The sequence below is a fragment of the Podarcis muralis genome, chromosome 15 (assembly GCF_964188315.1).
Source record: "Podarcis muralis chromosome 15, rPodMur119.hap1.1, whole genome shotgun sequence".
Classification (NCBI taxonomy): Eukaryota; Metazoa; Chordata; class Lepidosauria; order Squamata; family Lacertidae; genus Podarcis; species Podarcis muralis.
Genome location: NC_135669.1, coordinates 3,606,050 through 3,678,138, shown reverse-complemented (window position 1 = coordinate 3,678,138; position 72,089 = coordinate 3,606,050). Strand labels below are relative to the sequence as shown.

Genomic DNA, 72,089 nt, shown 5'->3' with positions numbered 1-72,089 from the left:
CTCACACATATTCTCTTGCATGCCTAGTTTCCAACCGCTTGCCAAATACTACGGTAACTATATTTATCTTTGCAAAGTTTGCATGAAACAATTGAGTTCAGAACTTCCAGATTCTCTGGTTTATTTTTTTTTAAAGAATCAAGGTTTTTTGGTCACAGTTTGTTGAGGCCAAGACTGTTTAATTCAGAATTGTTTTTTCTTCAGGACTATTCATATCTGCATAGATAATGTGTGAGCATGCCTGCCAGGTATAAAGTTCATCCATTAAATTACTACTTTCAGAGACTTGCCTGTATGTTTACCACAGCCCAGACATAAGATTGGCCTTAGGCTATGAAATGCTAGTAGTAGTAGTAGTGACTAATTAGCTTTTCACTGGAAAGGGCTATGCATAGAACTTAAACTCCTACTGAATAACAGGAAATGAATTAGGGAGTAAATGAGGCCTCATCAGAATGCTGGATAACTTTGCCCCAATACACACCCCTTATTCAGAGTGTGTCTCCCACATGCTACAGAAATGGGTCAAAGTGTGCCAGGTGTGCAGCTCTGTGATGGCTCACTTTAAGAAGAGTGTAGCTGAAGGGCAGGGACTTGAAGCCTTCTGGATCAGTTGCATAACTAAGTTTCCCATGGGAAACTTGATCATGCAGTAGATCCCTTTCGATAGTAGTTTTGCCAACCTATTGCTCAGTGCTTCCCAGACCCATAGCATATGGGTGGCAAATCCCCCTTTGCAGTTCCCAAGTGCTCCACAACCAGCTGGGTGCTTGGGAAACACAACGCAAGCAGGACGACCCATTAGTCAGTCATGTGACATCATAATGATGTCAGGTGAGTGGCAGGTGGGTTGTCCCACCCACCTACCTGTCAAAGTTGGTTCACAAAGGTATAGACAGATAAACAATCTGGTCTGCCAGGCCAAAACGACAACAAAGAGGAGGAGGAGGAGGAGGAGGAGGAGGAGAAGCAGCTCCCTGGTGTAGACAAATGACAATAAGATCAGGGGAAGGCCATGAAAATGGAAATAAGCCTGTGAGGAAAGGTTGAAGGTACTGGGTATGTTTAGTCTGGAGAAGAAAAAAAGACTGAGGTGGGGGAGATGAGCGCATTCTTTAAATGCAAGAAGGGCTGCTACTTAGAAGTAAGTCTCACTGTGTTCAATGGGGCTTACTCCTAAGTAAGTGTGCACAGGATTCTTCAGTAATATTCCAGGAGGGGGAATGAGGGGGGAATATAGTAGTACAGTGGTACCTTGGGTTAAGTACTTAATTCTTTCCGGAGGTCCGTTCTTAACCTGAAACTGTTCTTAACCTGAAGCACCACTTTAGCTAATGGGGCCTCCCATCGCCACTGCGCCATGAGAGCACGATTTCTGTTCTCATCCTGAAGCAAAGTTCTTAACCCAAGGTACTATTTCTGGGTTAGCGGAGTCTGTAACCTGAAGCCTATGTAACCCGAGGTACCACTGTAGTAGTAGTAGTAGTAGTAGTAAATGGCTCTGCTGGTTAGCCTGTTTTAAAAGTTGCTTATTAGCAGACCCAAAAGTCAGCAATCTTCATTCAACTGATGAAATGATACTGCATTGACACAGACGGATCTAGTGACCAAATGAACCACCCACTGCTTACAGGGTTTGCCACGCAGTGGCGTAGCGTGGGTTGTCAGCACCCGGGGCAAGGCAAGTAATTTGCCCCCCCAACCCGTGGATTTGCGCCCCCTAACCAGTGGATTTGCCCTAACCTCAGATGTTGCGCCTGGTGCGGCCGGCCCCCCCTGCACCCCCCACGCTACGCCACTGTTGCCACGTGCTCCATGTAAGTGAAGTATGGACTAGGGACAGGCATTTGGGAATTGTGAATATCACACAGATACTTTGATGGTGGACTCCATCTGGATTTATTCCATCTCAGATGGCATGAGTAAGAGGGTGCGTTATGGATCTTGTTCTCTGTGTGGGCGGGCAGACCTATTTTGGGTATGCCAAACCTGAAGGCAAATTATTCAACAGCAACCTGGAGAACAGAACATGCCAACAACTAACATAGGACTTGATTAGCAGAATGCAGGGTGTGGGCGACTTCACTCAGAGCTATTTAAGGACCCTGGCAGAACAACAACCCCTCATCCTTGAAACAAGCAGTGTGCTGCTGCTTTAGCTGCTGCAGCTTGTACCAAACTACAGGGTGCAAGATAGGTGGAACTGCCACCGTTGCATGATTTCCCTGATCTACCCATTTGCAAGCAGTATTGCACAAAATATGGTGTGTGGTCGTTGTGCTTTTCCTCCAGGCCTTCATCACACAACTGACTGTCAGTTGGGGGCATAAAGGTGCACAGTTGTGTTATAGTACACTGGGGTGGAGGACATTTTTCAGCCTGAGGGCCACATCCCCTTCTAAGCAACCTTTATAGGGCCACATACCAGGGGTAGGAGGAGCCAGAGGGAGGTGGATTCAATGAATGCAAATGTTATTTTTGTACTGTAGACTAATTTCTCTGCCATCCAAAAAGCGTTATCAGAGTTCAACGATATCAGATTCTCCAAGTGTCCCTATTTTCCAGGGACAGTCCCAGATTTACAGAAGCTATCCCGGTTTCTGATTTGATACTGGAATGTCCCACTTTTCCTTAGGACATCCCTATTTTCAATGGAGAAATGTTGGAGGGTATGGAGTTATCCAGCCCCCAAGCCATCTGAAGGCAGTCCTGTATAGGGAAGTTTTTTAATGTTTAATGTTTTATTGTGTTTTATATATGTTGGAAAGTCAGATGGACAGGGTATTGAATAATAATATAATAATATAATATAATATAATATAATATAATATAATATAATATAATATAATATAATATAATAATACAGAACATCAGAGAAATGTTGGAGGGTATGAGATATAATCCAGCACGGCCCAAATACTCAAAGATAGTGTGAAGCAGGTCCAGTGAGATGTATGACCTGAGGAGAGCCTGGGGAGAGTTCTGAGATTTGGAGGGCTGGTCTCAGGCCAAAGGTTCCCGTGGTACATGTTACAAGGAAGAATGGAGAAAGAGGAGGGAGAAGTGGCAGCTAGGGCCATAGTCAGTCTTTCTCACTAGGAGGGCTACCACATTGCCACATGGAACGTTGAAAAATTGAATGGGAAATCAGAGATTTCTTAATAGCAATGTGCCAGCACCAGGGGTCAGCACTGGCAGGCATTTGCCAAGGCCCACAATCCTGCAGAACACCCACTACCAATTCCTGGAGCTTCCTGACCCTTTGCTCCCCGCACTCCTTGTCATCACTGGCTGTTCACTTAGCCTCTTATGGCATGTAAACAGTGTCCCTAGAGCATGGGAATGGAGCAGGTACCTCAATTTGCCTTAGACAATCATACCAACTGAAGGGAGATATTTATGGGGCCATTTAAGCCTGAGAAGAAGGACTCTGAAGCACAAATGGAGAAGGGTCCAGAGCTGGGGTGTGCATACAAGCCTCTTTCCATAATGACCAAAGGAGTTCAGAACTCATGTTCAGCATCTAAATATGAACAATGTTTCTTAGCGTGCTCAGTGAGGTTGAAAAGTCTGTATCTGGGCTGGACTAGTTCAGAATGTGGGTGGGGCTCATAGGACACCATCTTTGTGCTCCATATGGGGGCCATTTCCTTCAGCACAGTCAGAAGCCTGGTCATTTATGCATAGCATCAAGAGAGGAACCGCACCATCAGAAAAGGTCATCTATTTTGGACTTATCCAAAATACTGTAAATGAATTTTGAAAGAACTTAGACATTCCCAATAGACCTATTGGTGGCCCTTTGGGCCATATTTTAAAAAAGGAAGATAGAGAGCTTCAAGACTAGAACTAGAAAAAAGAGGAACATGACAATTCATTAACAGCTAGTGAAATTTTGGGATATTTTAAGTATGATCACACTTATTCATGTTGTTAAAATAAGGGAAATGGAGAGTGATATCTGTGTGGAGCATGTTTATTATGTAAGTGAAGGATGTGAGTTACAAGGTACAGTCTTAACTAATATGGAAGATACTGGTTGATGAAGCATGAATAACTGTACTACATTAATCTTATTTGCACTACTATCAACATCAGTGAATTTATGATTTATTCTTATTGTTGACAATATGCAATATGTTGTTTTTTTAAAAAAAATCTCTGCTGTATTTCAATTTACCATTTGGTTTTGTTATTTTGATGCCAACTAAGTATTCTAAGTCATAGGGTTGTATTCCACTAAGTCCTACACAGAGTACACCCATCGAAACTAATGAACCCAAGTTACTCAGTGGGTAGCATTGAATATCACCCAGGAATACTGTCCTGCTGCTAACTGTAAATGGCCAACTGCACAGAATAATAGAATCCTAGAATTATAGAGGGTCACCTAGTCCAACGCCCTGCAATGCAGGAATCTCAACTAAAGCATCCATGACAGATGACCACAATGTTTAAGCCTCAATGGCCTTCTGCCATGGATGCTTTAGCTGAGATTCCTGCATTGTTGCGGGTTGCACTAGATGATCCTTGGGGTCCCTTCCAACTCTACAATTCTATGATTCAATGTGACAGCTCTTTGTGATGCATATCAATGTATGAAAGTCTTCCCTGAGAAGGAAAGCGGAAGGTGGGAGGGCAGATTGTGGGCATGTTGGAGGTGTGCAGGAGATGGATCAGGGGAAGCCTTTCCAGTTCCTCATCATGCCCCTCCAAATGGAGAGAGGTCATATCCTAACCCGACATATGTATTCACCCTCCCACAGGAGAGCCATCAGTTTTATTTAGAAAAAAATGAAAAGCAAAAAGCAAATGCAAAACCTCCTTCCACCCTGCTGCAATTAGGAATGGAAGAATCAGTCAGTTTTCGTTCCTCTCATTTTCTCATTTTCCTGTTCTCCACATTACCACATCAGTAGGTAAATGCATTTCAGTGTTAATTTCTCCTAATACACACATTTTTTTTTCTAATACATTTCCCCCTACCTAATGCATTTTGGTGTGCTATTTTCTTGAATATGTGCATTTTTAGGCAGGTGTTACCCTGCAATACACATTTTTGTACATCTTTTTTGGCTAGGGAACTGCTCTGCAAAATTCAGAGAAATGCTAATTTCAAAGGATGGCTGTATTTGCACATCATTTTGAAAAGTGTGAACAAAGTAGATTCCCCCTTAAACACAAACCAAATCTAATTTCTCCTTCATCCCAAGCTGCCATGTACCCATTTTGACCTTGGACATCTCAGAGCCTCTGCCATCAGTCCCTCCCTGCAGCACACAGGCAGGATTGCTCTTGCAAAAGAAATAATCTACATGACAGCCCATTGAAATTACTGGGGTTTCCTCCTGTGCCATAGTGTTCTGAACATTCCTCTAAACTGGAAAATTGTTTGCATAGCAATCCGATGCACATTTATCAAGAAGGGACTCCTGCTGTATTCAGTGGCCCTTGCTCCCAGCTAAGTATGTACAGTGGTACCTCGGGTTACATATGGTTCAGGTTACATACACTTCAGGTTACAGACTCCGCTAACCCAGAAATAGTGCTTCAGGTTAAGAACTTTGCTTCAGGGTGAGAACAGAAATCGTGCTCTGGCGGCGCGGCGGCAACAGCAAGCCCCATTAGCTAAAGTGGTGCTTCAGGTTAAGAACAGTTTCAGGTTAAGTACGGACCTCCGGAACAAATTAAGTACTTAACCCGAGGTACCACTGTATAGGATTACAGCCTTACAGATTTAACATTACAATTGTCATTCCTTAATCTTATTAAATGTTTGTTTTTTTGAGCAAATCACACACACCACCCTTGGCTCTCACCCACTCCCATGATTTCTCACTAAACGAATTAAAACATTTTGAGCAATGGATCTGGACAGTCTGAATATTAAGAAAGCCCTTTATTGAGATAATGTGTGCTAGCTGCCTCAAACATTCTAAAGTGTTATATAAAACACTATGTAGCATTATTCTTACATTTTTGAAGGGAAGAAAAATGGTTTCCTTTATTACTGTGGTCTGTGCCAGATCAGACCTGTGGGGTTTCCATTCTTGTAAGCTGCTGCACAAAGTAACTGGAGTCATGATGGCTTGAATACAGTTCAATCCACTGTTACTCAAAATATAGTTTAGTTATTATCAAGCTGCTCGTCATCATTGATATCGTGCAAGTTTGTGCCTATGATTTATATCTCACCCTTGCAGCCCGTTTAAAACTGAACACACTTTTCCTGTTAAAATGCTGCTTTCTTCCAACTTCTTCCAACAAACCAACCCTCCCTTTCTAGTTTCTTGGAACTCTTCATTCCCAAATGACTGAAATACTTTCTTTTGTTCCACACTGTGACATTCTCAGGACTTTCCAACTGACATTCTCAAGCCCTGTTTCAAGATGTAAAAAGATAAAACAGCAGAAAAGAAAAGCATCCGCTCAGGAACAGAAACAAAGTCTCTAGGAAACTTTCCTTGGTGCGGCTGTAGAAACTCATACTGGGTATGTGCTGGCTTGTTAATCATTAAAAACACTGACAAAGCTATAGAAGCTAATCAGGGACTACACAAGTTTTCAAAGTTCTGATGGAGTTTTCCTTTTTGGTTTTGTTTGGCTTCTTTAAAAAAAAAACCACCTTACCTTGATGGTGAAGAAGTACCATGCAAGTCGTAACAAAGAGGCCTTTGATCATTTTGGGCAGGGGGTTGATGAGGCGACGGAGTAGCCCTTTGATTTCAGAAGCCGAAGTGCCAACTTGAGCTGTCTCCAGCCTCCCTTTGACTGTGCAAAGCAAAGAATGACTGCTTCGGCTTTATTCTTGCTGCTACATGAGGAAGTGTTTACCAAAGGTGTTGCTCAACTTCCAAGTTGCAACAGTGCCACTGCAGGGCAGAACTTCAAGCTGACTTACCTGGGGTCAGTCGACAGGTGACGGGTAGTTTCTTGCAAGGCATTTTTCTTGCAAGTGAAATCCCCAAAGACCAAATTAAATTGGCAATGTCTGAGGTTTTCTTTGGCCTGGATGTTAATAGAACGGGTATTTTATTGGACACCTTTTTTGTTGTTGATGGGACTATTAAATGTGAAGGAAGGGGAAGAGGACAGCAAAGGGTTCTAATTCCTACAATGTTCTGAAAACAACAAATTTTCTAATAAAGTATAGAAGAGTTCAGGAAGTATTATACTAGGTTCTGGTTATATCACCATTTGTTGCTTGGGGGGCAGGGGAATAAACAAGGACAACTTCTGAGGCACCTTAAATGCTAACAGAGTTATCATGGTGTGGATTAAAGACTAGTTGCATCTGGCAAAGCAAGCTCTAGCCCCCAAAATCTTATGCCATAATAAATCTTGTCTTCTTTAATGGACCTCTTTGTAGACTTTGCCACAACAGATTCAGCACAATTTCCCCCCTGGAATTTGCTGTTCATGCATTGTGAGTTCCAGTTTCTGTTGATGTGTGTTTTGAGGGAAAGGGAAGGGCTTGAGCAATAGACATGAGACAAGTCACACTGAATCATTTGACTGCATCAAGGTGATTTCCCCCAACACCCTCTCTTCCCCCCATCTCCAGCAGAAATCTTGGGTGTTCAGGAGCAGGCTCAGAATTAAAGTGGGTGTGAAAGAATGATCAGCATCTGGATCCTAACAAAGGCAAGGTGAAAATCTCCAGAGAATGGGGGGAAAGAGAGGAAAAGATGAAGATCCAGTTTCAGCTACTTTATATCAGGTCTGCAAACTTGAATCTGTTTTGGTGAGAGAGATTCTTTCGTTCTACGATTGTATGGTAGTATGAACTTTTTTTAACACACACACATGTAAACATTAACAATGGTCTTTTGTTCTAAACATAGGTGGCAGGTTTTGGAAGCAATTCAATGTGTGCTTATTTGAAAGTAAATTTCTCTGAACTGAGTGGGACACTTCTTAGTAAAGTTGCATGGGATTGCACTGTATGTTTATTAAATTGCCTTAGGCTTATAGTTTGGTAATATGTTCTTTTTCTCCAAATCTGATTAATTAATGAGCTATGCAGTTTACTAATCTTTGCTGACAGCCCTACTTTATATGGCTACTTAAGGACACAAGTTAGATATGGCTCACATACATTATGTTTGCCCTTTTATGTTATGGTATAATAGAAAAGTAAGGCTGTCATCACGCTGCAGTTAACATGGCTGCCAGCAGGAGGCCATGGCAACTCCAGCATAATGACAGACCAGCAGGCCGGTGAGCAAGCAAGCAGGCCTGAGTGGCACTTCAGAGAGCAGTTTGGCAAACTAATCTCTGAAGCACCTTCCATCCTCCATTGAACATTGGTGTTTAAAGGAGGATGGGAAGCACTTCAGACAGTGTTTTGCTAAGGTTCTTTTCTTTAATTCTTTAGAAGATTTATAAACTGCCTGATCAAAACTCTCTCCAAGCAAGAAACACATAAAATAGATAACACACAGTTAAATGCACAAGCCAATTAAACAACCAATGTGTATAAAACATTTCATAATTTATGAAAACAGTGCAAATCCCTGTTTATTCTGATCACATTTTTAGTGCATTTCCTCATCACTTTCATTGACATACCCTCCAACATTTCTCAGATGGAAATTGGAACATTTCTCAATCTCACCCCCCCCCCCAGCCTCCTGGAGCCTCCACTTTTTGTGCTCCTCACAGAGCATTTCCTATCAGAAAAAGGGCGAGTGCCACCATCACTATGCCAACAGGACACAGCACACATATATTCCACTGTCCTAAGAAAACCCCTTAATCCTTTTATTTTATTTTTTTGTAGATTTACAAAATGAAAAACACACCAATAAATAAATTTTAGAAAGCAGCAGGATTAGGCGCAGATGCCCAAAGCGCAAATATATATTATCAAGACTCCTTACACTCTGCTGCACTCCCCCTTTCTTCCCACCCAGGGTGGCCCTGCCCTCTGCCTGCCCCTCAAGTTGGCACATCATGTGGAGTTGGGCCTTCGCCGCGGCAGCCTCTCCTTCTCCTTGCCCTCTCTCCAGCAGCTGCTATGAGCTGCCCGAGAGCAGAGGCCAGCAGCAGCTGCAGCTGTGGAGAGGCCGTAGAGAGGCAACAGGGTGCTCTCTCACAGCCGCTGCCCCATCCACCATTGTCACTTGGGACAAGTACTGGCTCATCCTGCTCTCCAAGTTTGGTGGCAGTGGCAGGGGGGAAAGGGACATTCCAGTATCAAATTGGAAGCCATGATGGTTTTGTAATTCCGGGACTGTCCCTGGAAAATCAGGACACTTGGAGGGTATGCAAAGTCTAATCTTGTTGTTCCAGAATGACAGAGCACTTTAATCTACTAAGGTCAAAACGACGCCGTACATTCAAAGAAATCTTAAACTACTTTAACAGTCATAGAGAATTATGGGAACTGAAGTGCTAGGCACTGCCACTCTTTGAGGCCAAACTACAGTTCCCAGGATTCTCTTGGAGTAGCCATGACTGTTGAAGTGTTATAAGAGTGCTTTAAAGGTATGGTGTGGAACTGGTGAAAATAAGGGAGATAGATGCAAGATCAAAATACATGTGAAGAGGAAGAGCCACCATGTTGGGATCGTCAACTTCAACACAAAGGAATTTATATGCAGATATGTGGATAACTGGGGTGGTTTGGATGAGGCAGCAGAGCTGGGGGAAGGGCTGCTTAACCCTTTCCTAGGGTAGCAATATCTCCTCCTTTACAGAGGACTTAATTCAAAGGAGTCTAGTTTAAAGATAAATAAGCAAAAGAATGATAAGAGAACCAGTCGGAGGGCCTTGAAATTGCCTGGACAGCAGACTGAGCAGGCACTCAGGACCCATGAGCACAGTCTTCCCCCATATGGGGAGGTGTATTGTATAATTAAATTATGGTAATTATTTCCAAATTTGTATCTAAATATTTCTAAATTTGCATCTAAATTTGCATCTAGTCTGTGCAAAAGTTATGCAAATCTGTGTCATGTTTATGCTATTTTGGCTGATTCATTTCCTCTTTTGTTGCAAGTTCTGCAGTACAAATATGGGGAACTGCCCATCATATTTTCTAAACAGAATCTGGGCAAATCTTTCCTCTTTTCAACCCCAGGATGGGATGGCAATTCAATAGGCAAGAGTCATGTAATTTTGTCCTCTTGCTGCAGCCAAAGAGGCTGGATGGAGCTCTTCCTGCCTATCAAGTTTCCTTCGGCACTAAATAAACAGGTGATATTTATTTAGGATATTTACATCCCACTTTATAGAGGATCTTAAAGCAGCTTGCTAAATATTCTCAAAAAGAAACCACACTGAGATCTAGTAGATAGTAGGAAAGAAATCTGATCAATTTGATTTGATCTATCCCTGTTCTTGTTTCTGAAATGGAAGCAACTGTGCATTATTAAATTATTCTTGAATTTCAAACCTTGAGCATAGCACAGTTTGCTGAACATTTATTTCAGTTTTTACTTCCCATCTATGTTAATGATTTTAATGGGGAGGGAAGGGGAGCATGAGCTGAAAAATCTGCTGCATTTTCTAAATTCCACTTTATTCCTCACTAGTCGGATCTCACCTTGTGTCCAGTAACACACTGCACTGGATCCATCCAAAACCTAGATCCCAAATGGATTTGCCTGATCCGATTGGGGCAGCCCTGAATTACCCTGGGTTAGATCAGGCCCACCTAGAGTTGACTGGGGCTGTCAAAAGGGGGGATCCTGCCAGAGGGGATGGGAGAAGAAGATGCACAAGCAGCCTACATATGCCTTCCTCTCCCCATCCTCCCAGCCATGTGCTTAGTCACCAGTCAGGGTTTAAACCCAGATTAAGCATGACTCTAAAATAAATGGGGAGATGGAGTTCCAGTCGTGAGAAGCCACCACTGAAAAGCTCCAGGACCAGGACCCCACACCACATACTTCATACTGAGTAGGGACCACCAAGAGAAACTCATCTGCTGCTTTCAAATCAGTGGATATTGTCCACTATACTAGACAACACACACGCACACACAAAGTGATGAAGAAGCTGCACAATCAGAGTAAGATGATAGATACCTGTTTCAGGAAAGCTGCGTCATCTCTCTTCTCACGAAATGATTTCTGTAAACGTGAACATGTTTGTGTCAGTCTACCTATGGAGGTGTTTCTTCTTCATATTATCTCCCATACATATGGTCCACGTTTCATTTTGTTCTCTGGTGAATTTCTGTATTTGGCAAAGCTGGAGAATAATGCCTAAACCCAGTTATGTAGGGGGATGTCCCACTGAATTCAGATGGACCAGTTTCTGAGTAGCCATGCGTAAGATCTGCCATTAGTAAATTGAATATTTATAACTATCTTGTTCTGCTGGGGTTGGGAACAGCAAGGGAAAGTGGTGATGAGAACTGTAAATACGATGGCCCAACATAGCTGGTGGCTTTTCCCGTAGACAAATTTATTTATAAGAACTATTTCCAAACTGACAGTTCATTTTAAAAAATCATGGCAGCAGGCAATAAAATCATGAAAACATCATAAAATCATGAAACACAGAACAAATGACCAATACTGAATTAAATTAATTCTTGAAAAGTGCTTGTTGAAACAGAGCAGGCAGTTTGTCCCATTTCAAAGGGACCAGTGTCATGTGACAAAGACACATGAGCGCAGAAGCAGCAAAGCAGGCTGGGAAGTGCTGGGACTGCGCAATCATTTGGGCCTGCTCAAGTTCTCCAGGCCTAACTGCTAATTGGGGAGTCACTCTGACTGAAAAACTTAGTAGCCGTTTTCTCTCTGTGTCTTGGCAGCCATTTTCTCTGTGTGTTCTCTGTAAGATTTCAGTCAGAGTCAGTCTGCCTCAGTTGTGAGCAGTATGTAATCTCAGTCAAACTGTGTGGAACCATGTTGTTTGTGAAGAAGTTTATTTTAATCCAGTAAAGCTTTTATTCAATTAAAAACTCTGCATTATTAATTTATGCTGCTCATTAAACAGTGTTCCAAAGAACTGGTGCCACTTTGCTAAAAGCCTTGATATGCGTAGAAATCAAACAAATACATGAGAATAATGGGATAGTCAGGAAGGCTTCACCATTTTATATAGTGATCTGGCTGGTGTATAAGGGAGAAGAAGGACCTTCAGGCAACCCGGTCTTGGGCATTTTCTCTCTCTTTATATACTGACAATAATACATGGAACTGGCAGTCAAGGCCTAGTTTTTAGCACTACTGTAATATTCTGGTAGAAAGAGCAGGTGTCTTTGTTGCTCAGACTGGTGAGCAAACCTGATACTGATGCTCTTAAATTCTGATTGCCCACTACAGATTATTGCGGCAAAGAGAATTGCTTAGCTGATAAGGTTTATATTCTGAGGTTCTGTCTTTGGCCCAGAACCAAGTGGTGGTGGAGAGGCTAAGCTGCTGCAACTAATAGCAACTGTGTTGAAAAAAACAAGACCCAGATATTTTTCATACCACTTGGCTTTATTTGGCAATCAGGAACATGTCATATCCGCTTTAAAGCTAAAGTCATTTTTGTAGACATGAGTAATAATTCTTTGTACAGTAAAAAAGAATTTGTCAATGTTAGATCAGTGTTGGGCCTCCAGTGAAAACTATGCCAAAATATATCTCAAGTGCATCACCGGTAACACTAAAGGCTTAATTTTTACACAATCTCTCTGCATAATTTCTTTTCTCTAACCACCCATGCTGGGCTGTTCACCATTGTGCTTCTCAGCTAATGAACAATACCAGAAATGCACTGTGGAGAGGGGGGAATTAGATCCATGACTCACATCTGGTTTTAAACACAGAGAAAATTCGGCATTGCATGATTAAATAGAATCTGTGCACTGATAAAACTAGGGTTCTTATGAGGGGAGCCCAAAGCTCTTCATTTTATTTTGAAACATCAGAAAAACATCCACTTTCCACTTTGATGATGTTTCAAAAATGTCTTCAAAAATGTTCACCTATTCATTTCGATTGCCTGATTTTGCTCTCAGTTGGCTTTGATTTTTATTAGTGATTTCAAAACATGAATAAATCTGGTTCATTGAGTAATGTAGTGTTATTATCCCTGATCAGCTGGAATCAGTCATATGACTGATCAGTTGAGCAGGGCTTTCACTTCCATATAACTATATTCAGGCCTGGTCCACTCATGAGGTGGGATGAAGCAGCCTTCTCAGGCAGCAGAAGCCCCCATGAGTGCTCCTCCTCCACCAGCATCAGCGCCAATTTCTAGCAAAATCTCACAAGATCTCATAGTGTGAGAGATGTCATGCCACTTCTTTGCCAGTGATGGAGGCAACAGGGCAGATGGTGTGGGAGCAGGCCAGTGTGGCAGTGGCGGGGGTGGTGGTACTTAATGTTTCGCCTTAAGCAGTAAAACAGGACACTGTGGCCCTAACTATATTTGTCATTCCCAGTGACATCATCATATAAATGCACTTGACTGAAATGCACATTATATTCTTTCAGTACGTGATCAATAATTGCCTGGGACTGTCCATTTCACTAATTCCTTGAAGAAGGAGGAAGAAGCGGTCGCTAGGAAGTGTGTATGTTGATATCGCACAGAGGCAAGAGCAATTTGGGAGGAAAGGACGGCTAACAGGATTGGGAAAAGGTGAATATTCTGACAACCAAAGTGTCTGAGGGGAAATGTTTCCAGTTGCAGACAGCATGGTGGGGTGTCACCGCTCACCTGACCTTTGGTTGGTTACATTACTGCTGCTTTCCGGAAGGTAGAGGGAGAAGAGTGAGGCAGTAGTGAGGCTGGTGCAGTGCAAATACACCAGCAGAGCCAATGCAGCATTCCTTCTGGTCTGATTGCACCATGCCAACCTTATCTTCCTCCCTGTAAGCACTCCATTGTCTCTTGAGACAGACAGATACCAACAAAAATGTATTTTTTGTAACTAAAACGACAACTATGTGTCACGTTATTTACAGATATAATACTCTAAAAGATGACATACGTCCATGCTGTGAGTGACAGAATTTATTCCTGCAGTAGATAAAAAGGAATGAACTTTCATCATCCCAGTCTTGTAACATGACTCCCCTGGGATAGGAACAATCTTTGTAGGTGAGTACATTGAGACTTTCTATCCAGATGACGCAGAAAGTTTATTGTCATACAGACTAAGTATCTTCAAATGGTTTCTCTCATGCATGCATACACACACACACACACACACACGAGGGGGAAGGAATTCCAACTTTATTCATTTTTATATAGCATAAATGTACAATAAGTGTAGAACATACAGGGTGTAGCATTCAGGAGCACAAGTTATCTGTATTTTCTTTGTAATTCAGCAGATATAATCCACACTGCTGAAATTCTGGATATATAGTTTACTAAATGAAGAGGTATTGGATCACCTAGAATCTCAGATCTGTGTGGGTTGACTGTTGTTACTAAGTGAAGGCATTATGAATGTGCTCACAATTCCTCTTGCCTTCTGGCTTCATATTTCCAGAACTTGGGATCTGGAACCAATAATGCTTTCTTTGATAACAATGCCATGCCATGCAGCGTTGAATAAAGCAACATGTGAGTTTGGACTACTGTGGAACTTCCTTTTGGGTAAACATGCAGAGGATTAGCGGTGTGCATGGCCCTCACGATTCCATGCATTTAAAAAGTTGTGATCTGTTTCTAAGTTGCTCTGTGCACTCGACACTTCAATCTTCATTCTTTTCATATGCATTTCCCACACCTGGTATTCTCAGAAGCATACCACTTCAAATACTGGAGGACATCATATACACAGACATCATATACACAGACATCATATCCAACAGCAGTGAAGACCATTTACTAGATATTTCTGCTCTTGGACTAGATGACTGCCTGCTAGTGCCTTTCACAAGTGGGGGTGCTAAAAAAAACACCCCACCACATCTACCCACTAACTTAAGACTCTCTCTCCTGCTCCACCCAAACAAGTCCCTTCCACCTATTCTACCCATGCAAGCTTTTTGCATCTGTCATCCTCTCGAGCTCCATCTGCTATGTCTTTTGCAAGTTTGCTTTGAAATAGTATTACCTGCTGCATCCCATGACCCGTAAACAAAGATGACCTACAGGTAACAAACCCAGTCATCAGACCATCCACAAACCTTTAATCACAGGTCAGGCTTTCCTGTATATACATGGAGTTAAAATTTGGTATGACCCCTTGTTTCTTCCAATTCTATTCTTAGGTCAACTTCTTGGGCAAATATTTGATATTACCATAATATGAACTGTCTTGCATAAAGATGCATAGATGATTCCAGGGTCATTAAAAAAAATCAATGTATTTGAATCAATGCCAACATTATTGCTGCAATGTCCATGCTGGCCTCATAATTATTTCTTGTAATTTAAAACAGCAACAAACTGTACTTTCACAAGCTAAAGGGGGGAACTTGAAAGTGTCTGGTGCGCTGATAAAAAAAGGAGCAGATCTGGAAACCACAGAAGAACATGTTGCAACAAAGAGCTTTGATGCAATGGAATGTTGTTTTGATATCACTCTCTTACATAAAACAAGACATTACTAGAACTGAAATGGAGAATCTTTGGAAGGTTGTAAACAATATTTGTTTTTGCAATCTATCAAGATAATCTAAGGATTTGCATTTTGCTCCCCATTAAAAATTTCATTGGTTTTACATCTAGCTGAATTTCCCTGTTTATGTAATGTGACCTAAATACATAAAAAGAAAATCAATCAAATGTGCATAGATAATTCACTTATCCCTTTTGGTGCTGTATCTCCATGTTGGGTCACGTGGTTCTGCCATTTTGTTTGGCAAATATATATCTAAGGAAACTTTGCAGTCACAGCTGTGAGGTTGAGATAACATGCCAAATAATTCCTGATTTGCCACCAACATGTCACCAAGAGCAAAAATCAAATGTAGGGGGTTCTTAGACAAAATGTCTGACAAATTTCAAGGAAAATCCAAAAGAATTTTAAGGAGACTTGAGAAATTTCTCATTGAGTCCCCTATACACTTAGGATGCCACTAGATGGAATTAACTACAGTACTTCAGGCACTGGTGACTTAAACATTGGATTACAGCAATGCGGGGCTATCCTTGCACTGGATTGGTGAGCTATACTTTGTGCAGAAGGCTGCAGCATGGTTGATGGCAGGAGTGAGACCCTGCCACCATATAACACCTCTGCCTAGAGAGCTGCACTGGTTGTCTGTTTGCTACCAGGACAAGTTCAAGGTGCTACTCACAGCTTAGGACCAGTTTACTTGCAGATTCACCTTAACCTATGTATGCTCACACGAATTGCAGAACTGGCACTGTTGCAGGTGCCATGTCATACTTATTCTACATTTGCAAGAAAACAACCTTTTAGTGTGGTAGCATCTACACTTTGAACTCTTTGCCTGTTGATATCAGGCAGGCACCTTTGCTGCACTATTTTTGGTGCCTTCTTTTAAAAAACATTGTTTTGGCAAGACTGTCTAGACACGTGCTTTATTTCTTTTTAGCTGCTGTTGATTTTAATCATCTTTTGAATATTTTTAAAACAGTTTTTATTAATAAAGTTAATATTTTCTTTTCATAGGTGTTTTATTTTTTAAAGAAATCAAATGATATAAAAATTTAAAAAATAAAATAAAATTGTCAGGAGTGTGTTCTAGCCAACCATACTTGCAGCACACATTTAAGCCCATCAACAGCTGTTTATTCTCCTGTCCAGAATCCACACACACACACACACACACACACACACACACACACACACACATGATTATCATCAAGTAAGGAGGACAGCAGGAATGAGACCATTGGCACCACCCCCTCAGTCATGTTCTCATCACTGACTCTATCACGTTCAATGTGTTGAAGCCTGGATTTCTGAAGCTGGGAGCTTGCTTCATTTGTGTAGGTTCCCCATGAGATTTAGAACCTTGACCTTCTATGGGTCTGAACTGCATGGGGAGCTCTAAGTGCATGAGTAGTGAAAGCTCTCCACTGCTGACAGTCCCTTCCCAACATGTGAAAGGTGATGAGACAGGTAACAAGGATGGACAAAGGGAGTAGGGCCAAACTTCTCATTTCAATCCCCTCCCTTTCATTGCCTGGGTAAGAACACCTGAAGAGGGCTTGAGAATTGGATACATCAATGTGAACTCTTCAGGATCAGAAACATTTTCTACTGTATGTTCAGTACACAATTTTTGTAAAGAAGGAGTTCCAGATAAATGCAATAATTGTTTACTAGTAGCTGTTAATAATTGTATTTGGGGGGGGGGATCTAGAGCTGGGCCAAAATGAGAAGCCCACGTTCCCTGCTCAGCTCACTTGGTTCTATTCACCTTTCCAATTTGGCCCCCTGAGGGTGGGAGAAAGATCAGGCCCATGCACCAGATCCAGTCCCTCCCTCCTATATTAGTCCCATGTCCATTTCCTATCCTGCAGTCATCATTTTGTCTCATGACTAATATCCATTGATAGACCTATTGTATATGAATTTGCCTGATTTTTTTAATCTGATAAGCAATTGCCACATCATCTAGTACTAAATTTCAGACATTTGTTCTGCATTTTATAAAGAAATACTTCTCTTTGTATGTCCTGACTCAGAGAGAGGGAAGGATGATACATATTGACACCTTTCATAATATCTGTCATTTTCCTCATTTGACTTCTTGTAAAAATGATGTGAATCTACATGACATGTTCCCATTCCTCCCTCTCCTTTCATTTGTGTCCATTTTTGGACACCATGGTACTTCATTAATAAAACTTTCTGCCATTCTTCCTTGAATGAAGACAGTGATGGTAACAATGTTTATTCCTTGTTGGTTCCGTTGTCCTCCTTACTGGAACTAGCAGTACAGCTGATACAAGACATAGCGTAAGGATTAGGTAATTTTGCAAACCACTCACGTCATTAGTTCCCATCTGCCTGTTACATCATATGTCCATTGCACTGCTGGAACAAAACATCTTGTGTCCACATAGCTGCACTGTGTGCTAAAACTTATTCTAAAGGCCTTGAGTCTGGAAAGGAAGGTCTAAGCCACAGATGGAGAACCCTCCAGCTGTTGGACTCCAACTCTTATCAGCCCCAGTCAGCATGGACATCTTTCCGGGATGGTTAGACTAAAACTGACACGGGGACAAATAGAAGAAGATGCCTTCACCCTGGTATGGCCCCCCTTCATGACATACACAGCCCAACACAGACAATGACAAAAATCCGCCAACAGCATACAAAACAATATTGCTAACCTGATCCAACCCCAACCTCTCTCACCACCAAAGGAACACAAGTGAACAGGCTGCCACAAACCCTCACATATATTATATAAAATAGAAACATCGCCACCCCACCTCTCCCCCCTCCACTTCTCTCCCCCTTTTTCTCCTAATGTCTCAACAAACAAAACCTATCTGTAAAAAAATGTTACAGTGGTGCCTCACAAGACGAAATTAATCCGTTCCGCGAGTCTCTTCGTCTTGCGGTTTTTTCGTCTTGCGAAGCACGGCTATTAGCGGCTTAGCGGCTATTAACGGCTTAGCGGCTTTAAGAAAAAGGAAACAAACTCGCAAGAACTCGCAAGCCCATAGGGAAATTCGTTTTGCGGAACGACTCAAAAAACGGAAAACCCTTTCGTCTAGCGAGTTTTTCGTCTTGCGAGGCATTCGTCTTGCGGGGCACCACTGTACTTGAAAAGAGAGAGACATTGCACATACTTTTGTAAACCAAGAAAATCTTTAATAAAACCCTTTCTGGGATGGTGGGAGTTGTGCCCAGCTACATACAGGTCACAGGCCTAGCTAAATCTTGCCTCTTGAGGTCCTGCTTGGCACTCCTTGCAGAAAGGTGCAGAAATCTCAGTTCTTAAAGAGATAAGCAATGGGGAACTAATATCATGAACCTCTGGCACAAAACAAACCTGTAGCTATGGCTGCACATAATGATTTTTGAAGCCTGCAACAGAATAAGCAGGGGTGGGGATCTCACCCCATTTGACCCAGAGGCCAAGTGCAGCAGCCCCTCCCCCCACCCTCTCTATCTAGCCCTTAGGCCATGTCCTTTACCACTCCAGCTTTGCATCCTCTTTGAGCATTTTTGCCTGGGTGGGATGTGTCCTTGTTAGGAAGGCCTTTGCTCACCTGGGTGGAGGATGAACCATCCTGCATAAGGGCAAAATTGTACACTTGTAGCCATACCTACTTTTGTGCCTGATCTTCCCAGCACTGGCATGCGGACCTCAGTCTGAGAAGGTTTCCCACTCCTAGAGTAAAGGTTGGCCCCAAATACCTACTCCTCCAAGACAGCTTCACTTGCCCAGACATCATTCTCTGTTGACTCGTATTATTTGGCTTTTTTTGTTTTGACTGCATATTCACAATTTTACTTTACAAAGACCAACCCAAATTGTGGTGTGGTCATTTGAATTTATGTCCTGCCCTTTCTCCCAAAGGTGCTCAGTCAGCAAACAACAAGTGATATAGCAATATAAGCATATTTGAAATATCCTAAACAGAATTCCAATATGGATGCAGGCTGGGATAGATCTCAGCTTAAAAGGCTTGTTGAAGGAGGAAGTTCTTCAGAAGGTCTGAAAAGACAACAGGGGTGGTGCTTGTCTAATATTAAACGAGAGGGAATTCCAAAGGGTAGGTGCAATGACACGGAAGGACTGGTTCTCATACTGTTCACAATGGAACTTCTGATAAGGTGCCATGTGCAAGTGGTCCTCACCTGCAGAATAATCAGCTGGGCGATCTTTCAGATATCCCGGTTCCAAGCTGTGTATGGCTTTATACACCCAAAGCAGCACTTTGAACAGCACCCAGTAGGTAATTGGCAATCAGTCCAAGAATTTGAACTGCATGAAAGTCTGAGAAAACTAGTCCTCCCCCCCCCCGACTATATGGCACTGTATACCTCACTCCAGAAACACAACCTGTAACAAAGAAAAAAATACAAAAAGCAGCATGATCTTAGCAGGTGTGTATAGTTCAGTAGGGGACGCGGGTGGCGCTGTGGGTAAAAGCCTCAGCGCCTAGGGCTTGCCGATCGAAAGGTCGGCGGTTTGAATCCCCGCGGCGGGGTGCGCTCCCGTTGTTCGGTCCCAGCGCCTGCCAACCTAGCAGTTCGAAAGCACTCCTGGGTGCAAGTAGATAAATAGGGACCGCTTACTAGCGGGAAGGTAAACGGCGTTTCCGTGTGCGGCTCTGGCTCGCCAGAGCAGCGATGTCACGCTAGCCACGTGACCCGGAAGTGTCTCCGGACAGCGCTGGCCCCCGGCCTCTTGAGTGAGATGGGCGCACAACCCTAGAGTCTGTCAAGACTGGCCCGTACGGGCAGGGGTACCTTTACCTTGGGGTACCTTTACCTTTATAGTTCAGTAGACTCTTAAGCTGTAATATCACATACTCTGTTCAGTTGTTTATCTGCATTTTGTTATATTTTGAAAACTGAAATAAATAATAAATTACACACACAAATAATCTCAGCTACAGATAGAGCAAAAATCATGGTTAGAGAAGCTTTCACCATCCTGGTATCCTACAGATGTTTTTGCAATTTCTAAGCAAGTTGCAAAACTTCAAACATTTCAATTTTCTTTAGACAATTGTTGCTTTTTATTTTTTTACAGTGGTACCTCTGGATGCAAATGGGAAAACGCTCAACCTGAAGCATATTTAACCCGAGGTATGACTGTACTTATCTTTCTCCAATGAGCTCAAAATGGTTTGTATATATTTCTCCTCCCTCCATTTTACCCTCACAACAACCCTTTGAGGTAGAGTAGGCTGAGCAACAATGATGGCCTAAGATCATCCAGTGAGCTTCATAGCTGAGTGGGGTTTGATCCCTGGTTTCTCAGGTCCTAGACTGACACTCCAAATACTACAACACACTGGATCTCTGAATATAATGGGTAAACTGCATCCATTCATTCATACCATTATCTTACCCCCACCCCAGCTTTGCTTTGTCCAGTTTTGCTGTAGGTCGCAATCCGGCAACTTCATTTGCTATCTTTAACAATGCACTGGGAGATATAGCAGCACTGCTATCACTCATGTAGATTTACCCTTTCTGCTTTTTCACATTCACCTTGGAAGCCTGATTTCCTTCTCTTAGCTTAATGTACACATGTATACACACACACACACACACACACACACACACACACACACACGTTCACCCTTAATGCCCTGCTCCCTAATTATTCTCACAGGTAAAGCTGCTTCTAATCCAATCCCCACAAAGAGAGAAACAAATATTTTTAACCAGCTGGCCTGTCAAAATGTCCTCTTTGATAGATCACATTATTTCCCAACCCACTAGTTTATACACTGAACATTTTGATCTGGTTATCTCACTTCTGCACAGCTGATATACAAAGTGTTGAAATATACAGTTACTGACTCACACTTGCATGCACAAAAGAGTTAACCTGAGCCTAGAGCTCAGGTTGCAAGTGGGTGTGGCTTTGCAGGCTCTCAGCAGCACCTGCTTCTCACTTCTTCTCTTCATGCTTCCTGGAACAAGCAAGAAGGAGTCATGTGGCTGATGCCTCCCAGCTGCAAGAAAAATCAAGTGAACTTAATTTCTCCAAAAGAAAGATTTTGCAGCCTACATCTTCATGGTAGCATCTGTTGCTCAGCACTAGCGGAAAATCTCACCCCAGCTATGAGCTCATGAAGTGGCCTTAGCCAAGCCGCCGTTCTCTCTGACTCAGCTCCCACAACTGCAGTATTGCTCTAACAGTACAAGCCTATCTTACTGAAACCAGGAAGAGAGATAAAATTCATAGAATGCTTAGCATATTACATAACACAGAAAAGCACATCCGCCAAGTACTCCCTCCATTATTTGGGAAGGGCAGAGCTTCTGTTTCTGCTTCCATTCCCAGCATTTCTAGGTAAGGCAAGGGCATTTCCTGAAACCTTGGACAGTTGCTGCCAGTCAGAGTAAAGAATACTGAGCTAGATGGAGCAATGGTCTGACTCCTGTGTGCCATTATAAAGCAGAACTAGAGAAAGTACTTCATTTACCAATTACTCCATACTCCACCTGCCCTTCAATGGAATTTGAATAATATGTGTTACTGGTCAATGTGTATATTCCTCCCACCTCTACTGTCACAGTCAAGAACCATCAATGGGATCTCCTTGCACATCTGCTCGAGAATCTGGACACCATTTGCCCCAATTTACCTATTGTCTTGACAGGGGATTTTAATGCCCGCCTAAGCCAAGGGCGGGAAGTATATACAAAAAGCTTGGGAGATCTTGGACTCTACTGGTCTTCCTGACTTCTGCTTATGGAATTTATCTATGGAATTTCAATCTGGATGTCAGGGTTTACCTAGTCAGTGGAACGAGTGCAGGCAGCCTTTCTGTTTAAGATTTTCGCTGTCCCATGCTGTGTACCTTACACAGCCCTGTGTCTAGAGGGAGGCCAACATAAGCTAGAGACAGTTGCCTGGATGAGTTTTCTTTTATGCTGGCTAAACATTTGTTTTTCAGCAGGCAAAGATACTTTACTTAGCGAAGTTCTGTCAGACTCCTTCCCTTCCCCAGGGCTACAACTGTTTTGCACAGAGATACGGCAACTTGGGCTTTCAGAGGATCTCCTGGGTACTGTGGCTTTTCCAGTCGCCAAGGCCATGCTAAAAACTAGGCTGTTGGGACATAGACCGCCAGGAACTACAGTAATCTCAGCTGTGGAAAAAAACATGTTCCCCTCTTTACTGTCGCAGGATTTTAACCTTAATTATTTACAATTTTTGTTTAACCCGCAAGAAAGAAGGGCTTTTTCACTGGCTAGGTTCAATTCTAATCCTTCTAACCTCCTTTGGGGTAGGTTTGAGGGAATGGCAGAAGGAGATAGGATCTGCCCATGTGATGCCCACCTGGTGGAAACTAGCTCACATGGCCCTTAAATGTAAAATATATGATGATCTCCGCCAACAATTCTGAGACCACCTATGTATCCCAACATGGAAACCAGAGACAGAGGTTATACACTTCTTATTACAGGGGAGAGACCAGGAGCTCACCAAGACAGTAGCTAAGTTCCTCTATTTGATTTTCTGCCGCCGAAGTACGCTACAGGACCCTGCCCTTGCTGGAGTCCCACAGAGGTGAAATAGATTGCTCGCCTCTTCTTCTCTTTGGCAAATGACTGTACTGTTGAAATGGCGACGAGATCACATTGGCCTATTTATTCTGAATGTTTGTAAGTGATGCCTATAAAGGTTTGATGATGATGATTTTCCTCTATCAAGTGATGGGGGATATCAATGGTAGAAAAAGGATGCAAAGCTTTGAGCAAACATCCACCTTCCATCTGGTGGAGAACAGTATGGAACCTAAAGGACCCCATCCAGCTAAAGTTAGCCTTGTTTAAATTCCCCTAAAATCAAAATGGGGCTGTAGTGAGTTCTGGCTCCTGTTGATTGCCATGAGATTTTGTTGCAGGTAACTTTAGTCCAGTTGGGACCAAAGTAATTGGCCCCCGACTGGCTGACTCCAAAGTGTTTTGATACAACATTAATGCTACATAAGCCTTGGGCCAACTTTAGACAGCTGAGGAGGATACCAGAAACAAGTGAAAACATGAGTGAAATGTGGTTTCAAACATTCCTCATATCACACACATAAATCTACTTGGCATGACTCTACTTTTGTCTGTTTCTTTGAGTTCAGAATCAGATCTTGGCAGGAGGCCAAGCAAAACAATTATGAAACAATTATCAAGCTTTCACTGAAGTGAATTATTATTATGGATTCCCTTCTTAAGGATGCAACCTTTCTCCTTGAAAGGCTATTATATTACAGTACTGAGACCAGCACCTTCTTTTAATACCTAATACATCTTCTGTGTGCACACCCATACCTCAAACACAAAAATGTTTTTGTCTAAAGAAAGCCAGCACTGGAGGGCCAGCTCAAGACATTTTGCTGCCTGAGGCAGAGAACAAGGTAGTGTCTCCAGTGCCAGATTACCAAAGAGGCAGAGTCGGCGCCAGCCTTTTAGGGGCCCCACAACAACAGATCGAAATAATATTTCTTTGATCTTGAAAGCAAATTGCAAAAACATATTAGCATATAATTTGCAAGACAGCCCCCCCCCCAAAAAATTGGGCTGCCTAGGGGTATCCCCAGGGATTAATCTGGCACACTGTCTTCTACCATTGCATGTACAAAAGTCAACCAACTGGCAATGACATGTAATAAGGCTACATCCACTCCATACATAGAAAGCTGTATCATACCAGTCATGGTTTCCCTCAAATGATCTAGAGCAGGTTGTTTGGTAAGAGTGCTGGGAGATGCAAGGTGACTCCCTTTTTTAAATATAATTTTTATTGATTTTAACATACCAATTATAAAATGTACCACACAACTTTATCACTTATACAGTCTTTTTAGACTTCCATCAGCACCTCTGAAAATCCACTGTTATAATCACTTCTTCTGCATTTCTCAATTTTATATTACCTTTAAATCTCTTAACAAATCATCCTCCCCTTTATCCATTTTTGTAATAATTCCAATAATACTCCTCACAAAACCTTTTGCAAACCTACAAACGTCATCTGATCTTCACAAATACTTTTCAAATAGTCCGTAAATTTACTCCAGTCTTCCATGAATTTCTGGTCCCGCCAGTTTTGAATCCTTCCTGTTAATTTATCTAATTCTGCATAGTCCATTAACTTCATCCTCCATTCTTCAATCGTCAGTAATTCTTCTTGCTTCCATTTTTGGGCCAATAATATTCTTGTGGCTGTTGTTGCATATAAAAAAAGCTTACATTCCTCTTTGTTTATATCACTCCCCACAATGCCCAGTAAAAATGCTTCTGGTTTCTTTATAAATGTATATTTCAACATATTTTCATCTAATTATATATAATCTCCCAGAAGCTTTTCACCTTCTTAAATTCCTACCACATGTGATAAAATGTCCCCTCTTTTTCTTTACATTTCCAACATTTATTATTAACTTTATATGAGATGCAAGGTGACTCCTATTCCCCTCATTTTTCCCTACAATTTTCATAGTGGTTTAACCTTTAACCTCTCTTTCCAGTGAATTCTGGGAATAGTAGGTTTGTGTGGGGTCTCTTAATATCGGCCTGAGCCAGAAATAATTGCATGATCTTTTTTAAAATCCAGGTCTTCACCACTCACTGAAGCACACAGTGATGGAGCCTGGCACTGCACAAGGTAGGTGCATCAATAGAAATGTCCTCTCCCTGGTTGTCTCCAGTCTTGCCTCTTGCCGTTGAGGAATTTGAGTTAGGGCCTCAAATCATTATCAGGAGTGCAGAGAGACGGAGGACCACAAACAAAAAGGAAGTCCAGATCCTAAGCCAGAGGTTGCCAAACTGTGGTTTGTATGCCATCAGTGGACCACAAGCTTCATTCAGGTAGTCTGTGGGGTGTCTGTGGATTTGTGGTTGAAGACAGGTGATGGTACATCTATTGGATTAAATATTGATTGTTCATGGTATTTGTATTCCTTCTTATATTTCATTATGTTACAATTTGAATTCTATGTGAATTCTATGAAATTCAAATTATTATATGATAGAATTCAATTCAATTCTATAATATAATATAATAGCAATTAAATTGCAATTTAAAACCATACAGGATCTAGCATAGTGCATTCCAAGACTCTGCAATTTTCAAATGGTTGCCGGGGAAGTGAGCATGTAAGTCATTAAGGGTTTTAAAGGTTAAGACTAGCAACAAACACTCCACAATAACATCAGACCCATCAAAATTGTAGAGAGTATTCTGCAAATGAGGGACGCGGGTGGCGCTGTGGTCTAAACCACAAAGCCTAGGGCTTGCCGATCAGAAGGTTGGCAGTTCGAATCCCCGTGACGGGGTGAGCTCCCATTGCTCGGTCCCTGCTCCTGCCAACCTAGCAGTTCAAAAGCACGTCAAAGTGCAAGTAGATAAATAGGTACTGCTCCAGAGGGAAGGTAAACGGCGTTTCCGTGCGCTGCTCTGGTTCACCAGAAGCGGCTTAGTCATGCTGGCCACATGACCTGGAAGCTATACGCCAGCTCCCCCGGCCAGTAAAGCGAGATGAGCGCTGCAACCCCAGAGTCGTCACGGGGATTCGAACCGCCGACCTTCTAATCGGCAAGTCCCAGGCTCTGTGGTTTAACCCACAGCGCCAAGCGCGTCCCTGAGAGTTGTTAGGTGACCCCTATTTCCCTCATGAAGTTAAAATTCCCAAAGTCCCTTGGTCAATTATAATAATAAATATAGTTGTAGCAAACATGGAATATATTTTATGTCACTCATTCTTAAAAAAAAATTCTATGATTATTAAGATTATTTTATTATCTTGTCATTCTTCCTGGTCTTGTGTTTTTAGGTATAGATAGGGTGAACCTTTGTATCTTGTTTCTCTCTTAGGGTCACTTGCTTTTAAGGAGCAGGCTGGTGCTGTGATGTTTATATTGTAACGATATGTATGAAATCTTTTATATGCATATATATAAATTTATCAATAATGATAATAACAGAACAAAAAAAATTCCTTCCAGTAGCACCTTAAAGACCAACTAAGTTAGTTCTTGGTATGAGCTTTCGTGTGCATGCACACTTCTTCAGATACACATGTGTGCTACTGGAAGGAATTTTTTTTGTTTTGACTATGGCAGACCAACACGGCTACCTATCTGTAACTGATAATAACAGAGAAAACTTAAACTTAAATAAATTACCAGCATCTCTCTTCCTACATATTAATCTCAGAGCTCTTATTTGGTCCATCTTTTCTGAACCTGTTTACTCTCCATGATTCACAGGAGCCCCAGAGCTGTACAAAGAATGATATATGGGACACATGTCAGCAAGCTTGATTAATCTTCATTGTCCTTAATCAAACCCCTCAAAGTACCTCAAAAACATCTCCTTGAAGTTACCCCCCTGCTCTTTGCTGCATCACACAGATCACTCTCCCTGGAACATTCATACCTGAACAGTGTGTTTGCATCCCATAGTGACCTGTCCCCATTTCAAGTGGCCTCTGTGACCAGGTCTCGATTGCATTGCGAGGGATGAGCAGCCCACACCCAGGGCAGCAAACCAGAACACAATATTCCATGAAGAAGACATCCCTGACAGCTAGATGTCTGCTATGCCTTATTAATGGCCTTCTTCAAACACTGCAAAACAGATCAGCATGGCACTGCCCTCCTTTCACCTTGCAAAAGGTGAACACCTGACTTTCTGTACCCCTGACTTATGGTTTGTCTTATGCCCACTAAGACCAGGGCCTTTAGTTTGGTGTAGGTATCAGGGTGGGGAGGATTCAATTCAGTTTGCATTTAAAGCCAAAACTATCAAATTCACATTTTTTGAAACAATATGGCTACCAAAACACACAGCCACCCTTCCAAGTTCCCATTTCTCTGAACTCTGAAATGCAGTTATCCAGCCAGTGTTTACAAAAATATATAGGCTAGGAGAAAGTCCACATAAAAATGAATGCATTATTGAAAATAACACAGAAAAATGCATTGTATTAGGAGACATTTCTTGAAAAATGTGCACATTAGTCACATTAGGAGAAATTTGGTGGTGTATTTTCATGAGGATTTTTTTAAAAACAACCAACAACGAACAAACCATAAATTGCTGCAGAAATGTGGAGAACTGAATTTATGATAGGGAGAAATGAAGAAGTGAGCATGGCAATTTGGAGCCAGCTCTCCTTTGATCTAGTCCATCAGACAGTGTGAACTTCTTCACCGGAGGTTTTAAGTAGTGGTTGGATGGCCATCTGTCAGGCATTCTAGATTGCCTTTGGGGTCCCTTCCCTATCATTCTATGATACTACCATTCAGGTCCAAGAGACTAATGTGGTCCTCCATGCTTTCGATCTGGCCTTTGGGATTCTCCTCAGGCTACACACCCTCCTCAGCCACAACCCTCACCAGCCTTGCTTTGCCTACCTAGAATGTGCCCTTGTACACAAACAGTGCTGCTTGCTTGCCTGGATGGATGGAAGATAGAGAAGGATGTGTATGTGTGTGGAAATCAATCTACTGTAATGTACAAAGGAAAAATTCACATTCATTGATCTGTCCAGTTTTGCCTCTAGCCGCAGCCACCACTGGCATATGCCCCCCAAAAGGTTTCCGAGAAGGAAAGGTTGCTCCTGGCTGTGGGCTTGATGTCAGGACTAGTTATTAACTTCTAAAAGCCCATGCTGAAACTGGGGCCAGTTGCATCCTGTTCCTTAATCTTTAATATTTGGCATTCTTGTTCATGCTTTGAAGGAAATGTCCTCTGCACAAACCCACAGGCACTCCCAATCTATATTTCTTCACGTGTCCCAGGACTGACCCCTGCTTCAGAGTAATCCCTAATTGGGAGACCCTGTCACCCTCTTTAGGACGGAAGGACATTCTCTGAGCTTAGTGGGTAGTTTAGTTACACACCCAGCTTTGAGCAAGAGTTGAATTGATTTGCCAAGAATAAGCCTTAGGAACACATAAGCTTCTTTCCTGCAACTAAGAGGAAATAATACAGCAATACAAGTGCTCCTGCATTGCAACTGACTTGGCATGAACAGCATGTAATGTGATGGAGTCCAGGCTGGGTGGAACTCTCTGTCCAGAGTGCTTTGTTTGCTTCTCTTCCTACTGGCTTTCCATCTGCAGATGAACTTTTTTATTTCAAAGAGTATTTAAATGATGTTTAAATGGTTCTGTCTTTTGCCTTATTCCTTGTCCTGCCCACCTGCCCGCCTGCCTTCCCTAAGATGTGGTGAAGACCACCTACTTGGATAGCTTTAAAAGAGGATTGGACAGAGCCAGTGTGGTGTAGTGGTTAGGAGTGGTAGTCTCGTAATCTGGTGAACCAGATTCGTGTCTCCGCTCCTCCACATGCAGCTTCTGGGTGACCTTGGGCCAGTCACACTTCTTTGAAGTCTCTCAGCCCCACTCACCTCACAGAGTGTTTGTTGTGGGGGGGGGGGAGGGAAAGGAGAATGTTAGCCGCTTTGAGGCTCCTTCGGGTAGTGATAAGGTGGGATATCATATCCAAACTCCTCCTCCTCCTCCTCTTCTTCTTCTTCTCTTCTTCTGTTTTCATTTCATACATGATATTTCATTACCAGGGCCAACACAAGACATTTGGGCAGCTGTGGTGAACCACAAAACAGTGCCTCTCCACCAAGGAATAAGGGGTGAGTGAAGATCTACATCAGGAACAAGGGTGAGAGGAGACCAGCAGCCCCTATTCACCAAGAGGTGGCTGTACTGGTGGCATTGGAAGAGGCTGCCAAGGAGATGACAGATCCGGCCTCCAAGAAGCATGCCGCAGATGACACTGCTATCACGAAGAAGAAGAAGAAGAGGAGGAGGAGGAGGAAGGCAATGCATTAGTTAGACACCAGATCTGCTGCCTCTGTGGGTCCTGCCACTTGAGGCACTCACCTCACCTTGCCTCATGGGTGGGCCAGCACTGAATATTACACAGTTCTCCAGCCAAAGAACATGTTAAAAATGTGAAGGGAAATAATGTACAAAATGCACTGCATTAGATAAAACTGCTTGCAAACATATGCATTTTAGGCAAAATAGAACAAATGCTGATAAATTTTCATGGCGACATTATTATTTTTTAAATTGGAAACTAATGTGAAAATGTAGTGAATTGAACTAAAGTAAAATGAGAAGCTAAGATAGACTGAAGTTGAAAGGTTCATCCATACCTGCCTGTGACCTTTCAGATGTTGAAACTATATTATTGTGAGTGCCCAAGCACCCATAGCCCCCTGGAGTTGGCTTTTATGTCCCATCATCTCTGACCAATGCTAGATGCTGATGATGGGATTTGGAGTGCAAGAACAACTCAATGGCCACAGGTTTCCCATCACTTCCTCACAGGCACCCAGCAGTTCTGCAGTTAAGCTCTGGGTAACAGGGCTCCCCAGTGTTTACCCACCAAATCAGCATTCACTGTCTCAGTCAGTCATCCCTATCCTGGTGTCATTCAGCTGTTTGGACTGGAATTCCCACTAGTTCCTGCCAGCAGTTGTAGTAACACCCAAGTCAGTTGAGACCAAGGCACTGGGGAAGGGAAACAGAATCCTTCTGCCCAATGCCTGCTGTTCCCTAAAGCTGCAACCAAACATATCATAAGGGCAGACCAGTATGTGTATCTGAAATGGAAGATTCATATATTGGGTCTTTTACTTTTAAAGGTGGTTAAATAGCAGCTGCATACATGCTCAGCAATTTGGATAAGGACCATGGCAATGAGGGACAGGCCAATGGATGTTTCCTCTACAGCTTTTCCTCTAAGATCAACTTTGGGGTGCATATCTGGTTTGGCCTTCTCTGGGTGATTGAAACCACATTTTGGAGCAAAATAAACTGAAGTTCGCTCATCCATCACATAATTACAAGGCATCCTTGCCTGATGTAGCTTTCACAACCTTGCCTGTTGGGGGGGAAACAGGCCAGGCCATGGTGTTTCCGCTGCACTGTGGCCTTACGTAATCACATGAAACCTTTACTTATCATTGTCACAACCTCTTTTTATAATCTAATCACCACTTCTTGAAGAGCCAAGAGTTCCACTAATGGGGCAGCTCTAATCCTAGAAGAATGGATAGAGATAATCTACCATGGCAAATTCCATCTGTGTCAAATATCTGTAATGAAGAACCGTTCAGTGTGACAGACTTTCACATGGTGCATACCAGGAAATTATATTAAATGTGGGGAAAGAGGGAGAGAGAAAAGGGGTTGCAGACATCACTGGGCACCTGGCAAGGCCCACTCCACTGCAGGAGACCCACTGGAATAAGCTCCCAGGCCAGTTTTAAGGTTGTAAGGCCCTTAAAAACTTGGGTCCAGCATATGTGAGGGACCACCTGATCCCTTATGTCTTGTCAATCAAAACCAAACCAAACCAGGAGCCTTCTGGTTCTGCTCCTCCTCTTTGAGTCATTCACCTAAGCATGGTGGGAAGAACATCTTTTGCTTACCATGCCCTTCCTCTTTGGGTGATTCTACAGGTTGATTCCAGGGGGGAGAGATCAAGTGCATGGACAGTGAGAGCAAAAATGAAGGGGTGGTGGGTCCACTCAGGAAACAGGAACATAAGAAGCTGCCTCATGCTGTCAGACAATTTCTTCATCTGGCTCAGTATTGTCTACTCTGACTGGCAGTGGCCCTCCAGGGTCTTCCTAGCTCTATCTGGAGACCCTTCTGCATGCACGGAAGATTCTCTATGGTTGGGCTATGGTCCTTTCCCAAAGGACAAGGGCCCAGTGAGTATCTTTCCCTAAAACCTGGAGCTGCCACTATTATTTATGGAGATGAAAGCTAAGACAGACATGCAGAATCCCTACATAATGTGCTCTATCTGAAATGCTCTACAAATGCAGACTGCTAGAGGAAGGAGATTGAATGTTTGGATACTTCCCCCACAGTAAATGGTTCTTGACCACATGCACAGCTTGCATGTCAAGGAGGAGGAAGTAGGTAGAGATGAGCATTTCCTAGATCAGTTTTAGACTGGCTGTCAGCAAAGTGTCCCAGATCCCCTCCAAATGTCCCTTTCTCTGGAGAACATACTGGGAAATGAGGGTAGCAAGGGGGCAGCTGCAATGTGGGTGGTGACTGAGAGGAGTGCTGCACTGCTGCAGTGAGCAAGCCGCCCTTTAAATCTCCCAGTGCCCCCTACTTGGCATTGCTTCAGAGTGATGCTATATCAGTAACATTGAGGAAGGATCAGAGAGATGGTTTTAAATTATTGATTGATTGATTGATTGATTGCTAGCTGCAACCGCTCAGAGCTCCTCTTGGCACTCAAGGAGAATTGAGAGGGGGGATTTCCAATGTGTGAACCTCCCCTGAGATCTCTTGATGACGGGTGGTATATAAATTTAATAAATAATAATAATAAATATTGTTCTGCTTTGTAGAAACACTTCATCAGGAGACTTTGGGAAGAAATTAGTTGACAGTTAAGGATGGATAAATCTGCCAATTTCAATTTCTTGAATTCAGTTTGCCATATGTCCCCATCAGTTTGCAAACTGCTTTTAAAAAATCCTCATAAAAATTTGGGAGCATTTTAGCGTGCATTTCTCCAAACATACATTTTTGCAAGCAACTTCCCCTAACGTAATGCATTTGTACAAATTCACACACACACACACATGTATATTAATATATGCATTTTTATGTGAACCTTCTCCTAGTACAGTGGTACCTCAGTTTTCAAGCGTCTTGGAAATCGAACCTGAATGCCGAAAACCTGGAAGTAATTGCTTCCGTTTTTGAACGCCCCTTGGAAGTCGAATGGCTTCTGCTGCTTTTTCTGCTGCATCTGTACCCTTTCTCGCTTCATTGTTTTACAACATCTCCTCTTTATTCTTACCATTATTATTGTTACTTGATGATATTCGTTTTTTCAGTACTATGTTGAGATCTCAGATCTTATTTTGTTTCCTGATATTTTGTCTCTCTTTATTTCCATTCCTGTGAGATCGAGTACAGTGGTACCTCAGGTTAAGTACTTAATTCGTTCTGGAGGCCCGTTCTTAACCTGAAACTGTTCTTAACCTGAAGCACCACTTTAGCTAATGGGGCCTCCTGCTGCTGCTGCGCCGCCGAAGCATGATTTCTGTTCTCATCCTGAAGCAAAGTTTTTAACCCGAGGTACTATTTCTGGGTTAGTGGAGTCTGTAACCTGAAGCATATGTAACCTGAGGTACCACTGTATTTAAAATGGAAGAATGGCAAATTCAAAGGACACACACCCTGATACCTGGAGATAAATTTGGAGGGGTAGGAGATCAAAGCCTCCAAAGCTTGCTTTCCTCTTCCCTCCACATTCCGTTTTCTTCTCATGTCACGTCTACATGATTGTTGATTTGTGGGTAGGGACTGGTTTTCTCTTTTCTCTGTAGAACATTTTGAAAATTGAGGTGGAAGATTGTATCTATTAAAATTAATGAATGTGGCTATCTTAAGTCCAGAGTGGCTGGGGAAACCCAGCCAGATGGGTGGGGCATGCATAAATAAATAAATTATTATTATTATTATTATTATTATTATTATGTCTATTCTGAGTAGGACTTACTTGGAGACAACCCAATGATAATTACATCAGCATCAGTGATGCTCATTGCTTTCTCATTGCTGTTGAAATATCAGTCCTTTGTGATGTTGTCTGGTACCTTTTGTGTCACTACTTTCCCAATTTATTGGGCTCAGCTGGGTTACAGTTTCAGACAGTTTTTGTTTGCAATCCATTCCATCCACCAGTGACTTCATTTTACAAGACATACTTAGTAGCTTTAGCTGTTCATAAGCTTTGGAAAACAAAGAGGATGAGTGGGCAGAGAGCTTTTAAAAAGAGGCTTCAATAAGTAGAGTCTATTTGGAGATGCTTATTCACTCTAAAATTATCAGAAGGCTGTTGCAAGGAGCCTTGAATCATCTGGCTACTCACTTGAGACCTCAGGCAGAACAAGAAAATGAGCATCTACATACCAGATGGGCTGATTAACAACTTAAAAAAAAAGACAGACAATAAAATGAACTGGACTCCTTGGCAGGTTTTGAATAAACATACACAAATTTATTGGTTCATAACATGATAGATAGACAACGCAAGGATATGTATAATTTTATAACATGCAGAGAATAATATGTGCAGAGAAATCAGAGAGAGCTGAGGGAAGTCCCTGGTTGGGGGGGGGGGAGGGATGGAAGAGGGGTGGGAGGAAAGGGGGGATAATGTACATGATTATATGGTTTGATAATTTGTTATGTTGGAATTGCTTAATAAAAATATTTTTTGAAAAAAGAAAGACAGGGGGCATAACAGAATCTGCCTTTGAGATTGCTGTGGGATCTTGGGGGTCATTGGGCCCAGCCCACAGTTCAATGCAACGCCTGCATTTCAATATAGCATCCCTGATAGGGAGCTTCCAGCCTTTGTATCTCTCTCTCTCTGCTTCTAAACATGCTGTGGACAGGGGGGGGGCGACTCTCCCCCCCCCCCATGGACATGTCAGGGAATGGTCTGAAGACGAGGACTGAGCAATGCATTCTATGGCAGACCAGCTTCTCTCTGATTGAGAGGTGGAGGGGGAAGAGTGCCCCCCCTTGTCCACAGCGTGTTCAGAAGCAGAGAGAGAGAGAGAGAAGCTGAGCAGCTTAGAGAGGCGTTACCCAGCTACAAAATAATGACAAGGGAACCAGAAGGAAGGGGGCAGCTAGTTGAGACGTCACTTGAGAGTAGGGGGACCCCCCTCACCATGGACTCGGAGGTCCGAAGGTATCAGAGAGCAAAGGAGTCGGGGGAGTGAGGAACTTCCTGTTAGAACCTAAAATGCTGCGGAAGGAGGATTTAGAGCAGCCAACTGCCCTCCTTGCGGAGAGCTGTGTATTTCTGCTTGCAACATGATTCTGTAATAAAAGGACTATAAATATATCAGCTGCTTGTTAATTCTTATCTGTGAAGTTATGGAAGGGAGAGGAGGACTCTCCACGCCTGACAGGACATAACAGCTTTCACACATAGGACCAACCAATGATAAGAGAGCTCCCCACTTGAAGTTTTATAAATTTATATAATATAATAACACAAACAGAAATACCGTAATTAAGAATGCAACTACTGTATAAGAGATTACTATATTAACTGGAATGTAACTGAAATTAATAAGACTATGGAACACAGAAATGTAAGATCGGGAATGCATCAAAGCCACCACACGGGGAGCCACTTTAACTAAAGTGTATTAATTGGGAATTAATTGGTATTGCTATAATTGGTCTTGAAAACTAATACACAATTTATTTGGTCAAAAAAAGCAAGTAATGTGAGAAATGGTAGAGCCCCTAATATAAATTTTGATCAAGTTTATGGGACTTTGTTTTCAACATTTTATTATCAGTATTTTTAATGAATATGTATATATTTTTATCTGACCCAGAAATCTTGTCAAACAAAAATATAATTAAATGCACACACAAAAACATATAATCACACACACACACACACACATGTACAATGGACACAAGGCAAGATCAGGCAGCACTAGGATGTTAGTTTTTCATGCATTACTAGATTCCCAAAGTCCAATTGAACACCAAGACAAGGAGGAAATGAATGAGAGCACAGCAGGCACTTTAAAAAAGTACTCTTATCACAATACATTTCAAGTGACTGCTTTTGCTTAATTAATTAATCTCAAAGACTACTTTTCTGATGATTGTCTGCTGAGGTCACCCACTTGCTCAGAGGAAAGATTATTCACACTCAGGAACTGACTCTGACCGGCCTGCAAAAGAAAAAAAAGCCTTTGATTACTTAGAAAAATGTCTTCCTGTTTCTTTACAAAGGAAGGCAGGGAGAAGAAGAGGAAGCTACTGTGGGTGGGTGGGATGGTGGGAGGAAACTTGTGTTTTGGTCCGAGAAGTGGGAAAGAAAAAGAAAGTCCTATGAACTTAAGGATCTGTTTGGTACATATCACAAAACTGTCCATTTATTTTCTTTCTGTTCTTTCTGTTTCTCATTTTTCCAGTCTTAAATTCAGTTCACATTTCTGCAGCAATTTGTGATTAAAAATAATGAATAAGCATTTAAGATTAAACAATGCTGATTGTAATAACTACAATTTGGAATGATAATCTCTGCCTTCTTACATTCCTACTCCTTAGCTATTGAAGAAATCCAAGCCTCCCCTGGAGACTAATCAGTGAAAGACCCACCAACCCCAATTTTTGTTTTAATTTTAATTTTTAAAAATTAATTTTTATTAATTGTTTTTGTAATTGTTTAATGTTTTAATGTTGTATTTTAATGTTGTATTTAAGTTGTATTCATTTTTTTCATTCATTCAACTCGTTTTTATTATTGGTTGTTAGCCGCCCTGAGCCCGGCCTTGCCTGGGGAGGGCGGGGTATAAATAATTATTATTATTATTATTTCTCCACCCATAAATAGTGTGAAGAATGTTTGGAGGCCCTGTCCAATCAGCCGGTGACCATGGATATTTTTCTCATATGGGCATATTGACTAGCATATTTTTTTTCAGCTTTAAGGAAATGCCAATGAACTGGAAGTAAAAATCTCTCCACTCAACATACCTCTCTACACTTCTAGAAAATGTTTGGGGGGAGCTGAAAACAAACAGATGCCAGGGCACATACCCTGGAGTGTCTCTTCCTCCCTCATCAACCATCATTAAGCAATGCTTAGATGTAAGTAATGAAACAAGTATTTTCTTTAAAAATAATAATAGCGCCTGTGTGTGGATCCTTAAAGCCTGTCATTTATGAGTCACATTTGGCCTGGCACCTATGGGAAAAGGTTATATATAAACAAAAGGATGTTCCCAAAGTTCACCTGGGTGCATGATCAGCACGCAACCAGTGGCAATTACCACCAGCTTTGCTATACTGTGCTACTGCACATAGAACATTCATTGCATTTCTTTGGTCTTGGAAGGAATACACACATTCTTTAAAGTACAAAACAATAACACCAAGAACAAGATGTTCTGAAATGGCCGTGGACAGCGGCTGGAAGGAGGCGTCGCCTGCTCAACTTCCCCAGGCTCACTTTTTGAGGCCTGCATAATGAGAACATCTGGAGGGTCACTGGTTCCTGGCCCCCTGATCTGAGAACTTCATCAGTTACCATAACCTTTTTTTTAAAAAAAAAAAAGAAAGCATATTGTTTTAATGTGTTTTGCCCTTTATTGTCAACTACCTGTTAACTGACGGGACGCGGGTGGTGCTGTGGTCTGAAGCACAGAGCCTAGGGCTTGCTGATCAGAAGGTCGGTGGTTTGAATCCCTGCAACCGGGTGAGCTCCCGTTTGGTCCCTGCTCCTGCCAACCTAGCAGTTCGAAAGGACGTCAAAGTGCAAGTAGATAAATAGGTCTCTGGCGGGAAGGTAAACGGCGTTTCCGTGCACTGCTCTGGTTCGCCAGACGCAGCTTAGTCATGCTGGCCACATGACCTGGCCAGTAAAGCGAGATGAGCGCCGCAACCCCAGAGTCAGTCACGACTGGACCTAATGGTCAGGGGTCCTTTTCCTTTTCCTGTTAACTGAGGCCTGTTGCTGGGCAGAAAGGCAGCATACAAATACCTTAATGGCATATGGTTGGATTCAGACTTACCCTTCCACAAAACAGAAGGGATCCATCCATTCACGGAAGGGACTAAAATCCAATGGAGGCTTTTACAAGAGGAGTAGAGTTTTCTGCAGCCCCCATCACTACCTCCCACACTGCTCCAGAGTGTCTGAAACAGACTAGAGCAGGGATGGGGGATCCAAAGGGTCACATTCCCTCATGGACAACCTTCTGAACCACCCTGAGATCTGCAGATGAAAGGTGGTATACAAATTTAATAAATAAAATAATAATTATTATTATGGGGGCCACATGCCAGTGGTGGATGGGGCCCAAGGCAATAGTGGATGGAGTGGATGTGACCACTATCTTTGTATAATAGGCTATATCCTACTACGTGCACAACCCTCTCCTCATCCTCTGCCCCAACATGTGAGATGAATTACCACAGTCCAAGCAGACATTCCAGTCACATTTGAGGAGGGTACAGATTAGGGGCACTGAAGGGGGTGGCCTAGGGAGAGGTTTGATGACTGGAGGGCCAAATTTGACTCCTGCTCTAAAGCATATTTTGTGAGTTGCAGAGGGGGGCAAAAATTGCTTCCTCTCCTTTCTGTGACTGGAGCACCTTGTGAGTGAGTTCTGGAATTCTAGATTCAGGCTCCGTTAAATAAAATCCACACCAGGTATTTATTGCTGCTTTTCCTTGGTTGGGAAGCTGTGAGCTGTATGTCCTTCCTCTAAGGAGGTTGGGGTGGTGCGTCTAGTTCTTCTGTCCCCATGTTTCATCCTCAGAACAACCCAATGAAGTAGCTTGGGCTGAGACATATAAGATCACCCAATGAGCTTCATCAGTGAAGCTCCCGGCTGCATATGTCAAAACCATCTTGAATGCCCTGTAATCAAGAAAATGCTTGTGAACACGGAATGTTCTTAAGCAGGTTCATTCCAGAAACAAACAACCAAGAGGCTAGGTTAAATAAACACATTACAAATATGATCAGCCTGGTGGCAAATTGCTTTACAAAACTGAATGACACAATTGTAAAGTATGATTCTTAAAGGCTTTTTAAAATGTGACCGCATTGAACACAAGAGAAACTACTGTATAATAGATTTGTCTGACTTTTTAAAAAACAGCCATCAGTCAGTGCCTTACAAAAGTCTCTCTATGCATGCACAGGGCAGAGCCACATAACCACTCCTAGCCCTAAAGCCCCACCATAGCAGAATAATTATAATAAATAATAAAATTGTATTTATACCCCGCCCTTCCCGGTTCAGAAAACTGGGCTCAGGGTGGCTAACAACAAATTTAAAACACTTAGTTGATGCAACAAAAAAACAGCATAAAATACAGTATAAAATGTGAATAACAATAAATTCAGAATTAAAAAATCAATTTAGGGGGGAAATCCATCCAATAAACATTAGATGATCACCAGGGCTAGCTGGCTAAATTAGCCCTACTTGGGCCAGCGAGGAGACTAGGAGAGAATTAGCTGTGGGATACCAGAGCGGGTAATCTTCATAAAAAGGGGAGAGGGAGGGAAGTAAGGGGAATAAAAGATCAGGCTAAGTTCAAACTGAAAGCCAGGCAGAATAGCTCTGTCTTACAGGGCCAGCAGAAGGAAGTTAAATCCTGCAGGGGCCTGGTCTCATGGGACAGAGCATTCCACCAGGTCGGAGCCCTGGCCCTGGTGGAGGATAATGTGACTTCCTTAGGGCCCGGGACCTCTAAGCTATGATTATTCATGGACCTTAAGGTCCTCTGTGGGGCAGACCAGGAGAGGCGGTCCCGTAAATACGAATGAACATGATAGGTTCCACTGACCCTTGCATTGTTCCAGTCCAAAGCCATTTATAGCAGGGCTGGGGAGCCTATGGCTCTCCAAATGTTGCTTGACTACAGCTCTCACCATCCCTGGCGCCAGCTGTGGCTTGTCGGAGTTGAAGCCCAAGAGCACCATGGGAACTCCAGGTTCTTTAGTCCTGCAGTGGCACATTGCAGAAGATCATTGGTGTTGGGCAAGCTGTCCTTTTAAGGAACTTTGTCCACCATTACTGCTCATCATCTCACTGGCAAACCTCTCACAAGCTTCTGAGGAACTTGCAAGAACGCAGATGGAAAACCACATTGAAGGTCAAAGGCAAGAATTCTGAATTGCATGCAGAAATGTATAGATAGCTAAGCTGAGAACCTAGTATGAGAAAGGATTCTTTAAATGGAGTGATAGAGGAAATGGCAATAGAAGATTTGCTTTAGGACGATAAATAAATGAAGAGAGTGTGTGAAAAAGATATGTTTGTCTTTTTCAATGATACACCAAATGCTCCACTTAAGACACCCCATTTGAAGGTAGATTCCCCCCACCCCCCACCGCCTCTCTTCCTGGCATATTCTTTGTTCTCTTCACTTTCATTATCACTGTGGTTTCCTTATCTGTGTCTTCAGCCATTAAAGAAAGCTCTACTTGTCATACTTGATCAAAGTATGACAGCAACCCTCTCAACAAACCCAAGCTCCAAGATTAAAAGTTCCCCTGCAAGATTTTAAATCCTGAAGTGAATTCAGAGGCATTGGTGAAACTAAGCTTCTAGATGGCTCAAATGCACAAGCCCTGCCAACCTGACCTTTGCTCCTTTGCCAGGAAAGTAAAAGAGAAGCTATACCCTTGTCTCCCTGGTCCCAATCTGACACCAGTAAATTAACTGCACCATACTGGCACACTGCAGTAGCACTGCCCTTTTGAGCCAGGTAAGGAACTGTTACAATTTAATAAATAAATCATGCTGAGTTAGAAGGAATAACTTTCTTTACCGGAGGTCTGTTCTTAACCCGAAACTGTTCTTAACATTAGCTTTTGCTAATGGGGCCTCCTGCTGCTGCCGCGCCACATCCCGGGCAAAGTTTGCAACTAGGGGCATCTACTTCTGGGTTAGTGGAGCTCGTTACCCAAAGAATTCGTAAAGAGGATGGTATGTAACCTGAGCTTCCACTGTATGTACAGAACACCACACCAGAAGGAAACAGAGACAGAAAGTGAAACTCAGGCTCCTTTTGACCTGTTATTATAGTCAGCATGACCTTGACAGAGAGAGATAAGAAAACCATTTTAAACCAGCTGTTTGGCTTCTCTGAAGGAATAAACCAAACACCAGGAACCTTCTGCTTGTTTCTAGGCAGAATAGAAGCTTGCTACCAGCTTGTATCACACAGAGAATCTTCCAGAACCCTGTTGAATTAATTAGAATAGAAAATATCTCTACCGTTTAAACCAATGCTTTCTGTACCCCCCCCCAATGCAAAAAATGCAAACTGACATCAGAAACTTCAGATGGTACAGAATTTGGTGGGCAAGTTGTAGGTTTGATCATGTTACAGTGATCTTGGTCCAACTGCACTGGCTACCAATTAGTTTCCAGGCCCAATTCAGAGTACTGGTTTTCAACAATAAAGCCCCAAATGGCTCAGGACCGCAATACCTCAAGGAGCGCCTCTCCCCACATAAACCACCCTGGGCCCTGAGGTCATCCTCTGAGGCCCTTCTTTGCGTGCCTGCCCCATGAGAGGTCCAGAGGACGGCAACACAAGAATGGGTGCTTGCATCACTGCCCCCTGTTTGTGAAGTGCTCTCCCCAGCGAGGTTCACCTGGTGCCTTCATGAGGCAAAAACATTCCTCTTCAACCAGGCCTTGGGCTGATTAACACCTTATACCCCTTTAAATGTGTTTGGGGGAGGGGGGAGGTTTATTAGTTTGTGTTTTTGTTCGTGCATTTTGTGATTTTGTATTGTACTTTATCTTGTGAACCACCCTTAGATCTATGGATGAAGGACAGTATCCAAATTTAATAAATGAAATTAAAATATATATCATTACTAATTCTATTGGAGTTTAATTACTTTACAATTACACTGATACCTCAGGTTAAGAACTTAATTCGTTCTGGAGGTCCGTTCTTAACATGAAACTGTTCTTAACCTGAAGCACCACTTTAGCTAATGGGGCCTCCTGCTGCCGCCGGAGCCCGATTTCTGTTCTTATCCTGAAGCAAAGTTCTTAACTCGAGGTACTATTTCTGGGATAGCGGAGTCTGTAACCTGAAGCGTCTGTAACCTGAAACGTCTGTAACCCGAGGTACCACTGTATTATCTTTTATATGTTTTTAACCATCTGTGTTTTTTTATCCGTGTTTGTCTTTTTTTTGTGAGCTACCTTGAGTCTGGGTTCTGGAGGGAAAGCGGAATGATAACTATAACAATAATATTGTTTCAGAAAATGTGAATTTGTAAAGTTTGCTTTTAAATGTGAACTGAATTTAATGTGAACCCCGAGAGGTAAGTGGGTTTTGGTTTGCAGCCTGAGTCAACTTTCTGTTTCTTAACTAAAAAGCCCCCAATGTGTTTGCCTTGCCTCAAACTATGTGCACCACCTTGAGCTCCTTGGGGGAAAGGTGGGATATAATTGCAATCAAGCAATCCATGGAACTTGCCCCAACATGCTGACTATTTCGGCTGCCTTGTTTTATACATATCCAGCTCTACCAGTTTGGGGGCCGTAGGATGGGTGTCTTTTCACAGGAGAAATTATATAACAGTGGCATGTCCAGACCTGAGGCTATCAAAGTCTGGAATTCCCTGAAAAAGAAGGAAGCACAGAGGATCTCGATAGGTGAGATCATAAGCTAAAAAGTGAAGGCTTTGTTTGGACCCAGTGCTGATCCAGAGCACCTCTGCAGGATTTGTGAGAAAAGGCAGCTAAGCCGGGCCAGCCCTTTCATGAGTCTACTTGAGAGCCAGGTAGAGAATTTCCAGCCATCATAGCAAACTATTGCACAGGTACTTCCAGATGCCTTGTCCAGAATGCTTTCCTGTAAGGAAGGACCCATTTGTCTGATAAATGGTGAAAAACTGTTTTTGAACAGGAATATTAATTGTGTGAATAATTGTCGCCTATGTGCTGTACGGGTTGCACAATCATTATTAATGGCACAGGTTGTATTTCTTCAGCCTTTTCTCTGTTCCATCCAGGCGAGTATGAGGCATTAACAGAGCTCAAGGACACATTGCAGGCAAAATTCAGGGAAGGTGAACTTGGCCCCTGGCCCTGAGATTCCCCACCCTTGGCATAGACAGAACTCAGCGGGATGGAGCTGTGATTCAGTATAAGGCATCTTCCTACGTCTTTTTACCAATCTCAGCTAGAGAATCCATAAACTTTGCCACCCAATAATCAAGAATGGTAATGCCTGAACACTGCTCTGACTTAATGGGTTCCAGTTCTCAATAGGTGGCATGAACAGCGCTTCAGCGCCAAGGCCTCCAGGATACTGAGATGACAATGGGATCAACCAGCTGAGGAAATATGCCCCTATTCAATATGCCCTGCGGTACAGTTTTGCCACCCAGTGGCCATTGGCCAAAGTGCACATAATATTGCTTTTTAAAAATAGGAAAGGGGAAAGGGAAAAAAAAGAAAAAGCCTTTTGCTAGTTAGGCTGAAACCACAAGTGGCGTTGGAGGTTCAGCTGAGAAGAGAAAGGGCAGGTGAAGGTCCTGCTTAACCATTTATCTTCCTGCCATTTGAGAACTCTACGTTACCAGTCACCCAGCTACTTTCTCACTCAGAGAGAGAGAGAGAGAGAGAGAGAGAGAGAGAGAGAGAGAGAGAGAGAGATGTTCTCAGTAGCAACCGTTAAACCCCAGACTGTTGTATAAGCTGTTTGAACCTCAGTATATTAGCTGCAGCAGCATTGGACAATGAACTGCCACCATATATTTTTAACTAGCGTAAGATCACAAAATTCCCAAGGCTGGTTGAAACAGAGGACAATGCAGGGGTGGCCCATCCTGTTTTGACCCCTGAGGCAAAATGAGAAGGTGCCCCCCTGCAAGTGTGCCATGCCCCTCCCCCTTGACACTCCCCCTGAAGTCTCGCTTACTGGGGTCACGCAGCTGTGGCTTCCAGGTTCCATTCACTGGCGGAGGAAGAGGAGTGCAGGGGGAGCGCACCGCCCCCGGCAGCGCAATCCCAGTAGGGTGCCATCGCGGCGGCCCCCCTGCTCGCACTGGGCGCCATGCCCCTGCAGGCGGCATGCCCTGCCCCCAGAACGCCTGCCATGCCCCTGCAGGTGGCATGTCACGGCTCCAAACTGTGCTTTAATAGTTGTTACAGGCAGCAACCTTTTCAGGCGCATCTGATACATGCCCATCTCCTTGAACACAGAAGTGACCCCCAAAAGGGGTGGGGTGCGGAGGCTGTAATCCCCACACAAATGGGCTATTGCCTGTACTTTCAGGTTTATGAGGTTGCAATGGACAGAAACCACCATGGCTATGTTCTCCCTCACTGTTGGAGGCAGTAGTCCCCTGGATACCAGCTGCGGGAAACCCAGCCAGATGGACAGGGAATAAATTATTATTATTATTATTATTATTATTATTATTATTATTATTATTACTGAGAGTCATCAGTGAGGAGAATCATGTTGCACAGGGGAGGTTGTTTATCAGTGCGTCTCTCCAACAAATGAGGATCTGCCTGAACCCCATTCTGCTTATTCTGATACAAGTCCTGATAGCACACACAGTGAGCAGCGCAGTCTAAGCAGGAAGTGCTGATGACAACAGTTCCAAAGGCAATGCTAGAGAGGAGTCAGACAGTCCAATGATCAAATACAGGTTTGAGTCCAATGCCATGAGAAAGGTTCAAAGTTAAACCATAAGGCCAGGTTCCCATCTGAAGAAGACCCAGGGTTGGAATCCTACAGTCAGTCCTGAAATTGCAGTCTGGTGGAGCATGACAGTATATCAAACAACACAGCATATGAAAAACAAATGCAAAGTGATGTGGAAAGACAGGAAAAATGAGAAACATAAAGAAACTAAGATTTAAGGATTCCAGACTTCCGGTTTGGCTTGTTGATTACATCTGAGCTGTTTCGCATGGGATATTTTGAGGATGAGATGGGAGTAATCATCCTCCCAACCCCCCCAGGGCCGGGGGGCAGCTTCACCTGAAGATCGCCCAACACCTGCCCCCAATCCAATAGGAATGAGGGGGCAGGGGGCGCTGGGTAGAAAACACTGTGCGTCTCTTTGGCAACTCTCCGAAGTCGCCTCCATGAGTGAACTCCTGTTTTTTAAGATGATAATTCGGACTTAATTAATGGGCATGCTCTGAGTGAGGGGGGATAAACTACTCTACCAACTGATTCAGCCACTGAGGAGCTAAAGGATTTGAGTGGAAGAGAGACTATCTTTATTATGGAACTGGTATCTTGGAACGGAAGGGGGAGGGGTGAGCCTCCTTTGTTTCTTTTTTATATGCTGCGTATTTGCTATTTTACTTGGCAAATCCCCCTGGAAAGTCTGAATACTGATTGATTATGTACGCAAGCAAGACTGTACTGTACTGCAATATTGATAAAATTTTGATCTAATTATTAAATGTGTGGAAAAGATTTATGAATTTGCAATTATAATTCTGATGGACTGTTAAGAGCGGAAGATGGGAATTGAGGCTTCTAGCCAAAGTACAGGCTTATCTGTTCTGGTATGAGATGAAACGAAGAGGTTTGGACATATGCCTGGAACAACTGACAGAAAGCCAGATTTCCTCCATTTTGGGACATGTCGTATTGGATAATTACAGGCATGAAGAAGTGAAAGGGACGAAAATAAACACCCACACAGAAACATACTGTTTTGATATAACTCGCTTGCTGGATGAACTCAGAGGCTGCGAAAACAAACAAAGGATTAACATCGGATTGATTTATGGGAATCACCTGGACTAATTAAGAAAGCAGCGCAAATGTGAGATGATGGCAATCCCCTGACCTCAGAGCATGGGAAGTCAAAGAAAGATTTATGATTTGGCTTAATATTTGAACTGTTTGATTATTTTATAATTTGGAATGTCTTTAATGTGGCCTTTATTGGATTGTTAAATTGGAAAACTTAATAAATATTTTTTTTAAAAAAAAAGATTTAAGGATTCAGCCATGCCTAGCCTACAGAGGTGTGCATATATGTGCTTCATAGCAGTGGAGGGGGTCTGCAGAGCCTTGGGTGGGTGCCCTCTCACATGTGGAGCAAAGTAAACCCATTCATGTGAATGCAGAAATTCTCCATCCACCTCAGCCTGCCCCCTGCTGGCCTGCCTGCCCTGCCCTGCCTGCCTGCCTTCCTACTTGCAACGAGTCTAGGGGGTGACACTACCTCTTCCTCAGTCAGCATGGAGGAGGATGGGGACAAAAGTAGAACTAGTTACTCTGGTGGGCCTTGACTCTGGCTACCCCTGTCCCTGGCACTTGGCCTCCCTGCCTTCTGCCCTACCAGCGCCAGTGGGCACCAGTCAGCACTGCTTCGTAAAGGCAGCCACCTGAGGAAAAGTAAATATAGCTGATGTTACATCCATACCAGATGTTCAGTTTTACCTACATTGTATAAATTCATTGTGTCACTAATTAATTTTATGAGATGCATTTTTAAGAATGGAAACATTTCCACAGAAATATTAGCTGCAGAGAATTCTCCATGCAGATGATGGCATGTGGGTTCTGTTTGTGGGATGCTATAAAACAGTCCACCAGCATGAGTTTGACCAGACTGCTGGAGGCAGTGAAAGACAAGAGTGCCTGGGGTGCTCTGGTCCAGGGGGTCACGAAGAGTCGGACACGACTAAACGACTAAACAACAACAACATAAAACAGTCCCACAAGTCCCACGGCATGTTCTAATGCAAGCTGACTATTTGCTGTGTCACTGCTGACCTTCTTAGATGCTTTGTCACCAACTAGGTGGTCACAAGGTCACTTCACCACCAGTCTATATTCCAGTCCTGTTCTGTAATACCGCACCAACTATAAACTAAGCAAACCAAATACTTGAAGCAATAATATTAGGATGACATGGGTAGTAAGGCAGGATTCTAGAGTTGTTCTCCCAGAATTTCTTGCAACGAAAAATGCATTTTTTAAAGTTATTTGCTTTTCAAACAGTGTTAGATGAAGGGGAGGCCAAGATGGGCAGAACCTCTTTCAGTCAGTTATCTTACAATAGTGGAAGGCTCTGTCCTTATCAATTGTGCATTAATGAAGTCAGGATTTGCTCTCCCAATCATTGAATGAACTGACTTCACCCTACCAAAAAGGACATATGCTCATGTATGGATATGTGGTACTCTTCCACTGTGCTACCCAGTGCTCAAAACAAACTGGTTTGATTTAACAACATTCACTGAATTAATTTTAAAAAATCTGAACTATGTCTGAATGTATAATTGCTGAGTGAACTAAATGTGACTTAAGTTCATTTTGAGGTTAAACTTTAAACAATTTTTACACTTCCACTTTTTGGGCCTTTAACCTTACAGAACATGTTGGGGGAACAGTGAACTGAACATGAACTGAACTAGTTCATTTTGTAAAGGGATGAACTAGTTCATTTTTGGACATGTTGAACTAGAACTAGTCCCTTTTAAAAGTGAACTTCCTGAAAACTGGTGCTATGGACACATTAATATATGGGGCTTAGGATCAGCCCCACATCAGCTGCTTGTCTGACATTACACAATGTCTGACATTATTGATCACTTCTCTGTAGTGCATGTATATATTTCATCATCATGAGCAACATGAAATAGAACCCACAACTCACAACAACTTGGCTGGTTCCATAGCAGGAGATGTATACTAGAAGCAGGGCACTTATGAAACTGTCAGGCTAGTTCAATATTTGAAATTTAGCCAAAATGTATGAACAGAATGGTAGGGTCCTGGAAAAAGGCATGGCTACCTGGCCAACTGACGCCTCAGATCCCACCTTTGGAAAAGGAAGACATAAATATTACTAACCACAGGAGGGCACCAAATACATTACTTAAGTCCAGCCAAGGAAGGAGGATAATTTTCACACAAGGAAAATATAACCTCAGCAAGGAGAAACCTCCAATTTAGGCACTTATTACACATGCATATGGATGAATGAATCTGTCACTATCAATTTCTCTCAGTTTCTCTCTCTCTCTCTCTCTCTCTCTCTCTCTCTCTCTCTCTCTCATTTTAATTCCCCACACTTTCACACCAGTTCCCAATTTTAAAATAAATTCTCATGCAAATTCACCAGCATTTTACTGCAAATTTCTCCTTATAGGCATATATTTGTATGCAATTTCCCCTAATACATATTTTTATGCAAAACAGTGTTTCCTCATACAATGCATTACTTGTCTGGATAGTGGCATTGCAAAAATAGGATAAGGGAGAATTTTCAAGGATGGTTGTGTTTCAGTTCACATAATTTTTCAAAAAGTACATGTTAAGAAGCTTCACCTTTAAATGTAAACTGACTCTAATTTCTCCCCCAGCCCTACACACGAGTGAGCAGCTCTCCTATTACTCTGTTACTCACCTTGAGAAGGCAGATTTCGTTGTGAATCTTCCCTGCCTACTCTTGGTGTCTGTGAAAGCATGCAGAAGAAAGGCTTGTTAAGGTTACCGATGCATGGGAATTCTTGGGCTTTCCAATCATTTGAATCTCACCTGATGTACCATGGTCACAAACAAAATTTTTACAATAATAATCTATTAGATTGATTAAAATCAATTAAAGCAGCTAATTAATGCAAGCCCAAATGTAGTTCAGCCCATTCAGTGCCTCTGAGGCCTTGTGTCAGGTGCCTTTGCTGCTCAAGGTGCAATGGGAGGTTACTGAGAAGAGGGGCATTTCCATGGTGGTGCCAAGATTTTGGATCTGGTGCCTATGCAACACAAGACCTATCCTCTTGCTGCTGGCCTCCAAGTTTAAAAACTATTTCCTTTTAGGGGGTCCGTGGAGCCAACTGAGGTCACAGCCACACCATATAGTTTGAACACACTTACACCACTTTAACAGTCATGGAGAATCCTCAGAATTGTTAAAGGTTATGGGAAGTGATTCATAGAAGGTATCAAATAAATAAATAAATAAATAAATAAATAAATAAATAAATACATCATTAGGACTGCCATGTTGCCCAACTGGCCAGAGTCTAGCTGTGTCATCCAGTACCTGTTTGCTGGCCTTTCCAAGTAGGCCTGTAATCCAATCACCCTTGCCTGGGTGTAAGCCTCATTGAGTCCAAGAGGAGCAAGTGGCTGGCTGAGACCGATGGGAATTGTGGTCCCAGGCAGCAAGAGTGCACTGAGTTGAAGGAGGCTTCTCTAAGGGCTTGTCCACACTTATCTTTCCTCCGCACTTTCAAGGCACGGTTTGCACTTCAAAGCTCTGTATCTGAGGGTTCTGTCTTTTCGCTCCTGAGCTTTTCCCTTGAAAACCCATTCTTTGCTGCTGAATTGGACAAATAGCAATCCATGGAATGGCAATGCATGGGAAAGAAAGAAAAAGCACTCGGACAAGGACCTTTCAAGCATGGACCTGTGCCCAGAAAGAGCTGGGCAAAAGGTAAGTGTGAATAAGCCCTAAATAGATCTCAATGGTCCAGCCGTAGAAGGAGAATGAATTCTACATGTGGAAAATGGAACATGAGCTGGGGGAAACCTCCGGTTCAGGCACTTTACATAAGGATTAGCAAACCTGTCGATTTCATTTTCTCTCAATCTCAGTTTCAGTTCTTGACATTTCCACATCAGTTTGCAGAGAGGGGTTAGGAAAAAATCCTCAGCATTTTATTGCTAATATGAAAATTCATCAGCATTTCTATATGCAATTATTCCCAATACATACATTTTTATGGTCATGTACTTTTGCCTATTATTAATTTAGAAATATACGCATTTCTATGCATGCTTTTCTTTAGTATATGGTTGGAGAACCAGAGAACGTAATTAAGAGAATTGCAAATTTTAAAGGCTGACCGTATTTCGGTTCTCGTCTTGTTTCAGAAAGTGTGCATTATGCAGATTTGTCTTTGAATGTGAACTGAATCTAATTTCCCCCTCAGCCTCCCATTCTTTCCTTTTCATGATTCCCAGTGGAAGTCACTGCATAGATGGAAAACATCCCCCCTCCCCAAATCATCATCATCATCATAAAGAGCAGCAGCATTTAAATGTGGGAACGAATGCTATTGCAGAGAATTATTTGATCAACAATAAGAAAATAAAAGAGAGAGGAATAAACAGAATTATGGAGCACACACACACATACATAAGAACAAGTGACCAATTACAGTATGTAATTCATAACAGCTCCAAGGCTGGGGAGGGGGGCAACAAAGGCATTCCATGCAAAACATTACAACGTTTTCCCCTTTAAAAAATGAATTCCTTTCTCTTTTGGTGTGAGTTAATATTCATATTTTTCCTCTTATGATTTCTCACACATTTTTAAAGGGTGCCAGGACTTTAAAATTTGGCTCACTTTCCTCCCCTCCCCTCCCCACCTCCTTCCCCAACCCAGCTAATCAATATCATTCATTGGGTCATATTTACTCAAGCACAAAGCTGGAGGCGGAAGGTTTCTTCAACCGACCAGCCCAATGTGAACAATTCTCTAGGTCAGCCATAAACAGGCAAAGGGTGATCAAGCTCCATTGAAAGGACCAGGAGTTGTGCAAGTTCATCTTCAATTCCCCCACCCTGAATGGACATGACTATCTTGATCTTCCTCAGTCTGGATCCCCACCAGGATTTGGGACTGAGGTGGCCATGATTACACACAAGGGATAAAAGGACATGGACTGAAGAGTGTGACCCTGTTGGGTCACCTAATGGCTTGGACAGCTGCAAGTTACCAAACATCCCATACCTTCTGGGCAGCCTGTAATCTTTGAAGGCTATGGGCTGGTGGTTGGGGGCGGGGTCTCCACATTTCCACAAATAATAATAATAATAATAATAATAATAATAATAATAATAATAACTTTATTTATTTATACCCCGCCCATCTGGCTGGGTTCCTCCAGCCACTCTGGGCATCTTCCAGCAGAATATTAAAATACAATGATTCATCAAATATTAAAATCTTCCCTAACAGGGCTGCCTTCAGATGTCTTCCAAAAGTCTGATACTCTTCAATTTACATGTATACACACACACACAACCTCATGAATATTCATTAGTATTTCAGTTTGACTTTCTCCTAATAGACACATTTTTTGTATGAAGGTTGGCCTAACATAAATATTTTTGCAAGCCATTTATACTAATAGAATGCATTTTTTTGGTATGCTATTTCCCCTAATATATGCATTTACACACACTTTCCCTTAGTCAAATATGTGCTTCTTTGCACAGATTATTTGGTTGGGGAACTGTATTGCAAAATTCAAAGAGTGAATTTTGAAGGATGGCTATGTCTCAGTACATGTTTTAAGAAGCAAAAGGTTTTTAAAAAAATAAAAATAAAAATTGAGGAGATTCACCTTTACTTGTGAATGGAAACTCTCCCCCATCATGGATCTTGATACCAGCTGTATCTGCTCTAACTAGGATTAGTTTTCCCATGTCAGGGACTGAGGACACTGCCTTATGCTCAGCCAGACCATTGGTCCATCTAACTCAGGATCACTGACTGGCAGTGGCTCTCCAGGGTTTCAGGCTGCTGTCTTTTCCAAGCCCTGCCAAGAATTGACCCCACAATCTTCTGCATGCAGAGCAGATGCTCTTCCATGGAGCTGCAGTTCTTTCTCAGCATTGTGAGCTGCTTGTCTAGAGAACTTCAGCTTAGCAATTGGTCATTATTTTGATTTCAACAAAGCGGGAAAGTCAGTGTCACAGATTCTTTTTAAATGTAGGGTTTTTTTAGGAGGATAAAGAAATTCTGATATATCCCATTACTCAGTGCTTCCCAGGATGATCTTCAAAGTCTCTGTCAGTTATTTTATTAGAGTGCTCTTAATTTTTTCATTATTAAGCAAGTTGCAAAATGTCTTTTAAAAATGCAATTTCCCTTAGATAATCTATTATTACGTACTGGTTCCCCCCCCCCCAACACACACTGCCCTTCATCTGAAGATGAGGCAGTTTACAATATAAAGCACAACAATGCATAACACTCTGTAACTTTTTATTGATGGTTGTGGGATTGTAAATAAAAAAAAAAAAGCCAATGCAATTCTGGGCCTCATCAATAGGAGTATAGCATCTAGATCAAGGGAAGTAATAGTGCCACTGTATTCTGCTCTGGTCAGACCTCACCTGGAGTACTGTGTCCAGTTCTGGGCACCACAGTTCAAGAAGGACACTGACAAACTGGAACGTGTCCAGAGGAGGGCAACCAAAATGGTCAAAGGCCTGGAAATGATGCCTTATGAGGAACGGCTAAGGGAGCTGGGCATGTTTAGCCTGGAGAAGAGGAGGTTAAGGGGTGATATGATAGCCATGTTCAAATATATAAAAGGATGTCACATAGAGGAGGGAGAAAGGCTGTTTTCTGCTGCTCCAGAGAAGCGGACACGGAGCAATGGATCCAAACTACAAGAAAGAAGATTCCACCTAAACATTAGGAAGAACTTCCTGACAGTAAGAGCTGTTTGACAGTGGAATTTGCTGCCAAGGAGTGTGGTGGAGTCTCCTTCTTTGGAAGTCTTTAAGCAGAGGCTTGACAGCCATATGTCAGGAGTGCTCTGATGGTGTTTCCTGCTTGGCAGGGGGTTGGACTCGATGGCCCTTGTGGTCTCTTCCAACTCTATGATTCTATGATTCTATGAAATAAAATAGATTTCTATTCATATTCATTCAAGGTAAGTCCAAGTGAAGGCCAATACATAGTGCATCTGTGGTGAGATCTCAGGTAGTGCTGGCAGTGCTGGTGGAGGCGGGGGGGGGGGGGGAAGGAAACTTGAGAGTTGAATGTCAGTTACTAGCCCCTGCCTTCTGCCTGACGTAAGCCATTTGTTTTAGCTTCAGCCCCCAACCCCTCCCTAGCTAATATATAAAGCTGGAACACTTCCATCCATTCTGTTGGGTCTGAAGGGAACTGCCACCAAAAAACCATCCCATCACTCATTCCTAGATGGAGCTTTGCTGACTCTCTCTCTTTCTCAATTTTTTCTCTCTTGGCTGGGAGAGAATGTGGGGGGCAGCAGCCATCCCAATTCAGCAGACAAATCCCAAGGAAACATCTATTCACACATCTACCTCATCCTGTTAGGATTTACATCCCAACATGCCAAAGGAACATTTACTCTGAGAGTTGTTTGTACAACTGGGGGAGTGGAAAGATGGGGAGGAGATGTTTGTTATTTGAACATGACAGCAGCATATGCTGCCTGCAATTCATTTGTTTAATTGTAAAGAGAAAAGCAAACACTTACATTGTTCCATATGAAAAGAGGAATGTCACATTCCCACGAGGAAAGTATTTTGAAAACCTAGCTAACCGAAGTGTGTTAACTAAAGAAAAACAAAACTGCAGTACTCACGTCCTTGGAAGCCAAAAACAGAAGAAAATGCCCCATATTGGCTGCACTAAACCATTGTTTAGCATTGTGAAAATGAGTCCATGTTCTCTCAGGGCTCTCACACTCCCACTCCTCCCTGCTCCTCCTTCAACATGGCCATGAAGAGGAAATCAAAAGCTTCTGTTCCCATTTTTCTGTTCTCATTTAGTCGAAAATCCTGTCTGGTTAAGTTTGATTGTGAATAGTGAAAAGTAGCCAGCTTCATAAACCATGGTTTGAAGTTGGCTTGTTACTACTAACCATAGCTAAGCTTCATCACAGTTCATCTAGGTTTCAATGAAACAGCAAGTGAAGGTTAATCAAAGTAACTTTCTGTTTATTTAGATTTGATGGGGAAGCCTCATTCTATATTCCCTTTTGGGTACAAGTGACTTAACCTGTCAGGGGAAAAGGGTAATAATAATAATAATAATAATAATAATAATAATAATAATAATAATAATTTCCATCATGTTAAACTAAAGCAAAAGAGTGACTCTTGTGGAAGATAAGTGTGTAAGGGGGAACAGTGAAAGATAACACACTTTCTGAACATTTACACAGAAGTAAATCAGCAGTGTGCCCCATCCCAATGACCTTCAGATGCTGTTGAACTACAGTTCATATCAGTGTACACTAGCAGAGTGCTGGACTAGGACCTAGACCACCCAGGGTTCACATCCCCACCTAGCCATGAAGCTCCCTGGGTGACCTTGTGCCAGTCACTGTCTCTCAGCATAACCTTCTTCACAGGGGTGTTGTGAGAAGAGGGAGAACCATGTGTGCCACCTTGATCTCCTTGGAAGATATGAGGTGCAATATAAACATAAGTGAAATAGAATCATAGACTCATAGAGCTGGAAGGGACCCCAAGGGTCATAGAATCATAGAGTTGGAATAGACCACAAGGATCATCTAGTCCAGCCCCCTGCAATGCAGGAATCTCAGCTAAAGCATCCGTGACAGATGGCCATCCAACCTCTGCTTAGAAACCTCCAAGGAAGGAGAGTCTACCACCTCCCGAGGGAGTCCATTCCACTGTTGAACAGTTCTTTCTCAAACTTATTTTTTATGCTTTTCCAGTTTTCTGATTACACATCATGTTTTCCATCATTCGTTGTTTCTATACAGACTTCCCAACCCAACACTCTGAGTTATACATTGTTTTTCCTGCATATCAGTTACTTTATCCACCCTAGTCTTCCTCTTTCATTCCTTTGTTACAGTTAGCTGTTGATTTTCGTATCATGTCTTTTTAAATACTCCCCAAAGCATTCCCACTGGCCCCTAGTCTGTTTGTCGTTCTGGTTCCTTATTTTGGCTGTCATGTTTGCTACTTCTGCAAATTCTATCAATTTATACAGCCATTGTTCTTTTATAGGAATTCCCCTTTCTTTCCCATTTCTAGCATATACTATACTATTCTGGCTGTTGCATAAAGGAAGAGATTACAAGCCTTCTCATCTCCAATTATAGCCAACAAGGAGGCTTCAGGTTTAGAGGGGGGAGAATGTAAATTTGAAGATCTTTTTTGGCTCATCATAGACCACCTCCTGGCATTCTTCGGCATATTTAGACAACCACCACATGTGTACAAATGGTCCCACCACCTCTGAACATTTCTAACACAAATTGGATCCTCTTTTTTACATTTTAACCAATTTACTGTGTGTCATGTACAACCTATAGAGCATTTTTGCATGTTTTCTTTTATCAAATAGCAGGCCGAAAAACTCATGCTTTTCCTCCATGAAATTTCAATGTTATCTTCAGTGTCTCTTCCCCAGTGTGTCATTGTGGCCTTAACCATTTCATCTTTGCTCTCCCATTCTAACAATATTGTATATATATTTTTCTTGTTCCCAATACAGTTTTTCCAAATTCTGATCATCCTTCTATAAATCCTTTTTCTTTGTTCTTTTTAAAGACCTCATTTAGTTGAAAATATTGAAACCAATCTGTGACCCAATTTGGAATCTCTTCCCTTTATAAAATCTTTTAGTGCACTCTTTAAAATCAAGGAGATCCTTATAAGCACCCCAATTCTTAACCAAATTTAATTTTTTCACTGCCCCAGCCTTGGTAGGGGATATCCAATGGGGGGGGGTTTCCTTTCTAGGTGGTCTTTGTATCTTGTCCATTATGAGGTCGTAAACCTTATAACGTGGTTTAGGAATCCTTTGATTTTGCCATAGAAAAGGTAAGCATGCCACTGTCAGACAGTTCTTACTGTCAGAAAGTTTAGTCAGATGTTTAGTCAGAATCTCCTTTTTTGTAACTTGAACCATTGGTCCGTGTCCAGAGCAGGAGAAAACAAGCTTGCTCCATTTTCCATGTGACATTTGAAGATATTTGAATATGGCGCTCATATCTCCTCTTAGTCTCCTCTTTTTCAGGCTAAGCATGCCCAGCTCCTTCAACCGGTCCTCATAAAGCTTACTTTCCAGACCCTTGATCATCTTGGTTGCCTGCACATGTTCCAATTTGTCAACATCCTTTTTAAATTGTGGTGCCCAGAACTGGACACAGTATTCCAGGTGTGGTTTGATCAAGGCAGAATAGAGTGGGGCTATTACTTCCCTTGTTCTGGACACTAGACTTCTGTTGATGCAGCCTACAATAGTGTTAGTTTTTTTGCTGCTGCATCACACTGTGGACTCATGTTAATAATAATAAGCTTGTGGTCCACGAAGACCCCTAGATCTATTGCACATGTACTGTTAGTAAGCCTGATGTCCCCCATCTTATATTTGTGCATCTGGTTCTACCTGCCTAAGTGCAGAACCTTATGTTTGTCCCTATCAAAATTCATCTTCTCAGTTTTGGCAAGGTTCTCCAATTTGTTAAGGTCATTTTGAATCCCGATTCTGTCTTCTGCGGAATTAGCTACTCCTCCAAGTTTGGTGTCATCTGCAAATTTGATGAGCACCCCCCCCCCCAAATTCCTTTGTCCAAGTCATTTATAAAGATGCTGAACAACATTGGGCCCAGAACAGAACAATGTGGTAGCCTACTTGCCACTCCCCCCCCCCCCGAATGACAAGGAACCATTAATGCATGCTATTGAGTTCAGTCAGTTAACCAGCTACAAATCCACCTAACATTTACCTTCTTGCGAGGAAGCCCACATTTTACCAGCTTCCTCGCAAAATTGACTGTAGTCAAGATACACTATGTCCACAACATTCCCCTGATCCACCAAGCTTGTAACTCCATTAAAAAAAGAATTGAGATTTGTCTGGCATGATTTCAAGGACCGTGCTGAGGAGGGCTGCTCTGGGGAGGAATGGTGGGAGCCTCCCCCTGTTGCCGATCAGGATCCTGAATCTTCCCAGGAGCAGGAGGACAGTATAGATTTGGATCAGTGGCTTGCAGAGGGACATAGTTCAGGAGACAAAGTTGGGAAGAACTGGGTGGTGAACAGCTGGGAGGAGAAGAACTGGGGGGGAGAGAGTTAACAGACGCACTGTCACTGAAAAGTATTCATCCGCTCAGCCCAAGGTCAAGAAGAACAGATAAGGTGGCAGCACAGAAAGCACAGTAGTTGCGAGATCAGGTTACAAGACGCGGTAGTGACATGGGTGACTATTCTAACTGGTAAGAGACTTTTCTCTTTGTTCTGTTTATCTACAGCCAAAAGGGGGAAGCCAATTCCTTGAAGTCTGACTTGTTTTTGAGAAACCCATGCTAGGTATTAATAATCATAGTATCCTTTTCTAAGTGCTCCAGACTGACTGTTGAATTACCTCACTACATTGTAACACTAGTCTCCTTTACAGAGCTTATAATTCTGGGGTGTTTTGCAAGGTTGTTGTATAGAGTACTGAGATCATACATTTGGAGCATTCTGAAAACTCAAAAGCACAACCTCATGGTTGGCCAATGTTGGTCTCCAAACATTGCTCGCATCGTACCTGACCATTCATTGTGCTGGTTATGTCTGATGCAAGTTGTGGAGCCACCTCTGTGCTACATAAATCTTACCCTAAGTATCCCCCCTTCTCCCCCTCAGAATGGAATAAATTCACAGGTGGCTGTTGCAATAACTATGACTAGGAATCCACAATTAATCAGTCCTTTAATATGGTTTAATATTCTAAAGTGGAAGCAGACTGGGAATAAAAGGAGGCTCTTAGATTTCCCAGATCATTCATGCTCTTTCCCGCTTATTCCATTAAAGCACAGACAAGTCTGATCCTTGAGCCACTTCCCTGGAACAATCCCAGTTCATTTCTATGGGATTAGCACTAGCCAGCAATGTATTTTGTGGGATGGAGGCATGATGTAGAAATGAGAAAGGAAATCCAAGATATAAAATCAGATTGGGTGGATTAAGCGGAGAATAAAGGAAAAATAAATGTAGCATTTTTGTGGTTAAGTGCTGGGAGTTTTGGGAAATACTGAAAGCTCAGATTGAAAGCATGTGTAGCTACGACTAAGGTAGCACAGAGAATATACCAGTTTCAGACTACGGCATTAGAATTCAAGATTATTCAGTAGATCAAGGAAACTACACTGCCATATGCAATTAGGAAAATAATTCAGCCATAGTCAGTCCCTTGGGCAAATGGGATGTCTGTCCCAAAGAGGATTTCAGGATGTAATTAGGGAGATTTGTGATTAGTTCTGGTGTACTGTTGTTTTTCAAGTGGAAAGTACAGCTGGGGGGAAACCATACATATATGCATTAGGTGTAATGTGAGTTAATGTGCAATAACAACCAGTGATAGTGCACATCTACCACAGCTCATGAAGATTGTGTACGGAATCTGTCCATGTATAGGAAACTGTGCACATTTCCCAGCCAATATACATATACCGTCCAACAGGCCTTGTGGACTATGCCTATCTTGATTGCATTTTGTACATTCTCTAGGCATTAGGCCAGGGGTAGTCAACCTTTTTATACCTACCACCCGCTAATACATCTTCCTTGATGCTAAAATTTCTTTACCTCCCAGCAGTGCTCGATGGAGGATTCAGCTTGGGCCAAAGAACCTCCTACCTCCCACCTAGAATCCTGAAATGCCCACTAGTGGGCAGTAGGGACCAGGTTGACAACCCCTGGGTTAGACTTACTGTCCAACAGGCTTTGGGGAATGTGCATATCTTGAGAAGATGTAGTACATTCACTGGGCATTATGCATAATCTCCATTAGGACTTGTGACAGGAAATGTGCATATCTCCCCAGCATTTTGTACATTCTAGAACCATAGAATTGTAGAATTAGAAGAGATCCCCAGGGTCATCTAGTCCAACCCCCAGCAATACAGAAATCTCAAGTTAAACTTCCATGACAGATAACAGAAGTTTTTTCTGAATCTCCTTTCTTGTAACCTGAATTGATTGGTTTGGGTCCTACTCTTAGGAGCAGGAGAAACAAGCTTGCTCCATCTTCCATGTGACAGTCCTTTAACTGTTCCAGCTTGTCAATATCTTTCTTAAATTGTGGTGCTCAGAACTGGACACAGTACTCCCATGTGTGGTCTGACCAAAGCAGAATAGAGTAGTACTATTGCTTACCTTGATTGAGACACTATACCTAAGTTGATGCAGCCTAGAATAGCAGTAGCTTTTTTGCTGCTGCATCACACTCATGTTAAGCCTGTGGTCCACTAAGTCCCCTAGATCCTTTTTCACATGTACTGCTAGTAAGCCAAATGTCCCCCATCCTGTATTTGTGAATTTGGTTCTTCCTGCCTAAGTGCAGACCTTTACATTTGTTCCTATTGACGTTCATTTTCTTACTTTTGGCCCAGTTCTCCAACCTGTTAAGGTCACCTTGAATCCCAATCCTGTCTTCTATGGTGTTGGTTTCCTCTTTGGTCAATATGCATATTCTTAAGGAAATATGCCCCTTGCATCCGTCTCTACTTCAGAAGGGGGCAGCTCATTGCCCATAGGCTTCGCACAGCCCACTGTCTCATTTTATGTAATTTGTGCTGTCTCTTCCGACCAATCAGATGAGCAGTGGGGGAGGGAAAGTGTGCCCCCCCCCTCTCTCACTGCTCAGTTGTTCACTGTAGATTGACTAAGCAGCAAGACGCAAGACCATAGAAGTGTGGGAAAGGGAGTGGGCTGCACATCTACACAGGGGGAGCTTCTTCCACCCATTCCCTCAGTGGTTCTCCATTCTCTCTTCTATCACCTCAGATGATGGACAGGAAAATGACAGGACTTTTATCCCTTTTCATATCTAATGCTCCAAAGGGTAAAAAAAGGTAAAGGTACCCCTGCCTGTACGGGCCAGTCTTGACAGACTCTAGGGTTGTGCGCCCATCTCACTCAAGAGGCCGGGGGCCAGTGCTGTCCGGAGACACTTCCGGGTCACATGGCCAGCGTGACATCGCTGCTCTGGCGAGCCAGAGCCGCACACGGAAACGCCGTTTACCTTCCCGCTAGTAAGCGGTCCCTATTTATCTACTTGCACCCGGGGGTGCTTTCGAACTGCTAGGTTGGCAGGCGCTGGGACCGAACAACGGGAGCGCACCCCGCCGCGGGGATTCGAACTGCCGACCTTTCGATCGGCAAGCCCTAGGCGCTGAGGCTTTTACCCACAGCGCCACCCGCGTCCCTGCTCCAAAGGGTAATACCCAGTAAAAGCTGGCAAAGGAACCCTTTCCAAAGTCTGGTGCCTGTTGAAGACGTGTGGTTTTTTTATTCCTGCACACATTTTAACTGAATTCTGGTTTTATCTTTACCTGATTTTTATTTTCAATGTATATTTCTCTACCGCCAACATTCCACATCAACTCATCCTTTTCAATAACTGTATCTTGCAGCAACTACTTCAGCCTCGTGGCCAGGCAAGGTCAGCCACAGCTGATTATCAGCAGCCTCTTCTCAATGATGGCCCAAACTCCTGAACAGTAGATTTAAAACTGCCTTTGAAAAGCAGTAAAGTTCACTTAAAAAAATAAATATCCACAGTAACAATCCTAGCCACAAAGGGTTGGCCTTTGTTGTGGGATCAATGCAGATGTAATACAATGCAGGATTGGAGACCCAGAAATGCATTAAACGGTGCCAAAGACTGCCATTAACTAATTTCCAGATTATTAGAACAGAACAGGGGATTGAAAGGAATCTTGAAATATTTCAGAGTCTTTGATGTTGCTGTGTCATGCAGACCTGATGAAATGCCAGTTCAAGGCTGTCACAACTTCTTTTATTGAATTCCCCAGAAAATCCAAGAAACCAGAGAAAACGGCAATTCAAACAGAAATTTCCCTTGTTTGCATAGTGTAGGCACTATTTAGTGAAGGAAACATTTTTGTATGGAAACCACAAAGGATTGCTTGCATGTGTGAAACTTGGAAAAATTAAACAGCCCAATGCTCGGGTTTAAAATCATAGCAGCTTGATGTGTGGTAGAATGTTTTGGGTACAATTGCTTCAAAGAAAATCAAACTAAATTATGGAAATTACGTTTATTTGCACAAAATGGCCCAACTTTGCATTATTTGACAGTACTCCTTCATAAATATGGAAGGAAGGATGACAATAGGTCTCAAGGGACAGAAGGTTCAGCCCCTAGACCATAGTGGATCAAGGTAGCAAGTAGGGGTCCATCATGGGCCAATACAAGAGTCTCCTTCACCTCTTTAGGGGACAGACAAACCTTCCTTGTCCCGCCACATGTCCACTGTCCTTTCCCCATGCCTTGTGGCAGGATGAGCCAGAGCCAAAGCCAGAACTGCCTACAGCAATGGTTGCTGGAAGGAGGACCATGAGTATTTGCAGCGGCTAGGCCCTTGCTGTGTTTGTCTTAGGGGAGTTGGGTGCGACCTGGCATGTGTGGTCAGATCAGGAGAAGTGCAGCACCTGAAGGCAAGCCCAAGAGAAGTATATACTGTAAGGCCAGCATTTTCTCCTGGTTCTTTGCCACAGCAACATGGTTTATACCCTGCTGTTGCCAGTTCCTGTTTTCACTCCTGTCCTGGCTTCCACACTCCCTGCTCCTTGCTCCAGTTGCTTCTCCTGTTCCTGTTCCTGCATTCCAGCCTCATCGAGTTTCCATCCTCCATAGAACTGCTACCGTTGTTACCATCCATACCCTGGTCCTGGCGTGTTAGGTCTGGACTGCTGCCGCCTATGACCTGGACTGTGACAGTAGCCCACATCCAACTCCCATTATCCCTGAACATTGGAGACTCTTAGTTAAACTATAAGATTCACACCCCCAAGATGATGTGAGGTCACCCACATCTAATCCTCTAAAAGAGGATTAGAAACATCAATAGAGGATAAAATTATAACTCCCATCAGACCCAGTCAGCAGAGCCAATGGTCAGGGAAGATGAGAATTGATGAAGCAACTTCTGGGAGCTACTCCTGCATGAGTTGTCCAAATGCTGCCTGAGCCTTGCACAAACCTGGCCACGTGGAAGTCTGCCGGTTACAGATGTGCCTCCTCCTCATAATTCTTAATAGGAAGTGCCCAGACTCAGTGATCTAACTCCTCACCACACATGCACCACCTGCTTGGGCTTGGGAATTGTAAGATGTGTTTACTGGGGGGGGGGGGGAGTTAGATTTTAAATGCAGATAAAGGATTTTGCAGTAAATGTTGGCACTCTGGCTTGCTGTGAGCAGCACCTTTCAGGATGGCTTGATGACCAAAGAGGCAGAAACATCACACTCTGACATTACAACTTGGCCTCCTAGAAATCAGTGGTCTGCATGTATCCAATTATTGGCCTGCAGCTATAATAGCCCTGTTTTGATTTGCCAAGCTCTTACTTCTTCCTTTCTCCTCCCACTGACTGCATTAAGCTTCCCTCATCAATCCAGGGTTTCCAAATGTTACCCTTTGCTTTAGGGGATGAGCATGCTCAGTGGTGGCTGGGGCCCTTTGGGACTGGTGGGGTGGAAGGCAGAGAGCCCAGGAGTTGGTGGAGCCAGGGTCAGTGACAATTAATCCTAGCCTTGCCCCCATCCTCCTCCCTCCTGGCGAAGGGGAAGCAGAGACTGAGGAAAAGGAAGCTGACAGACAGTGCCTTCCTCTGGATGTAAGAAGGAGGGCAGGCAGGTGATGGCTGCCTGGTGGAAGACTGAAGTTGGTGGGGCAGCACCTCCCTTACCCATATGGTCCAGCCTCCACTGTGTGCCGTAGGAATGTGGCTGTAATCACAACTATTGGGGGTTGGATTATGGGGTTTGTTTGTTTTTGTTTCTATTATGTATTTTGTGTTTTTATTTTGTATTTTTATGCTGTGAACAGCCCTGAGATCTTTGGATGAAGGGTGGTATACAAAGATGGTTGGATGGTGCCTTTACGCCTTGTTTCAGCAACTCCTGCAGCCAAGCTGGTGCCAAATGTTTTGCCCTGCTTCCCCCTGGACCACATCAGCAAAGCAGAGAGGGTGGTCTTGTTGTCCAGACAGCCCAGGACAGCCAGATACTCTGCCCAGGCTTGCGCCCCGGGAGATCATTTCAGTACTTCTAACTCAGCAGTTTGACTTCATCCCCAGAGACACACTCCATGCCATATGCTCTGCCTGTAGAAGTTAGGAATAAGCAAACCTAGGAAGCTGCCATATTCTGAGTCAGACCATTGGTCCATCTAGCTCAGTATTATCTTCAATGGAAGCTGCTCCGTTAGTGTAAATGGAGCACTGCTCTATCAGTCTCAGTCTGCCTTCAGCCAGCACCCCATGTCGGCTTTCTTATTTACAAACAGCCTAGGGGGTGACACTGGCCATCCACTTCCTCCCCCTTAACCCTTGTAGAATTCAGCAGGTTGGGGACAACACTAGATGGCATTGACTCCATCTGCCATTGGGTCCAGCTCCACCTCCTGTTGCCCTCACTGCCCTCCACCTTACCAGTTCCAGTGGGCACAAATCTGTTATCTAGAGAGTCAGTGTGTTGTAGTGGTTAAAGTGCTGAACTAGGATCTGGGAGACGTGGGTTCAAATTGCCAACCAGCTATGAAACTTGTTGGGTGACCTTGGACCAATAGCACACTCCCCCTCTCTCAGTAGATTTTAAGGATACAATTAGGAAAAGGGATAATCGTGTATGCCACCTTGAGTTACTTGGAGGAAAGGTGGGCTTTATCAATGGAATAATAAAGCAATAACTGCCAAATAAATAGCATAGCGTCTCTTTTTTGAACCACTCTGGGTTGCAAGTGCAACTGAGGGCAGTAAAATGTCCTTTGAGACTAACTGTTAAGAACTCTAAGATATGCCATCTGACATATGAAAGAGGCTCATGAAAGCAATCAGATGCTTCCTGAAGCAATGTACCCATTGGAGATGAGCTGTTAGCACAGGAAGTAAAGATATTCCTGGTGATGCCAAACATAGGCAAGGCCTCCATGCATCCTTAATATCCTCTCAGAAAGATTCCTATGCATTTGTGACATTATCTAATTAGAGGGGTTGAATGCTTGGCAGAAGTATCTGGAGCCTAGGCTTCTTGAGCTGATAATTAGGTTTAAGAACAACTGAGAGGCTGAGCCACCCCTTTTATCATTCATTGTTGGCAAAGCTGCAATATGTTCCGGGGGAACTGAGCAGTCATTTAGGAATGCAGGCCATTGTTGCAGGGGAAGCTAATTCAAGATCACTGAAATTATAGGGTGAACCTTCTAGCATTCCTCTTGATGGGTCCTCAACATCCCCACCTGCATGCATTTTAAACTTCAGTTTTGTTGGTATGCCCTGCCAGGCAAGCTTTAAAAACTTGGTATCTGAAATTCACAAGCCATTCACTTACAACTCACCTGACTAGGAACCATGTGACCTTTTGCTGGTTGAACTGGAGAGGCAGAGGTTTTTCAGAGCCTGATCTACTAGCCTGCATTGCAAGGTAAAAGGTGTATAATATGTTTGGCACCCAGAGGATCCCAAGTTAAATCCCCCACATATCAACAAAGGGCTGACAAAGACCTTGTCTGCAACCCAGGAGAGACACTGCCAGTCAGTGTGGATGATACAGATCAACTAGGTGGAATAACAAGCTAATGGTCAATGGCCTGACTCAATATAAGGCAGCTTCCATTGCCCTATGACTCTGTGCAGCAGCAATGTTGTAAGCCAGCAAGCTATGGCAGAACACCCAGGATATTTTTTTAAATGTAGCAAAATAAGCAGAATGGCCCAAGTGCACTAGACCACTTGCATTAAGCAAATTATCATGCAAGTCAGAGATGATCAGAGAAGTGTTGCATTGCAGACAAAAAGACAAATGAGCACTAAGCACAAGAGATGTGGTGAGCAGTCTGGGGGAAACAAGGAGGCTCCAAAAGATTTAACCCTGAGCCCTGCCATCCTATAATGGCCAGTTGCCAACTGAACGCTCTGCTCTTTTGAAAATACTACAGCTGCACTAACTACTCAACAATTTTATTTGGGGAGGGGGGTAGGAACTTTCAATAGAGAAAAATCTCTCCACAGACACTTGTACACGCAAAAGGCCCAGCTCCTGTGAATATAGACCATTTCAGATTCTGTTTAACACCGTTATTTCCCATGGCAACTCCTGGTCACCACTACCCTGGGATTCCACTGCTGCTTCCTCCTTCCTGGATTAGTCACATGAAAGGTGCATGGTATGGGTAAAATCCAACCATCTCATCCTCTGGCTTTGAGAACACTATCGGTTGGATAGTGTTCTCAAAGCTACCAGCATGAGTTTGACCAAACTGCGGGAGGCAGTGGAAGACAGGAGTGCCTGGCGTGTTCTGGTCCATGGGGTCACGAAGAGTCGGACACGACTAAACGACTAAACAACAACAATGGGTAAAATGGATAGAGAAATGGTTTTCACCCTCTCGGTGCTAGAACTCACAGACATCCATTTTAGCTGAATGTTGGAAGATTCAGGACAAATAAAAGACTGTATTTCTTCATGGCAGTCTTAAATTATGGCACTCACTTCCACATGGAGATCACTTCCACATGATGTTGTGGTGGCCACAAACATGGATGGCTTTAAAGGAGGATAAGACAAATTAATGGAGGATAAGGCATGATGGTTCTCCTCTACCTCCACTGTCAGAGGCAGTCTGCTTCCAATTGATGGAAAGGAAGAGGGCTGTTGTGGGCAGGTCCTTCTGGTGGGCATCAAGTTGGCCAGTATGAGAAGAGAATGTTGCACTGTATGTATCACTGGCCTGATCCAGCACAGACTCTTCTTATGTTTCTATGAGATAGCAGCTCAGTTGGAAATCACACAGTGATATGACACCATGTAATCAGTGTGGTTTGACTGTAAAACAAGTTTGCTGAGGGCAATGTAAAGGAATTAGAGCCATAGCAAAGAGTTCTTTTTCAACCATTCATTAGATGGGTGGAGGTGAAACCAAACCATCTCCAAAAAATAATAGGGAGGGGGAGAAATTTATCTAAATTTTTGGAGGGGTGATTGCCATTTACCTTACTTAACCTTACAAACTGGCCAAAGGATTTTTTCCTTCTTTCCTTTGCTTTTTTAACTTCAAAAGGCTCACTCAGCACCTCCTAGAATGCTTTGGGAGTGATGCCATCACATGCTGTCACTCCCGAGCCATTCTGGGAAGCATGGCTGATAGGAAGAACATATACCACTCTTCCCAGTTTGCTAAAAGCTATGCTTCCTGGTAAGATAAATGGCAACCCCCTTCAGATCATTTTGGAGGAAGGCAGCAGAAAATCAGCCCCTGTTTTTATAGGAAGAGAAAAAATTAAGTAAACCAGGGGTGGAAATTCAGCCCAGCTTTTATAGGAGTAAGCAAACAATTTCATAAACGGTACTAGAAAAAAAACAAACCATTTTGGCATTGCTAAAACTTTAGTGGAAAATTGTGAGTGGTGAGCTCTAGAAGATATTGGGGGGCTTAAAATGATGGATAATGGGCAGCTGTCTTCCTGTATTGCCTATAGAAATTGGCAAGTCATCCTTTAGCACAAACGTTTATTGCGTGTATAGCTCCCTGTGCTCATTAGTCTCATAAACACACCCTGTGTGACATATTTATGATACACGCTCAATAATTTATCAAAGAATCTTTAATAGGACATGCAGCCACAATCCTTTATAGCCCCAAAGTCCTCCTGGAATACATTGCACAAGTTAGTGCTCCATCAGAGAGAGAGTTTATAAAGATTGCTTTTGTTCCTTTGGCCATTAGAAAGGGGAGTTATAAATTTGATTTTCAAGTCTAACAGTTTATTGAATGGGGTGCAGTGGGGATTGGACAAAGCTTTCAGGGAAAAGCTTCTACAATACCTTGTAAATAGTCTTTGTTGAGTTGACCTTTTTCTTTTTCAGCAAAGGACAAGGAAACATTTATATACCATTCCTAATCTTAATCTAGGTTCCTAAAGTATTCATGTCTCAAATGATGGAAATCTTTAAAAGACCTTTGTTTTCAAAAATGGCAAAATGTGTAAAGGTGGAGGAAACATAGAATGGTTTCCATCCATTCATGACCCAGCACTGGATTTTTCATTTGTTGACCCTCACTCCTGGGTTTACTTCCTCTCAGATTGTGCATCAGTATTTAAATGAAGTCTAAAAATAGCCCCAGGATGCTAAAAATAACCATCGCCAATGACGGAAATGCCACTTAATTAGCAAGAAGCTGCTGAGCCAGTGACTTGATTCTGTTGATAACTTGAGGGTCTTTGGGTTCTTAGGGCAATAACAATTCAAATAAAGCTCTTGTTACAATACTGGGCCTCTAGGGGATTTGAAAGGTACCTAAGGGAATTTGGAGAACAGAGCCTTCAGGAAGGAATAAAGATGTGTGTGTGTGTGTGTTTCACTTTAGCTGTATCTAGAAGTGTTTAAACCTGGCTTTGCATTTCCCATGTCTTTAATTAGAACATTAATTACCAAGTTAAATTCAAGGTGCTGGCACCGGTATACAAGGCCCTATACAGCATGGGACCAGAATATCTAAAAGATCATCTCATATTTTGTTTTTTGATATACGGTGAACACTGTTTACAAAAAACTTATTAGGCACAATTGCACAGACAAGTTTGAATATTACAAGAAATGCACACTACATATATGGAAATATGGCAAAGTGAACTTAAGAATGGAAAAACAAGAAGCTGAAATGTACAGATTTGCCCATTCCTAGGAAAGAGGAGTAGCCTCATGCATCATTGCAGGGAAGGAGATATCCAATCTTTCCCCTCTCCTTCATTCCCTATACTCCCAAGCTCCCTGGGATTCTGGCGGGGAAGAGAAGGTTCCAGTAAAAATCCTGAACTTAGTATTAAATTTTATTTAAATTTTAAAACGCAGGGAAAGATACATGCTGCATAATTAAGGTAGGCCCTCAGTAAGTCTGGTACATGGCCTAATCCTGAAGCCTGTTCCACAAGGAGCTCTCCATGGTCCTGACTCAGCTGCCAAACTTGCATTTTGCTGCACTTTGCCAGCACATTCCAGGGAAATGGGCCAGATATGCCTAATCTGGGATGTCCCAGGGTGCATAAGGTCCGGGCCAACCCCATCTCTCCCCACGCTTCATCATTGCCCACTCCATCTCTTTGGACTTGTCAGGCCAGCTGTAGGCCAGTGTTGAGGCTCTCCTGTGAGCTCAGGTAGCTGCAATCACACCACACCCTGCATTCTTCTTCTGTTCTGTGGTGCAGCACAGTGCAACGAAGCAAGAAACAACCAGGGTGTAGGGCAAGGCAGGGTTCAGGTTTGATACAAGACTCAGGCTGGGCTAGGTGTTCCCCAGAGCTCTGAAGTTCCTTCAGCAAGGAACAAGAGGAAACTGATGTCAGTGCCACATCCTCAGAAAGGCAAGTGGGGGAGGCACTTGCTTCACAGGTTCATCTGATAGCAGTACCTCTGGGGCTAGCTCTGCATGCCCTTCCCTTTTAGGTTTGGAGTCCTGACCTCCATCTTGCAACAAAGAGAAACCCAGCTCCTGTTCCCTGACACCTGCCGCCTATAGCCTCACTGTCAGGAACTGGTTGGACACAGAGGAATGGTGGGAGGAACCAACTGGGGAACCCCCAAGGGAAGAAGCTCAGAGTCTGGGAATTGGTGGTGGGACGATGGTGAGTGCTAAGAGGGAGAAGACTGGGGGAGGTGTCCAAAGCTGAAGATGTTACAGGGTTTAGTGAGCAGGAAGAGTCTGTGGCAGAGAGAAGTCCTGAATCAGAAGCTGAAGCAGGAAAGGAGGGCAGCCAAGAGGCAGAGAGAAATCTGTCTGGTGAAGAGTCATGGATGTCTCCCTCTCCTGCTGTGACAAACTCCACTCCCCCCCCCCCCGGTCTCCCATAACCAGAAGTGGCCTGAAGTGGGAGGAGCAAAGACAGGCATCCAGACACAGTCTCAGATTGCTTGGAAAAACCCTACAATGCAGCCACATCAATGAAAAATAAATAAAAATAAATAAATGGCAGCAACACACACTATGAAACTTTCTTTCACCCACAATACCACTCAATGATGGAACTTTTAGTGTCCTGTATTGTAGGGAAACTCAAGCCAACAGAAACATAGTAGCAGAGGTCTGGGCAGGCATTATTGGAAGCAGCAGTCTCCAGCAGCTGCCCATGTATGCCCAGTAGTGATGCCAGGCCTGGTCCAAAGCCATTCATGTAAGTTTTCGTCAGCTGGAGAGCACTGCCTCTTCATTAAAGTCAAAATTTTGGCTAAATCGAAGCTTTCTAGACAAACAGCTCACAACATTGGGGAAAGACCATAGCTCAATAGTAGAGTCCCTTCTTCGCATGTAGAAGGTTCCATGTTCAATCCCTGGTATTCCCAGGTAGGACTGGGAGAGACCCCTGTCTGAAATCCTGTAGAGCTGCTGCCAGTCAGTGTAGGTATGCTGGTTGTTTTCCGTAATAATAAACATTGATATTGAGTCAGTATAGACAGCACACTTAATGGCCCACAGGTCTGGCTCTGTAGAAGGCAGCTCCCAATGTTGCTATGTTCCAGCCTTCATTTACTGTACAGTAGTACCTCGGTTTACATACGCTTCAGGTTACATGCGCTTCAGGTTACGGACTCCACTAACCCAGAAATAGTACCTCAGGTTAAGAACTTTGCTTCAGGATGAGAACAGAAATCATGCTCAAGCAGTGCAGTGGCAGCGGGAGCCCCATTAGCTAAAGTGGTGCTTCAGGTTAAGAACAGTTTCAGGTTAAGAACGGACCTCCGGAACGAATTAAGTACTTAACCCGAGGTACCACTGTACCTACTTTTAATTTCTTTTATTCCTATTGATCACAATTAAATGCTATCAAACTGGCTTCAGGATCTCTTCTGCTCAGCTGTGTGTCTTCATCCCACCACCGCTGGCACCCCCATCTCTGCATTTTGCAAAGAGCAACATTTTCCCTTTTGCTCAGAGGACACACTATGTTCTACAGGCAGATTAAACATTTATAAATGCCACTATTTTTTATGATTTTCTCAGAAAACACAACAGCTTTGAATTTGCTCCATGACTTGGTTAATGGGCATGCATCCTGCATGCAACCCAAATATCCCTGCTAATCAAAAGCAGGAATCAGAGAGGAGGAGGAGGAGAACACACTAGAAAAGACCTTCCCTTTCTAAGGAACATCCCCAAAGGCAAAAACGTCAGTTACATGCAAGTCCCAAACACATGAAAGCTTGTGTGTGGAGAAGAAGCCACTGGGTTTTCCCCCAAGAACAATCCAAGTCTAGCAAACACCAAATGGGAACGATCAGTTCACATGCCCTTTAACAGGCTTTAACTTCTCTCTCTCTCTAACCTCTCTCTCTCTCTCTCTCTCTCTCTCTCTCTCTCTCTCTGTGTGTGTGTGTGTGTGTGTCCCACTCCACCCTTTTTGGCATCTTCACTTTCCCTTCTGTGCTAGGGCACTAGTGATAGGCAAAGCTGCCATAGACTGTTCCAGAAAGAATGATGAGAGAGAATGGCTATCAGATGTCCACTGGATTTCCTACAAAATAGCCCATTCTCCAGACTGGCACTGAAACTGGTGACCTGATGGATGTCAAGTGGAAAGCCAGCCTCTGCATGGCTCCCCAGCTCTGGTCAAACAGGGAGGAACCCAGCTACACTAGGGTAAAATGCCAGCTCACTCAAAGGAGCGAATTTGGCAATGGAGCTCTCGCACTTCACTCTCTGTGCTGCCAAGACTGCTTACATACACAGGGACTGGTTCTACCTCTACTTTTGGAGGCTGCATGTCTCTGTCTAGCACTTGCTGGTAATCCCAGGTGGGGAGAGTTGCTATTGTACTCAGGTCTTTTTTGTGGGCTTCCCATAGGTTCACCACTGTGAGATCAGGTTGCTGGACAAAATGGGTTTTTGCCTGACCCAGCAGGGCCCTTATCTTCTTGCGACTGACTTCGCTCCTCCTAAGGACACACACCACAGGAGCTGGAAGCAGAACTGCAGCCAGTCATCCCAGAAGGAGTCAGGTGATCTGTGAATCCAAAAGGGGCCCTGAAGGCCTCCTAGAAGAACTCTCTTATCTCTCCCTTGTTTTCCTGCTCCGGAGCCTGACTATTAGCTCATCTTAGACTAAGGGTTGACAATGTGGTGCCTGCAACTGCCAGTGGGCCCAGAAGCACCTCCTATGGTCGCCATGAAAGGTCTTAGTAGAAAGCTCTTCGAAAATCCACAGTGTAAAAATGTGTATTTGCTCTTTCTGCTCAGCTCCTGTGTGCACTGGGTCAGTCTCTCCTAGACTGATCTCTCTCTCTCTCTCTCTCTCTCTCTCCCACACACACACCCACACCCAAATATGGCAACATTTCATGGGATGCCAGAAGTGGACAGTCACCCCTCTTTCCATTCTGAACAGAGGAGAAGTCAAAGAGCTCCTCTCTGTGAGGGTCTGTATAACAGGATAGTTTCTGCACACCCCTCTCTATCCTCTCTGGTGAAGGGTGTGACCTGGGGAGGGTCCTGAAGGGCCACATTTGGCCCCTGTGCCAGAGGCTTCCCACTCCTGTGCTAGAGAATCTTTGCCACCCCTCAGCTGCACAGGAGCTGGCTCTGACCGTGGTTGCAAATGCTGGCGTCATTACATTAAAAACCACTAAAGGTGCATTTTCATCTGCAACTGAAGAGGTACAGTCTGAGTAATTCACCCTTTAGAAAGGCTATTTTCCTCAGGGATAACTAGATTTAGCCATCCTAAATCTGGGAACATACAGGGTAGTGTTTGCATCATGGACTGCTTATTGAATCTGGGCAGTGACACACCAGCATCAATCTATTAGCTATGAGTTTAGCGAGGCGACTGTGGACAGAAGCCATCAAATCAATGGCTTAAAGGAAAAAGGACGACATTCACTGCTGCTGATTAAAAATGAACTCCCCAACAGAAAGTGGGGGAGGGGGGAGCAGCTCTCTTGGACTCCTGGTCCCCAGGCTAAGAAAAAGTAGTTCATTCCTTTGGGTGAGCTGCATTCAGCATGCAATTCAGGACTTGAGTATTAGATTCCTTTCCAGTCACTGCAGGTGAAGTAAAGAGAGGTAAGGGGAAAGGGGACGAGGGATCTGTTACTCCAAAACCTAGATAGGCCCTTATAGACAGGCCCTGTTATCATGACCAGAGAGTTGCATGGGGGGTAACTACCACTCTGCAATGTTCTCGTCTCTTACATTTTTCTTACCTGTTGAGCAGATGTGACAGAAATCACTAGAAAGACTGGATTTCAACATTGAGAATAAAAATGAAACTGTTTGGTTGTCAAAAGAAAGGCATAGACTTTGTACAGATAAGGGTTCTCTGTAGACAAGCAAGGATATCACTTGTTGTTGTTGTTTAGTCGTTTAGTCGTGTCCGACTCTTCGTGACCCCATGGACACCAGGCACTCCTGTCTTCCACTGCCTCCCGCAGTTTGGTCAAACTCATGCTGGTCTCTTCGAGAACAGTATCCAACCATCTCATCCTCTGTCGTCCCCTTCTCCTTGTGCCCTCCATCTTTCCCAGCATCAGGGTCTTTTCCAGGGAGTCTTCTCTTCTCATGAGGTGGCCAAAGTAATGGAGCCTCAGCTTCCCAATCTGTCCTTCCAGTGAGCACTCAGGGCTGATTTCCTTAAGAATGGATAGGTTTGATCTTCTTGCAGTCCATGGGACTCTCAAGAGTCTCCTCCAGCACCATAATTCAAAAGCATCAATTCTTCGGCGATCAGCCTTCTTGATGGTCCAGCACTCACTTCCATACATCACTAAGGATATCACTTAGGTGTAAATTAAAAAGGATGGTTTACAAATGGAAGCTCATTTTAGATGTCCTGACAGATCATGACATACAATGCAAAGTATTTGGTCACTAATAATAATAATAATAATAATAATAATAATAATAATAGTAATAATAATATATTATTTATATGCTGCCCATCTGACTGTGTTGCCCCAGCCACTCTGGGCAGCTCCCAACAAAACAAAACATATAGTAAAAACACAATACAGTGGTACCTCAGGTTACATATGCTTCAGGTTACAGACTCCACTAACCCAGAAATAGTGCTTCAGGTTAAGAACTTTGCTTCAGGATGAGAACAGAAATCGTGCTCCGGCGGCGAGGCGGCGGTAGGAGGCCCCATTAGCTAAAGTGGTGCTTCAGGTTAAGTACAGTTTCAGGTTAAGAACGGACCTCTGGAACAAA

At 43.1% G+C, this 72,089-nt stretch overlaps 1 protein-coding gene and 1 long non-coding RNA gene across 3 annotated transcripts in view; one reads left to right on the top strand and one right to left on the bottom strand.

Moving 5' to 3' along the window:
- ADAM28 (ADAM metallopeptidase domain 28) overlaps nucleotides 1–6,802 on the bottom strand; it is a 69,249-nt gene extending 62,447 nt beyond the window's left edge. The window contains exon 1 of the mRNA XM_028707916.2: nucleotides 6,631–6,802. Coding sequence (XP_028563749.2) covers nucleotides 6,631–6,682 — 52 coding nt within the window. The 5' untranslated portion in view covers nucleotides 6,683–6,802. The remainder of the gene's footprint in view (nucleotides 1–6,630) is intronic.
- A 4,986-nt stretch (nucleotides 6,803–11,788) lies between these two features.
- On the top strand, nucleotides 11,789–36,272 carry LOC114585737 (uncharacterized). 2 transcript variants are annotated; one of them, XR_013390870.1, is made up of 6 exons: nucleotides 11,789–11,893; nucleotides 13,443–13,590; nucleotides 13,917–14,052; nucleotides 20,601–20,656; nucleotides 25,140–25,190; nucleotides 36,064–36,272. It is a non-coding gene; the product is annotated as an uncharacterized LOC114585737 (long non-coding RNA). The 2 variants fall into 2 exon arrangements; XR_003703968.2 differs by lacking the exon at nucleotides 36,064–36,272 and adding an exon at nucleotides 29,113–31,284.
- The last annotated feature ends 35,817 nt before the right edge of the window (nucleotides 36,273–72,089 follow it).